The following is a 72,089-nucleotide window of genomic DNA, read 5'->3' as shown; positions in this document are numbered from 1 at the left end:
GCATATCTAATCATCCACAAACAAGAATCAGTGCAGTTTTCATCAAAGGCTTTTTAACATGGATATATTGTGTTTTCCATTCCTTCACATGTACATTTGTTCTGGAACTTTCTAAACATAAGAAATGTAATAGCAGGCCTGGAGCATTAGTATAGCAGGTAGGATGTTTGTTTTGCACACAGCCAACCTTCTTTCAATCGCAAGCATCTTATATGGTCCCCCGAGTACCACCAGGAGTAACAGTGCACAGCCAGGAGTGACCCCTGGGCATCCCCAGGTGTGACCCCAAAAGAAAATCAAAACAAACAGAAAAGAAATGCAATGGCATAACCATGATTGTGTCTTTGTGATATAAATAATAAGAGTTATTTATATCTTAATTTGGAATGTTATGCAACCAAATGATTATTATAATGGACAATTGAAAAAAGCTTGCAGTTTTTTTGTTATTTACTGCTGCTATTACCTTAAAACATCAATTATCGCACAGAACATTCTTTTTCTGGGTTGTTTTAGGAATGAGAAATATTCAAATCTAGTTTGTATGATTTATAAATTATCCTATTATAACACTAGAATCTGTTGCCTGGTAGAAAAATAGTTTTTAACAAGTGGAGGAGGAAAGTAGTTGCAAAATGCCATACTCTTCAGGTGAGATATACCTGCCAACAATATTATACATGTAAATAGATCATAGATACACAGTTTCTATCTTTAAAAATGTCACATGAAAGTTGAACTTGTGCATTGTACCTATGATTAGTCTATAACATTCTGTCTGACTTGCTTATAATTTTAGCTTTATGTTTCAGCATTTTTCCTTTGATAAGAATAAAAGTAACTTGCCTTCTCACATATAAGCAAGAAAATCTGTACTAAAATGAATAGGGCATTTTATATAATTGCCCCAGTCTTTCATTTATTCTATTTCGTTTATATCCATTTATTTACATCTTTTGATCTTTTATTGAAAAGATGGGCTTGAGTGATCCTTAGATTTTTTTTTCTCTCAGTTTGACTGCTTATGTTATTTTTTTCATATAAGTTCACAGCGGAGAGTGGTCTCAGCATGATGGTGGCTGGTCCTGGAGGTCTTCGGCTGCCAGAGCCCTGGTCAGGGCGGGGAGGAAAGCTCAACCCACTCCCCTCCAAGGGGGCTCCGGCGAGGAACAGCCAGGTACGGGGGCAGAAGACTGCACTGTTCTTGTCCGGGAGCTGGATTTTATAGTCTCTGAGACTTGGCCATTGATGAGATTACATGGCGCCAGGGGGCCAGGTGGCGGGTGTGACCCCCGCCTACTGGAATTTGGAGGATCTGGGTGGAGGATGCTCGACTCCAATCAGAGTAGGCTGGGAGATCTCAGCCCCGGAACCCGCATGGATTTGTCCCTCTGCCAGTACCTTCATGTGTGCGGAGAGTGGTCTCAGCATGGTGGTGGCTGGTCTTCTGCCCCCGCGCCTGGCTGTTCCTCGCTGGAGCCCCCTTGGGCTCAGAGACTATAAAATCCAGCTCCCGGAACCGTGCGGCCACGCGACATCTTATCAGGACATCTTTTTATGACATCTTATTATCTCACTCCTACTTTGGACAATCTTGCAGGCTATCGAATGCAGCCTGCCCACAGGGCAGAGTCTGGCAAACTCCCCGTGGTGTACCAAATATGCCAAATACCAGTAACAATGATGGGTCTCATTCTCCTAAAGAGCCTTGAATATAATCTCAGGGCTAGGATGAAAGAGACGTTACTGGGGCCTGCTCGAGGCAATCGACGAATAACAGGATGATGAATGAATGAATGAATGAATGAAGTTCACAGCCAGAAACTAAAATTTAAAATCATGTAAGAAAATGATTACTGTATGTCTATCAGAATTTTACAATAGACAGCTGCATTAGTTAGAAAGCATCTTATTCATAATCAACTTTTCCCATACTTGCTTATTTGTTTTAATCACTTAATCACTTAACTTCCTGTTAGTAATCGATTTGCCGAGTGGACGCCAGTAACGTCTCCATTCATTCCTGTCACGTGCCAATGTAGTTCAATGGTATCTGTTCACTCGGAACATGAAGAGCCTCAAACTGATCATTTATGATCTTGATGAAGAAGTCTGACCATCTGGTAGGTGGGCGGCCACGCGGTCTATTGACATGCCGTGGGATCCAGTCGGTACCAGCTCTAGTCCACCGGTCATCTTTACATCTCATTACGTGACCAGACCATCTGATTTTTGACACCTTGGCAAATGAGACGGCGTCCCTGATTCTTGATCATCGACGGATGTCGGAACTCTGGATTCTTTCTCTCAATTCCGCTTTGGGAGACCCGAATAGCATTCTCATCCTGTATACGTAGGGCCCAGGTCTCTGAGGCATATGTTAATGCAGGAAGAACAGTGGAATCAAAGAGATGTACCCAGAGCCGGAGGTTCTTCGTCCTCTTAGCTATTTCTTCGACGTTCTTGAAGGCATTCCAAGCCACTCTCTTCCTCCTGCGCAGCTCTGGTGCCAGGTCATTTGTCATGTTGACTTCTCGACCTAGGTACACTTAGCTGTTGCATTCGGAGATGGTCGTTTCGTTGTAAGCGAATGGGGCATCAGGAACGAGGCTGTTTCTTATAAACATTGTCTTCGTAAGATTCAGCTATAGTCGTACATTTCTACACTCACGGTCAAAGTCGGCCAGCATTTGTGCCGCTTGGCTGATGTTTGGTGTTATTAAAACAATGTCATCAGCAAAGCGGAGGTGGTGTAATTGCTGACCATCTATCTTCACTCCCATTCCTTCCCATTCCAGTTCTCGCATGATGTTCTCGAGGTTGGCACTAAAGAGTTTCATTGAAATGGTATCACCCTGCCGAACGTCTCTCTTGACATCAAAGATTACTTCTTTGTAGAATGGTGAGATCCTGGTAGTGAATCCGCAATACAGCTCACGGAGGATCTTGGTGTATTGGGCTTGAATGCCCTGATTGGCTAGGGCTTCAATGACCGCTTCTGTCTCAACAGAATCAAAGACATTCTTTAAATTAATGAACGTTAAATAGAGCGGCATCTTGAACTCCCTAGAAACCTCAATGAGCTTGGTTATCATGGGGATATGGTCGATGGTGCTGAATCCTTTGCAGAACCCGGCTTGCTCGCATGGTTTTCGTTCATCTAGTGCTCTGCCCATCCTATTTAGGATGACTCAAGTGAACAACTTGTAGATGACAGACAATAGGCAGATCGGGCGATAGTTGCCAATGTCATGGATGTCTCCCTTCTTGAACAGTAGTACGGTCCTGCTGGTTTTCTATTGGGACGGGACCTTGCATTCAGACAGGTAGCGTGTGAAGAGCCAAGCCAGTGTATTGATGAGTACTGATGGCAGGTTCTTCAGGTGTTCAGGTTTGACCTTGTCTGGACCGGGTGCTGTTCGTTTCTTTACTGACAAAATGGCATGTCGGATTTCGGAAGGGAGAACATTGGGAATGACATATCCATCCTGTGGAATTTGGTATGCCAGCAAGTGGACATGGCTATCGAAGAGATTTGAGTAGAAGTCATGGATAATCTTCTCCATTGCCATTCTGGAGGATGTGATGGATCCATCAGGACGTCGGAGGGCAGTCATCTTGGTCTTGTAGTTGGCGAAGGACAGGAGGGTGTTCTGAATACTTTTCCCGGCTTCTGCCACATCTATCAGCACTTCTGCTCTTCTCTCTTTGAGGTCTTCCTTGATCGCATCTCTGCACTGCTTTGCGATCTCGGAAGTTAGCTTGCGGTTGCCTGAGGCATGTGCCAAACCACGTTGGCGAATTAGCTCAAGAGTTTTCGAAGATAGGCGTTTTTTTGTGGCTATCTCTCTCTTGGTGTTCCTCGCACAATCATGGAGGTGCTGAACCAGTCGATTGTATTCCTCGTCAATGTTGTCAACAATGGCATCTTCCCATGTTGCTGCAATAGTACCAAAGAGCTCCCAGTTGGTGGTCGTTCTGGGAGTTCTCTTTTTAACCTTTGCAGCCTTTTCTCCCTGCGAAGTAGAATTTTGCACGAAGGAGACGGTGGTCAGATCCCTTTTGGAATTTTGGGACAACAGCGTCATTGGTTAGGCAAAACCGTCGATTGAATATGATGTGGTCTATTTCGTTGTGGAATCGTCCACCAGGAGACTCCCATGTCCATCGTTTAGATTCTGCCTTCTGGAACTGTGAGTTACCATGAATGGTCTTGGTCGACATGATGAACTCAGACAGTCTCTCACCCTGTTCGTTCCATTCTAGGCCATGGGTCCCGATGTGAAGTTCTTCAGCTGATCTTCTCGGTCCTATCTTGGCATTAAAATCTCCCACAATGATCTTGTAGAAGGTGTGGTCTTCTTTATAGAACTCTCCAGCTCCATGTAGAACTTCTCAATTTCTCTTTCATCATAATGAGATGTTGGTGCATAGATAACGAAGATAGAAACTGCAGTCAGTGAGCCACATCTATTCAAATGTAAACGTCCGATTCGGGTTGTTATGCATTCGAATGAATCAATGCTCATGGCCAAGTTTGTGTTGACAAGAACACCGATGCCTCCGACACCTCTTTTATCACATGTTCCGAGGAACAATTCTTCTCCAGTGTCGAAAACGGCATGGTGAGATTCATGCCTTCTTGTCTCGGTCAGACCAATGATGTCGTACTTGATCATTCGCGCTTGTACCATCAGGTCCTCGATGGATGCATCTGATGCTAGCGTACGTGCATTGAAAGTACAGACGATCATTTTTGTCTTCCTTCGTTGTGGCAGCCTAGGTCGGCCTTGAGATTTTGTCGGCCTCTCCTTTCTCATCCTTCTCAGTGCTGCCATGTCGGTGAAGCCTTCAGGGTCAGGTGAATGAGACCAGTTGTAGTTACTGGTTTTGGCATATCGAATACACAACGGATAGCTTGCCAGGCTCTTCCGTGCGGGCGGAATACTCTCGGTAGCTTGCCAGTCTTTCCCAGAGGGATAGAGGCTTTTGGGGCAACCTCTAATCGCCCTCGTAGGTGTTACCATATTTGAACCCTATCAAATATGGTATGGCAATTCCGGAAGATGGGTATTTAGTGTCTTATGATGTGTCTGGAAAGCGTCCTGGAGTGTGGCGGTGGCTGTATAGTGGAGGTAGTGTCGGTAGTGGAGGTCTGCCTGTGGGGTATTTATGTGGTCCCGGTAGGGGTAGGGTGGGTCTTCTGTGTGCAATCCGATCCCTGGGTCTCTAGTGGTTGGTAGGAGCAGACAGGGCAGGGTAGGGTGGGGCTCCTGATTAGAATCCCTTTGTCACCTGTGGTTGGTGGGAGCAAGCAGAGTATCTCTTTCCCTGGGTTTGTTGAGCCTGGAGTCCAAGGTCTCAGAGAGTTCTACTTATCTTGTTCTGTGGGTCTCCAGTCATGTGTGAGTCTGGGCCAGAGCTGCCACGCGGGTCCGGAAAGCATCCTGGAGTGTGGCGGCGGCTGGGTAGTGGAGGTAGTGTCGGTTTTTTTTTTTTGTTTTAGTGAAATAAAACTTTTATTTAAAGTTAATTAGTAAAGAGAGAACAGAATGAATGTACAAGAGAGAAAACCAGTTTCTCTAGAGTAGAAAAAGCCCAGACTTTCTTTAGGGAGAAATATATATATATATATATATATATATATATATATATATATATATATTCAACCAAATTGTCTTGTCCTGGAGTTCTCCTCATCCATAAAGGTTAGCGGGAAGCTTGCATTAGGGATGGAACTCTCATACTCTAATCAGGACCTTTAGATTCTCCTGCAGTCTTTTCTCTGGGCCCTACTTAAGTTTCTATATCTGTGACCTTGGCCTCAGCTTCTCCATCTCCAAAGAGCTCATGGTTTGCATCTCAAAGGCTGTGTTCCTCATGCCTTGGGGCTACTGCAGGGCTAGGACCTTTCCCCTTAAGTCTTACTATTTTAAAAAATCTCATTATCAGATACCCCCATCTTATCTGCCTGCAACACCCCCCTCCGACACCCCCCCCTCACACTACCCAGAGATTACCCTCTTGAATCTTTATTGGAAACATGAATGAAGGTCCCTCTCTGTAAATTTTTCATGCTGACAAATTTCTTCTTGTTTCATGCTCCATCCCAGGAGTATTGCCACTGTACGCAGTCCTCTGAAGAGAGGAACAGTAGGCATTGCATGAAGGTTTTCAAAGGAAACTTGTGGATGCTTTATCAAGAGAAGGAAACTACTTATTCCTGGACGAATGTGCTGGAAAATAGTTAAATAATTATATGAGGCTCCCCACATTGGAGAAGATGCCATAACAATATTAGTTTTTACTAATATTTCAGTGGTGAGAAACAGAACAAGGGGTAGGGCATCAGCCTGACTCGCCAATGACCCAGGTTCAATTACCAGCAACTCATATGCTTCCCTGCCCCCCCCCCCCCCCGCCAATCAGGAGTGGTCCCTGAGTGTAGAACCAGTTCTAAGCCCTGAGTGGTGGAGGTATAGTGCAAAAATAACGCCCCCTCACCCCCAAAATTTAAAAACCCAAATAAATAAAGCTAACTTCATGAGAAGGCACTAAGAAGGAAGAGACGTACCTGAGAGCTATTCTCTGCATGCTGTGAACCTCGCAGGCATCTTTGGGGCCACCTTCCATCACCCACTGTTCAGCACTGAAGAACCTTCCAGGGTAAGCCTGGCAGCTCGACTTCACAGAAGTGCCCAATGCTCTGAATACAAATGATTCTTGGTTCTTATCAATACCTTCAGCCGGTGGGATGCAGCCTTCACCAGTGCTGGGAAAGCCAGATACAGTCTAAAGTTCTACTTAAGGAAATAACTTAGATTGGGATACCCAGCTCATGATAGAGTGACAATGGTACTTTATTCGTTTCTAAAGTCACCCATGATTTAACCTCTGCTCTGAAAATTATCAACTGCACACAACCTAGCACCTACTATTGTCAAGAAAAGCGAAGAAATATAATCACACCCAAATGAAGGTATTACAGAAATTCTAAGAACCTTCTGAGTCAGGCTCTCACTCTTGCTTGCCGCATCCCTCAGATAGAGACGAGCACCACAGGAAGAGCTCCTGTGAGTCCCTTTGAGCTACTGTGTGGTAGTGATGCATGTGAGATCCCTGATTTTGGGTGCTTGGGTGACATACGATGTGGAGAAGAGAGAGTACTGGCAACCTCTAGAGTGAAATATCCTGTTCTCTTTCCATCCACCTCTGCCACCCGGAGGGTTCAAGTGTGTTTCTAAGCCCCTGCACAGCCCAGTGTTATTGTGTAACCATGAAGATGTAGCACTCAAACTTTCCATGCTCTGACCAAAGGAATCATGCGAATTCAAGGAATTTGCAACATTAAACTAGCTGCTCCTTTTGAGTCATTGCAATTGGGATAACATTTTAATGCAACAATAGGTAACTGAAAAAATTAAATAGCATTGGCATATTTAGTATAAATGAAGTCCCATTGACTTCCTAAGACCTGAACTGTCAGATCCTGTAATCTTATTTTAGTGTTTCTACAGGTATTCAACTCTTAGTTTTATATATATGTATATATTTGTCCATCGTTTAGATTCTGCCTTCTGGAACTGTGAGTTACCATGAATGGTCTTGGTCGACATGATGAACTCAGACAGTCTCTCACCCTGTTCGTTCCATTCTAGGCCATGGGTCCCGATGTGAAGTTCTTCAGCTGATCTTCTCGGTCCTATCTTGGCATTAAAATCACCCACAATGATCTTGTAGAAGGTGTGGTCTTCTTTATAGAACTTCTCTAGCTCCATGTAGAACTTCTCGATTTCTCTTTCATCATAATGAGATGTTGGTGCGTAGACAACGAAGATAGAAACTGCAGGCAGTGAGCCACATCTATTCAAATGTAAACGTCCGATTCGGGTTGTTAGGCATTCGAATGAATCAATGCTCTTGGCCAAGTTTGTGTTGACAAGGACACCGACGCCTCCAACACCTCTTTTATCGCATGTTCCGAGGATCAATTCTTCTCCGGTGTCGAAAACAGCATGGTGAGATTCGTGCCTTCTTGTCTCGGTCAGACCAATGATGTCGTACTTGATCATTAGCGCTTGTACCATCAGGTCCTCGATGGATGCATCTGATGCTAGCGTACGTGCATTGAAAGTACAGACGATCATTTTTGTCTTCCTTCGTTGTGGCAGCCTAGGTCGGCCTTGAGATTTTGTCGGCCTCTCCTTTCTCATCCTTCTCAGTGCTGCCATGTCGGTGAAGCCTTCAGGGTCAGGTGAATGAGACCAGTTGTAGTTACTGGTTTTGGCATATCGAATACACAGCGGATAGCTTGCCAGGCTCTTCCGTGCGGGCGGAATACTCTCGGTAGCTTGCCAGTCTTTCCGAGAGGTATAGAGGCTTTTGGGGTGGCCTCTAATCACCCTTGTAGGTGTTACCATATTTGAACCCTATCAAATATGGTACGACAATTCCAGAAGATGGGTATTTAGTGTCTTATGATGTGTCTGGAAAGCGTCCTGGAGTGTGGCGGTGGCTGTATAGTGGAGGTAGTGTTGGTAGTGGAGGTCTGCCTGTGGGGTATTTATCTGGGTAGGGTGGGTCTCCTGTGCACAATTCGATCCCTGGGTGGTTGATGGAAGCAGACAGGGCAGGGTAGGGTGGGGCTCCTGATTAGAATCCCTTTGTCACCTGTGGTGGTGGGAGCAAGCAGAGAAGCTCTGTCCCTTGGTCCGCCGAGCCTGGAGTCCAAGGTCTCAGAGAGTTCCACTTACCTTGTTCTGTGGGTCTTCAGTTGTGCGTGGGTCTCGGCCGGAGCTGCCGCGTGGGTCCGGAAAGCGTTCTGGAGTTTGGCTGTGGGGAGACATCCATGACATTGGCAACTATCGCCCGATCTGCCTATTGTCTGTCATCTACAAGCTGTTCACTCGAGTCATCCTGAATAGGATTGACAGAACACTAGATGAAGGACAACCATGCGAGCAAGCAGGGTTCCGCAAAGGATTCAGCACCATCGACCATATCCACATGGTAACCAAGCTCATTGAGGTTTCTTGGGAGTTCAAGATGCCGCTCTGCATAACGTTCATTGATTTAAAGAAGGCCTTTGATTCTGTTGAGACGGAAGCGGTCATTGAAGCCCTAGCCAATCAGGGCATTCAAGCCCAATACATCAGGATCCTCCGTGAGCTGTATTGCAGATTCACTACCAGGATCTCACCATTCTACAAAGAAGTGATCGTTGATGTCAAGAGAGGGGTGCGGCAGGGTGATACCATTTCACCGAAACTCTTCAGTGCCACCCTCGAGAACATCATGCGACGACTGGAATGGGAAGGAATGGGAGTGAAGATAGATGGTCGGCAACTACACCACCTCCGCTTTGCTGATGACATTGTTTTAATAACACCAAACATCAGCCAAGCGGCACAAATGCTGGCCGACTTTGACCGTGAGTGTGGAAAGGTAGGACTACAGCTGAATCTTACGAAGACAATGTTTATGAGAAACAGCCTTGTTCCTGACGCCCCATTCGCTCTCAATGGAACGACCATCTCCGAATGCAACAGCTATGTCTACCTAGGTCGAGAGGTCAACATGACAAATGACCTGGCACCCGAGCTGCCCAGGAGGAAGAGAGCGGCTTGGAACGCCTTCAAGAACGTCGAAGAAATAGCTAAGAGGACGAAGAACCTCCGGCTCCGGGCACATCTCTTTGATTCCACTGTTCTTCCTGCATTAACATATGCCTCAGAGACCTGGGCCCTACGCAAACAAGATGAGAACGCCATTCAGGTCTCCCAAAGAAGAATAGAAAGAGCTATGCTTGGAATAACACGTTTCACTCAAATGAGAGAACGAATCCGGAGTTCTGACATCCGTCGACGATCAAGGATCAGGGACGCTTTCTCATATGCCAAGGTGTCGAAAATCAGATGGGCTGGTCACGTAATGAGATTTAAAGACAACCGTTGGACTAGAGCTGTTACTGATTGGATTCCACGGGATGTCAAGAGACCGCGTGGCCGCCCACCTACCAGATGGTCAGACTTCTTTGTCAAGATCATGAACGATCAGTTTGAGGCCCTCCATGTTCCCGGAGCGAAGAGATGCCATTGGGCTACACTAGCACGCGACAGGGACAAATGGAGATGTTACTGGCGCCCGCTCGAGCAAATCGACGACTAACGGGAAGTTAAGTGATTAAGTGATTAAGTATATATTTGTATGTATATATGTATATATACACACATATAAACATATATGTTATATGTATATATACACTGTGCTAGCACAGCGGTAGGGCGTTTGCCTTGCAGAGAGCCAACATGGCCGACCCGAGTTCGATTCCTCTGCCCCTCTCAGAGAGCCCGGCAAACTACCGAGAGTATCTCGCCCACATGGCAGAACCTGGCAAGCTACCCGTGATGTATTCGATATGCCAAACACAGTAACAACAAAGTCTCCAATGGAGACGTTACTGGGCCCGCTCGAGCAACTCGATGAACAATGGGAGGACAATGTTTGTTTGTTTTCACAATGTTTGCATATATACACACATTTAAACATATATGTATATATATTTAGATATATAATATATATCTATATATAATATATTCAAAATATAAACAAAACATATAAGTAAACTTGGCAAAACAAATCTAGGAACTTCTCAAGTTATAGTATGTTCGTGACATATCCTTAGGACAGGGTCTTATGATCATTCTGATTTCCTTAATGTCTTTCATAAAACTTACTCTATACTTGTTATGAGTTTAAAAATTGCTATGATTTATTTAGCAATTTTTATTTAGGTCAAAGCTTAGTAGGGTGAAGATGCATTATTCAAATATAAAGCTTTAGGAGCTATAATGGTATCAGAAAATGCACTGTAGCACTGTACTCCCATTTTTCATAGATTTGCTCGAGAGGGCCCAGTAACATCTCCATTATGAGACTTGTTGTTACTGTCTTTGGCATATCAAATATATCATGGGTAGCTCGCCAGGCTTTGCTGTGCAGGTGAGATACTCTCGATAGCTTGCCGGGTTCTCCGAGAGGGGCGGAGGAATTGAACCCGGGCCCTGACAGGGTCGGCCGCATGCAAGGCAAATGCCCTACCACTGTGCTATCAGAAAAATTTTATTCTTTTTCCCTCTAAATCTTCAGATGCTCCATTTGAAATATATAGCTACATTTTCTGATGAACCATTTGTTACAAACTGTTATGTATGACCAGCATAGACATCTAATCCAGGCAAAATCATCCGGATTTTTGCTCTTGTGGATCTTTTATTAGAGCTCAGTGACTTTGGTGTGCCTACCCTACGTCTGTAAATTACAAAATTTTGATGGCTATTGAGACTGTGTTTGACTCTTTACTCAAGACTTACAGGAAACTTCTCTCTAGGATAAAAAAGATGGAAAGATTTATAGATAAGCAGATTTATAGAACCACATAGATCTAAGAAATAGGATCAAGGTGGACATAGGAGAGTTAAAGGTGTCTGTCCTGCTCAAGTTTCCTCTCTTAAAATTTTAAAGTTAATCTATTGTTTTTCCCATTCATTTCCTCTTGTAATTACTCGAGTTTTAATAGTTTTTCCTTTATATCCCTGAATTTATGAGGGAAACAAACACATAGAAAATGGGGAAACAAACACAATTTATATTGAGGAGTAAAGATTTGGCTAAACCTAAAAAACCTTTGACTTTGAACTAGGCACTCCAGGAGGAGAGAGAAACAATTGGAGAGTGGATAAAAGGAGGGATATCCCTAAGGCTAATCACGCCAAACAGGGCAGTTGGGGAAGTAGCCGCTTCTGAATGACTACTGTCTGACACTCTAGAAGAATCACTTACAGGTGCGGCTGAGAGGACAGTTATGTACAGTTGTAACGCATTATAAATGTCACTTTAACAAATTCAGTAAATACTTATTGAATTCAATAAATACAGAGAAGATTCTATTTTGGGTATGTTTGCTTTCTGACGCATTTGCATTCTGGACACAGAATGACTGGCCTAGGATACAAATATCATGCAATTCTGCACACAATATATAAGTTAATAATATGGCATTTTCTACTTATAAGCATGGCTGAAGACCACATACATATATAAATATATATATTATTAACTGAGTTGATATGTCAAAAACAGTAACGATGAATGGTTCTCATTCCTCTGACCCTGAAGGAGCCCCCAATATATCGTCAGGCTACACTTGCACGTGACAGGGACAAATGGAGACGTTACTGGGCCCACTCAAGTGAATTGAAGAACAATGGGGTGATAGTGATAGAGATATATTAAGTGACAAAAGGAAATTAAATGCCAATTGTATGTCTAATATAATAAATTTTCTGTATCAATATTCTAGTATTTTTGGGAAATAACTATGACAATAATTCATTGTTATTTTTAAATTTTTTTTCATTTATTTTGGTAGAAGGAGACACAAAGGCATAGTTCTAAGTGCATAAATGTGTACACACACAAATCCCAAGTAATAACAGGGGCATGATTTTACTGAAGCACTTACTTCCTTATCTGTTAGAAGCTTTTTGTCATGTACTAAAAGAATGTACCAAGCCAATGTTCTGCATTTGCATACGGTTAATACCAATGACAGATAACCTCATTGTAAACTGCATACCGGGCTAAAAGCACCATTTATCAACTCCATAGTACTTTTCATTAGTTCCCTTACCTTCTCCAGTTCCTAACTTTATAAAAGAAATGGCAACCTTTTTTCCTAAGTCTCGGCATGAAGCTCAGTATAAATTTCTTCACGACACAAAGAAACAGAACAAAATACACTGCAGAGTTCTTGAATCAAATCATGATGCAGTAATGTTGACAAGAGTTCTTGTACTTTGATCTGACATCCTCGTCATTTTAAACTTTGTAATGTAAGCCAAGAAAAACAAATAGCTAAGCAACTTAGAATTTCAGAGCCATCTTGCCTAATGTTATATTTTTATTAAGATCTGTTATACACAGAAATAGCACTGTCTCCAGTGATGTCTCAAATTTATGTCTGATACCCATAACCTCGGGCAAGCTCCCTGTGGCATATTCCATATGCCAAAAACAGTGACAATAACGGGTCTCATTCTCCTGACCCTGAAAGAACCTACAATATGGCAGTGTTGGGAAGGACAAGTAAGGAGAGGCTGCTAAAATCTCAGGGCTAGGACAAAAGGAGACATTACCGGCACCCGCTCAAGCAAATTGATGAACAATGGGATGTCAGTGATTCAGTGATACCCATACCCTCTAAAAGAGAAATAAAATTAAATGTAGATGTTTTTTCTCTAATCTCTCCTATTGTTTTTCTCTCTGGTTTTCCCATTATTTCGCTCATTCCTTTAAATTACATATCTTTTCAGATTAGTAGACTTTTCCTATAGTATATATTTTTGGGTTACCATATAAAACTAAACTTACTGATGAATAACTTGTTATCTCCCATTTAATTGCTTAGGTCTATTTAAATAAGATGGCTTCTAATTAATTAATTTGATGAGGGGGCCTCCTAAGTGGTTCTCAGGAAGTCTCAGGGCCTCACTATGATTTTCATGTTGGGAAAGTTTAAGGATTTGATGCTACAGGGTCTTGCAGTGTCAGCGACACCTAGAACTCTCTCATGTGTTGGGATCCTGCAGAACTTCACCAGGTGATATTTAGGAGATCATGTAACAACAAAGTCTCCAATGGAGACGTTACTGGGCCCGCTCGAGCAAATCGACGATAAACGGGAGGGCCTTTACCTTACCTTTACCATGTGATGCAAGGAATCAACCCCAGCTGACCTGTGGTACTATTTCCTGACCCAGTAGTACATATTGTATAGGTGCCACATTCAGTGGTGTTCAGAATAACTGGAACTCCTCTTGGTGGTACTTGTTGTCCTCCCTCCCTCCCTCCCTCCCTCCCTCTCATTTTCTTTTAAGTCTGGTTTTTAGGCCTCAGCCAGTCATGCTCAGAACTTAGCTCTGGTTCTGTGATCAGGGATCCTCCTGACTATGTACAGAGAATCATATGTGCTGTGAGGGTTGTAAATACCCTGACGACTCCATGAACTCTCCTGCTCTATCATCTGTTTTCTTTCATATGTGAGTATTCAATATTGTGTTTATTTCCATTTTCTTACTAAAAGGACAGTATTTCTTCCTCAAAGGAAATTATAGTGTTTATGAATATTTTCAGCATTGTTTTATTTAGGGGAGCACATTGTTCATATCCTTTTAGTATATAGAAAATAATACAGTGAGATTGCTGTAAGGTTAGCACCGTCCTCCCATTATTCATTGATTTGCTCGAGTGGGCCCAGTAATGTCTGCATTGTGAGACTTGTTGTTACTGTGTTTGGCATGTCAAATACACCACGAGGAGCTTGCCAGGCTTTGCCGTGCGGGCGAGATACTCTGGGTAGATTGCACAGCTCTCCAAGAGGGGAGGAGGAATGGAACCCAGCTTGGCCGGGCTGGGTCAGCCATGCATAAGCCAAATGCCCTACTGCTGTGCTATCACTCCAGCCCGCTATAAGGTTAACGTTTATGAAATGATGCAATGGAATTGCTATAAGGTTAATATATATGAAATGATGTGATGGAATTTCTATAAAGTCAATACATATAAAATAATACAATGATATTGTTATAAGGTTCTGAATTATAGAAAAAATTCTAATGTTAAAATTCAAAAAACATTCATTTATAAATCTATGGAAATATTTGTATGATGCTATTGCCTTATTATTTTAGTTGATTTTTAAGTACCAAATTGCTAGTTCAAGAATTACATACATCTATTAGATCGTCAATAGATTACAGCAAATTCAAAAGTGTCTACAAAAGAGTTAAATAATATCAAACTAAAATTACTACCCATAAAAAGCAGTGATAATAAATCAAAATTACAATATGCCTAAAATTCCGAAGTGCAGTAAATAAAATTCTATCCGCATATTTTCTTTCCTGACCTCTCATGGGGCAGGCTAAATACCCAGTAAAAAGCAAATCTAATACAATTCTTTGGACTTATTAAAATTCTCATTGAAATTCAATGATTATTCACAAAAGAATGTATGAGAAAAGATAGCATGTTGTAGTTAGATCTTATTTGTAAAATAATGGAAGTCTCTAATTTTAGCACTGGTGGCAAAGGATCTCTGGATATTTAAATTTCAATAAAAAGAAATGGGTTTTATCAAAGATATTTGAAGCTGTAGTTATGTAAGCTTATTGCTTTTACCTTATATAATAATAATACTGTTGCTGACACTGAAAAATATCACAATAATACAAGAGGCTATTATAATATCACATTAATAAATGATAGCAATGTGTTGGACCCTGAACACAAACAATACTATTTTCTGCAGGAGGAATTTTTATTAGATATAAAAATGGCTAATTTTTAGTTTGCTAGATTCAATGCTAATGCTTTATGTACTTTGCCTTCTACATTATTCTCCACTCAGTTTACATGCTATGAAGGCAGAGCTCAGGTAAGTAGTTGGCTTTGGGTTGTACCTCTACTAAGTAACCAATACCAGCTAAAACCTGAGGTCAGCCTCACTTCATCATAATTCTCAAATACGTTTCTGCAGAAGGCCAAATGAAAGAGAAAGAACAAAAGTGATAATAAGCCCAGAATAACTTAATTTTAATTTAGCTTTAATATCAATCTAATTTGATGATTCTAAGAATCTTAATGGAAAGAAATCTTTATGGAGCACCGCAGGCAAAAGCTCATTAGATGAGAAGCTTAATTATATATGATACAGGGACTTCCATGAGAACTCAAGCATAGTTTACTCTTATGGAGTTACAGTTCTAAGAAAAGAACCCTCAAGAGAATAGAGAGATGCTACAGGCTTTAAGGAACTTGCCTTGTCAACAGCCCAACTCTTTTCTGGTACCACATAAGGTGCTCTGAGCACTTCCAGGAGTGTTCCCTGAGCACAGAGCCAGGAGTACTGCTGGGTGTGGCCCCAATTTACTTTGAATCCTCAAGAATACTGTCATTGATGTTATAAATACAGATTGACTGCTTGGCATTTATAATCTCTGGAGGAAGTGTTATTGCTGGAAAATTTTTCTCTGGGCTGGAGTGATAGCACAGCGGTAGGGCGTTTGCCTTGTGCACAGCCAGCCTTGCCAAGCCGGGTTCAATTCCTCCACCCCTCCCAGAGAGCCTGGCAAGCTACCGAGAGTATCTCACCCACGTGGCAATGCCAGACACAGTAACAACAAGTCTCAAAATGGAGACGTTCCTGGGCCCACTCCATTGAGCAAATCATTGAACAATGGGAGGACATTGTTTGTTTGACAGTGTGTTTCTCTGTCCAGGAGAGACTCAGCCTTGTCTGGGTAGGATCAACAACCATGGCACCATCCTGGAGGATCATGATCCTAAAGGGAGAGAAAGAACCTGACTCATGACATTACAAAACTCAGCTCCTGAGAAGGTCATATCTACTGGATGTCTATTTCCTGGTGCCCTCCTGCTGGAGAGATCAAACAGTGGCATTTGTACCTCACAAGGATTGGCGACCCAGCCAACAGCTCCCAGATGGCAGACAAAAAACCTTTCTTCCACGCATGTGGCTTCTGCCAACCTCACCTCATCTGAGACTCTCTTCTCTCAACTGCATCTCATGCTTGCTGTGGCATGCTTCATCATTGCAGTTCCCTCTGAATTTGCTGACATCTGAAGCCTTAAAGCTCCTACTAGCACTCTACAAAATTTCTATCAATAAAATAGGCATTTTCTATAAATCAGCAAAAACCTGGGAGGGGTTGATGAAAAGAACAGAGCTCAGTCTGTTTTCTCTCGTGGAAAGAGAGTGGGTAAATAGCGGCTAGAATCTGTGTCAGAATGATGACATCTTATCTCACTCTGCTTCTCATCGTTATTGTTTCATGGGCAGGCATCTTGGCTGCTGTCAGTTCAGACCCTGAACCCGTGTTTATGATAGGAACAAGTCAAAACAAGTCTTTCTTTTAAGAATTTTTGGTTTTTATTAGGAAGGATCATCTGAAGTATTGTATCTGTTTTTTTAATTATTTTTTAAATTAATTTTTATTAGTGAAACACCATGAGGTACAGTTGTAGACTTGGGTTTCAATTATACAATGATCAAATACCCATCCCTCCACCAGTGCCCATTTTCCACCACCATGGATCCCAGGATCCCTCCCACCCCCATGCCCCTCCCACCCTGCCTCTGTGGCAGGGCATTTTCTTTTGTTCTCTCTCTCCTTTTGGGTGTTGTGGTCTGCAAAAGAGGCATTGAGTGGCAAATATGTCTGGTCCATAGTCTACTTTCAACATGCATCTCCCATCCTGGGAGGATCCTCCAAACATCCTTTATTTGGTGCTCCCTTCTCTATCTGAGCTGCCCTTTCCCCTAGAATGCCCGGCTGGCCTCCAAGCGATGGGGTAATCCTCCTGGTACTGATCTCGGCTATTCTTGGATATTAATCTCCTATTTTGTTACTTTATATCCGCCAGATGAATGCAATCTTTTCATGTCTATTCCTCTCTTTCTGACTCATTTCACTTAGCATGATACTTTCCATGTAGCACCACTTATATGTAAATTTCATGACTTCATCTTTTCTAACAGCTACATAGTAGTCCATTGTGTAGATGTACCAAAGTTTCTTTAACCAGTCATCTGTTATTGGGCACTCAGGTTTTTTCCAGATTCTGGCTGTTGTAAAGAGTGCTGCAATGAACAAACAAGTGCAGATGTCACTTCGACTATACATTTTTGCCTCTCTGGGATATATTCCCAGGAGTGGTATTGCTGGGTCAAATGGGAGCTCAATCTGTTTTAGCTAATGTTGGCCAGGGGAAAAAATGGGGTAATGCCTCAGTGTAATCTTGCTGAGCAGGACAACCTTCTTAGAATCAATAGATTCAAGGTATGTCCATTTGCCTCCTGAAGAAAGAGAAGTTTGTTTGCAGGGTAACAATAAGTTTTTAGAGAAAAGAGTCCTGATAAATAAATATGCTCTGTATTTGCTAAGGGTTCTGATGGGGTTTGTGTGGGGCTACAATGTACAGTCATTATATATTGGAGACTTGGCACAACAGAAGACATCACCATCCTTAGCAAATCAGTAGCACACTGCTCTCAATTTGATCAATGTTTTATTTAATAGAACTGGGAGAGGAACTCTTCACCTTCCACTTCATGTGTTTTTAATTTGAACATGCATCATGAAGTCTAGCCTCTTCACAGACTCCTGTACACTGACCATCAGTAGACCCTGAGCACATTGTTGAAGCAGGTCTTGAGAGTGTAGTAGCTGTGTAACGGGGACCTTTCCCAGTGGGCTGTCCAAGCAGGGGGCCCTGGGGACTAAGACCACTCCAGGGACTACTCTAACATCCGGGCTGGCACAGGGCAAAGTTCAGGCTTAGCCATGCTATATTGCTCCAGTGAGGTCTTGGGATCAGCTTTCCCCTGAAGACCTTCCCATCCATCTCCTGTGCCAGCCTGGCATGTCCTGGATTTTACAGGCATTCAAAGATGTAGCGTGACTCATTTGTGGAAAATAAAGGTAAAGGTAAAGGTAAAGGTAAAGGCCCTCCCGTTGTTCATCGATTTGCTCGAGCGGGGCCCAGTAACGTCTCCATTGGAGACTTTGTTGTTACTGTGTTTGTCATATCAAATACATCACGGGGAGCTTGCCAGGCTCTGCCGTGCAGGCGAGATACTCTTGGTACCTTGCTGGGCTCTCCGAGAGGGGCAGAAGAATCGAACTCAGGTCGGCCATGTTGGCTGCGTGCAAGGCTGTGCTATTGCTCCAGCCGGCCGGGGGCCGGGGGTGTGTGCATATACTGGGGACATTGGTAGTGGAGAATGTACGCTGGTGGAGGAATGGGTGTTTGATCATTGCATGATTGAAAATCAAACATGAAAGCTTGTAACTGTACCTCACAGTAATTCAATAATAAAAAAATTAAAAATCACTATATCACTCTATAACTGTCATTCCGCTGTTCACCAATTTATTCATGCGGGTGTCAGTAACATCTCTATTCATCCCAGCCTTGAGATTTTAGCAGCCTCTCCTCACTTGTCTTTCCCAACAATTTGAGGCTCTTTAAGGGTCAGGGAAATGAGACCCGTTGTAGTTACTGGTTTTGCATATCGAATACAACACGGGGGGCTTGCCAGATTATGCCTGTGTGTGTGTGGGGGGGGGGGGATTCTCTCAGTAGTTTGCCAGACACTCCGAGAGGCAGATATATATATATATATATTTTTTCTATGATCTGTAGCCTACTGTCTGAACTCCATCAAACATGGTGTGGTAATTATGGACAATGGGTAGGAAGTGTCCCATGATGTGTCACAAGGCCTGAAGTGGCCACACAGCCCATAAAGTGGCCTGGAGCGTGACAGCAGTTGGGTAGTAGAAATCGGCTGCCAGGGCTGGGTCTGTTGGGGTGGGGAGGGCTCTCGCCCATCCCTCTCTGGGGTGCCCAGAGTGGAAACAGCCTGGCTTAGAGTCTGGTGCCCCCCCCCCCCCCAGAACCTCCTCCTTTCATACTCCCTTCTAGGACAAGCAGTCTTGACTTCTGGAGGGTGGCCGATGAGGAGATTATCTGGTGCTGGCAGGGTGTGGTTTATGAGTGTGACCCCTGGGAGACTGGGGAAGCAGGCAGAGGATCTCTGCTTGGGGTCCTGTTGAGAACAGAGTCCAAGGTCACAAAGTTCCACATTACCTGGGTTCCATGGGACGTCACTCCTGGCTTAGCCTGAACATCCTGAAAGTGGCTTGGAGCGTGGCAGCGGTTGTGTAGTGGAGGTCAGCTGCTAGGGCTGGGTTTATTTTAAAAATAAAACAAACAAACAAACAAACAAATCAAAGGTGTACCATATGAAAGGTACAGCCAGATGGGGGAATTCACACTTTCTGTAGCCTTTTGCTGTTGTTGTTGCTGCTGTTGAATACTTGTGAAGTCAGACTTTCTGTGGCGTTTTTCTGTTTCTTTTTCTGTTTTTGTTTTGTAGCCACACCCTATTGTGCTCAGGACTTCTCCTAATTCATTACTCAGGGACCACTTGTAATGGACCTGGGAGGCCATATGCGTTGCCAGGGATTGAACTTCATGCCACTTGCCAGGCAAGTACCCTGCTCATTCTATAATAATTCCAGTCCTCTTTATGTTGTTTTGATCATTTGATCACTTGATCACTTGACATCCCATTACTCGTTGATTTGCTCGATCAGGCACCAGCAACGTCTCCATTCATACCTGTCGTGTGCTAGTGTAGTCAATGGCATTTGCTCATCTAGGAACATGAAGAGCCTTAAACCGATCATTCAGGGTTTGAACAAAAAAGTCCGACCATCTCGTAGGTGGGCGGCCACGCAATCTTTTGACATCCTGTGGAATCCAGTCGGTAATGGCTCTATCGTGGTTATCTCCAAATCTCATTACGTGTCCAGCCCATCTGATTTTCAATGCCTCGGCAAACAGGACAGCATCCCTGATTCTTGACCATCAACGGAGGTCAGAACTCTGGATTCATTCTCTCATTTGAGTGAAACGTGATACTCCAAGCATAGCTCTTTCAATTCCTCTTTGAAAGACCCGAATAACATTCTCATCCTGTTTTTGTAGGGCCCAGGTCTCTGAGGCGTATGTTAATGCAGGAATAACTGGTGAAATCTAAGAGATGTGCCTGGAGCCGGAGGTTCTTCATCCTCTTAGTTATTTCTTTGATGCTCTTGAAGGTGTTCCAAGCTGCTTTCTTCCTCCTGCACAATTCAGGTGCCAGGTCATTCGTCATGTTGATTTCTCGACCTATAACTGTTGCATTCGGAGATGTTTGTTCCATTGAGAGCAAATGGAATGTCACGAACGAGACTGTTTCTCATAAACATTGTCTACATGAGATTCAGCTGCATTCCTACCTTTTCACACTCACGGTCAAAGACGACCAGCATTTGTGTCGCTTGGCTAATGTTTGGTGTTATTAGAATGCTTTCATGAGTGAAACAAGGTGGTATAGTTGCTGATTGTCTATCTTTTTACCCATTCTTTCCCATTCCAGTTGTTGTATGAAGTTTTCAAGGTTGGCACTGAAGAGTTTTGGTGAAATGATATCACTCTGCTGAACCCTTCTCTTGACATGGATGTTCACTTCCTTGTAGAATGGTGAGATCCTGGTAGTGAATCCATAATACAGTTCACGAAGGAGGATCGTGATGTATTGAGTTTGAATGCCCTGATTGGCTAGTGTTTCAATGACCACTACTTTCTCAACAGAATCAAAGGCCTTCTTTAAATCAATGAACATTAGACAGAGAAGGATCTTGAACTACCGAGAAACCTCAATGAGCTTGGTTATTGTATGGATATGGTCAATCTTGCTGAATCCTTTGTGGAACCTGGCCTGCTTGCATAGTTGTCCTTCATCTAGAGTTCTGCCAATCCTATTCAGGATGACTCAAGTGAACAGTTTGTAGAGGACAGACAATGGGCAGATTGGGCTACAGTTGCCAATGTCATGGATGTCTTCCTTCTTTTAGAGTAGTACAGTCCTGCTGGTTTTCCATTGGGACAGAACCTTTCATTCAGATAGGTAGCGTGTGAAGAGCCGAGCCAGTGTATTGATGAGTACAGATGGCAGGTACTTCAGGTGTTCAGGTCTGACCTTGTCTGGGCCGGTTACTATTCGCTTCTTTACCAAAGAAATGGTGTGTCAGATTTCGGGAGGGAGAACGTTGGGAACAACATATCCATCCTGCAGAATTTGGTATGTTGGCAGGTGAACCTGCAAGGGAGCCGCCATAAAAGCCTCTATCCCTCTCAGAGAGCCTGGCAATCTACCGAGAATATCCTGCCCACATGGCAGAGCCTAGCAAGCTATGCGTGGTGTATTCAATATGCCCAAACCAGTAAATACAACGGATCTCATTCCCCTGACCCTGAAAGAGCCACCATTATGGCAGCGTTAAGTCATTATGGCAGCGTTAAGTATGATGAGGAAGGGGAGTCTGATAAAATCTGAAGACTGAACTAGGCTGCCAAAATGAAGAAGGACAAAAATGACAGTCTGTACTTTTCAATGCATCGGATGCCTCTATCGAGGACCTGATGGTACAAGCACAAAAGATCAAGTACGGCATCAATGGTCTGGCCCAGACAAGAAGGCATCAATCATATCACACTATTTTTGACACTGGAGAAGAACTGTTCCTTGGAACATGCGACAAAAGAGGTGTCGGTGGTGTTGGTGTCCTTGTCAACATGAACTTGGCCATGAGCATTGATTCATTCGAATGACTAACAACCCAAATCGGATTATTATCCTTGAATAGATATGGCCCACTGCTGGCAGTTTCTATCTTCGTTGTCTACGCACCAACATCCAATTATGATGAAGGAGAAATTGAGAAGTTCTACATGGAACTGGAGAAGTTCTATAAAGAAGACCACACCTTCTACAAGATCATTGTCGGTGATTTTAATGCCAAGATAGGACCAAGAAGATCAGCCAAAGAACTCCACATAGGGACCCATGGCCTAGAATGGAACGAACAGGATGTGAGACTGTCTGAGATAATCATGTCGACCAAGACCATCCATGGTAACTTACAGTTCAAGAAGCCTGAATCTAAATGTTGGACTTGGGAGTCTCCTGGTGAACGGTTCCACAACAAAATTGACCACATCCTGTTCAATCCACAGTTTTGCCTGACCGATGTCACTATTGTCCCAAAATTCCAAATGGGAAAAGCATTCACAATGCCTGCCTGTCCTTTGCCAACTACAAGACCAAGATGACTGTCTTCCGATGTCCTGATGGATCTATCACATCTTCCAGAAGGGCAACGGAGAAGATTATCCATGACTTCTACTCAGATCTCTTCCATAGTCATGTTGTTTTGATATATGGTAATATTTCTTCAAATAAATCTCTCTTACAAATTGTAGAATATAGTTTCATGATAAAGTGTTTGGGTTCTTAAATTTGATTATGGACATCTGGTCATATTACTAATAATTTAATATATTGAGATATTTGGTTACTCCAATGTCATAAAAGCCTTCAAGAGTGTCGAAGAAGTTTTTAAGAGGAAGAAGAGCCTCTGGCTCCATGCACATCTTTTCGACCCCACCGTTCTTCCTGCACTAACATACACCTCAGACAGCTGGGCCCTAAGAAAACAGGATGAAAATGCTTTTTGGGTATCCCAAAATGGAATTGAAAGAACTATGCTTGGAATATCACATTTCTCTCAAGTGAGAGAAGGCATCCAGAGTTCCAACCTCTGTCAGCGATCAAGAATCAGGGAAGCTGTGTCTTTTGCCAAGGCGTCAAAAATCAGATGGGCCAGACACATAATGCAATTTAGAGAGAACGGCTGGACTAGAGCTGTTACCGACTGGATTCTTTGGGACATCAAAAAGATGCATGGCCACCCACCTATGAGATGCTCAGACTTCTTTGTCAAAACCCTGAATGGACGGTTTGAGACTCTTCTTGTTCCTGGAGTGAGCAGATGCCATTGGACTACACTAGCACGCAACAGGGACGAATGGAGACATTATTGGCACCCGCTCGAGCAAATCGATGATCAACAGGATGACAAATGATACAAGTGATCGTCATAAAAATGCTTGTGATGAAAGAGAAGGCAAAGAGGATGTTTACTGTCACTCACAGTAAACTCAAGCCAGCTCAGCATGCTGTCCCTGAGGACTCACTACAATCAAGGCTCAAAGTCATCCAGTTGATGTTACATATATAGGGACTGTGACAGGGTTTTTCTCAATAAGGGTTTTTGTTTGTTTGTTTGTTTGTTTTTAAATTTTTATTAAGTGAAACACCATGAGGTACAGTTGTAGACTTACAAATTTTTGCACTTGGATTTCAGTTATACAGGTTTTTTTGTTTTTTTAATCATCATGGATTTTCCTTGAAATGCTTTGTTTTTCTTCATATTGATTACTGACTTCCCAATTCATCATATTTTACTTCAAATAATGGGATTCTTCAAAGAGTCTAAGCATTTTAAGATGAAGCACATCTGAGCCTGCCTGGAATGGGGATAAAACATGAAAAGTTTAAAGAACTATTGAAATGGAAAATCAGGGAAATGGTACATATGAGAATTCATTTCATGTCAAAATTTTTCAAAGACACGGACTTCCTCAAAGTGCTATTGTAAGTTAAATTCTGATTTCAATTGATTAATGGGCCAAAGGAAGCAAGTAGTATAGTGCTTATTGACTCAAAAATTTTTATGTTATTTCCAAGTAGTTGCAAAGCAACCCCCATCGAAAATTTTCAAGAGCATACTCATCTTACATTGTATATATAAATACTACTTAATATTTAGTTACTGAGAGACTTTTGTGAAATTATTATTCGTCGATTGCCTCGAGCAGGCCCCAGTAACGTCTCTTTCATCCTAGCCCTGAGATTATATTCAAGGCTATTTAGGAGAATGAGACCCATCATTGTTACTGGTATTTGGCATATTTGGTATGCCACGGGGAGTTTGCCAGACTCTGCCCTGTGGGCAGGCTACATTCGATAGCCTGCAAGTTTGTCCAAAGTAGGAATAAGACAATAAGATGTCATAAAAAAGTTCTGTTAAGATGTCGCGCGGCCGCGAATGCGGCCGCGCGGTTCCGGGATCTGCATTTTATAGTCTCTGAGTCTTGGCCGCTGATGGGATTACACGGTGCCAGGGGGCCAGGTGGTGGGTGTGACCCCCGCCTACTGGAATTTGGAGGATCTGGGTGGAGGATGCTCGACTCCAATCCGAGTAGGCTTGGAGGTCTCGGCCCCGGAACCCGCGTGGCTTTGTCCCTCTGCCAGTACCTTCATGTGTGCGGAGAGTGGTCTCAGCATGGTGGTGGCTGGTCCTGGAGGTCTTCGGCTGCCGTAGCCCTGGTCGGGGCGGGGAGGAAAGCTCAACCCGCTCCCCTCCAAGGGACTCCGGGAAGGAACACCCAGGCGCGGGGGCAGAGACTGCACTGTTCTCGTCCGGGATCTGCATTTTATAGTCTCTGAGTCTTGGCCGCTGATGGGATTACACGGCGCCAGGGGGCCAGGTGGTGGGTGTGACCCCCGCCTACTGGAATTTGGAGGATCTGGGTGGAGGATGCTCGACTCCAATCCGAGTAGGCTTGGAGGTCTCGGCCCCGGAACCCGCGTGGCTTTGTCCCTCTGCCAGTACCTTCATGTGTGCGGAGAGTGGTCTCAGCATGGTGGTGGCTGGTCCTGGAGGTCTTCGGCTGCCGTAGCCCTGGTCGGGGCGGGGAGGAAAGCTCAACCCGCTCCCCTCCAAGGGACTCCGGGAAGGAACACCCAGGCGCGGGGGCAGAGACTGCACTGTTCTCGTCCGGGATCTGCATTTTATAGTCTCTGAGTCTTGGCCGCTGATGGGATTACACGGCGCCAGGGGGCCAGGTGGTGGGTGTGACCCCCGCCTACTGGAATTTGGAGGATCTGGGTGGAGGATGCTCGACTCCAATCCGAGTAGGCTTGGAGGTCTCGGCCCCGGAACCCGCGTGGCTTTGTCCCTCTGCCAGTACCTTCATGTGTGCGGAGAGTGGTCTCAGCATGGTGGTGGCTGGTCCTGGAGGTCTTCGGCTGCCGTAGCCCTGGTCGGGGCGGGGAGGAAAGCTCAACCCGCTCCCCTCCAAGGGACTCCGGGAAGGAACACCCAGGCGCGGGGGCAGAGACTGCACTGTTCTCGTCCGGGATCTGCATTTTATAGTCTCTGAGTCTTGGCCGCTGATGGGATTACACGGCGCCAGGGGGCCAGGTGGTGGGTGTGACCCCCGCCTACTGGAATTTGGAGGATCTGGGTGGAGGATGCTCGACTCCAATCCGAGTAGGCTTGGAGGTCTCGGCCCCGGAACCCGCGTGGCTTTGTCCCTCTGCCAGTACCTTCATGTGTGCGGAGAGTGGTCTCAGCATGGTGGTGGCTGGTCCTGGAGGTCTTCGGCTGCCGTAGCCCTGGTCGGGGCGGGGAGGAAAGCTCAACCCGCTCCCCTCCAAGGGACTCCGGGAAGGAACACCCAGGCGCGGGGGCAGAGACTGCACTGTTCTCGTCCGGGATCTGCATTTTATAGTCTCTGAGTCTTGGCCGCTGATGGGATTACACGGCGCCAGGGGGCCAGGTGGTGGGTGTGACCCCCGCCTACTGGAATTTGGAGGATCTGGGTGGAGGATGCTCGACTCCAATCCGAGTAGGCTTGGAGGTCTCGGCCCCGGAACCCGCGTGGCTTTGTCCCTCTGCCAGTACCTTCATGTGTGCGGAGAGTGGTCTCAGCATGGTGGTGGCTGGTCCTGGAGGTCTTCGGCTGCCGTAGCCCTGGTCGGGGCGGGGAGGAAAGCTCAACCCGCTCCCCTCCAAGGGACTCCGGGAAGGAACACCCAGGCGCGGGGGCAGAGACTGCACTGTTCTCGTCCGGGATCTGCATTTTATAGTCTCTGAGTCTTGGCCGCTGATGGGATTACACGGCGCCAGGGGGCCAGGTGGTGGGTGTGACCCCCGCCTACTGGAATTTGGAGGATCTGGGTGGAGGATGCTCGACTCCAATCCGAGTAGGCTTGGAGGTCTCGGCCCCGGAACCCGCGTGGCTTTGTCCCTCTGCCAGTACCTTCATGTGTGCGGAGAGTGGTCTCAGCATGGTGGTGGCTGGTCCTGGAGGTCTTCGGCTGCCGTAGCCCTGGTCGGGGCGGGGAGGAAAGCTCAACCCGCTCCCCTCCAAGGGACTCCGGGAAGGAACACCCAGGCGCGGGGGCAGAGACTGCACTGTTCTCGTCCGGGATCTGCATTTTATAGTCTCTGAGTCTTGGCCGCTGATGGGATTACACGGCGCCAGGGGGCCAGGTGGTGGGTGTGACCCCCGCCTACTGGAATTTGGAGGATCTGGGTGGAGGATGCTCGACTCCAATCCGAGTAGGCTTGGAGGTCTCGGCCCCGGAACCCGCGTGGCTTTGTCCCTCTGCCAGTACCTTCATGTGTGCGGAGAGTGGTCTCAGCATGGTGGTGGCTGGTCCTGGAGGTCTTCGGCTGCCGTAGCCCTGGTCGGGGCGGGGAGGAAAGCTCAACCCGCTCCCCTCCAAGGGACTCCGGGAAGGAACACCCAGGCGCGGGGGCAGAGACTGCACTGTTCTCGTCCGGGATCTGCATTTTATAGTCTCTGAGTCTTGGCCGCTGATGGGATTACACGGCGCCAGGGGGCCAGGTGGTGGGTGTGACCCCCGCCTACTGGAATTTGGAGGATCTGGGTGGAGGATGCTCGACTCCAATCCGAGTAGGCTTGGAGGTCTCGGCCCCGGAACCCGCGTGGCTTTGTCCCTCTGCCAGTACCTTCATGTGTGCGGAGAGTGGTCTCAGCATGGTGGTGGCTGGTCCTGGAGGTCTTCGGCTGCCGTAGCCCTGGTCGGGGCGGGGAGGAAAGCTCAACCCGCTCCCCTCCAAGGGACTCCGGGAAGGAACACCCAGGCGCGGGGGCAGAGACTGCACTGTTCTCGTCCGGGATCTGCATTTTATAGTCTCTGAGTCTTGGCCGCTGATGGGATTACACGGCGCCAGGGGGCCAGGTGGTGGGTGTGACCCCCGCCTACTGGAATTTGGAGGATCTGGGTGGAGGATGCTCGACTCCAATCCGAGTAGGCTTGGAGGTCTCGGCCCCGGAACCCGCGTGGCTTTGTCCCTCTGCCAGTACCTTCATGTGTGCGGAGAGTGGTCTCAGCATGGTGGTGGCTGGTCCTGGAGGTCTTCGGCTGCCGTAGCCCTGGTCGGGGCGGGGAGGAAAGCTCAACCCGCTCCCCTCCAAGGGACTCCGGGAAGGAACACCCAGGCGCGGGGGCAGAGACTGCACTGTTCTCGTCCGGGATCTGCATTTTATAGTCTCTGAGTCTTGGCCGCTGATGGGATTACACGGCGCCAGGGGGCCAGGTGGTGGGTGTGACCCCCGCCTACTGGAATTTGGAGGATCTGGGTGGAGGATGCTCGACTCCAATCCGAGTAGGCTTGGAGGTCTCGGCCCCGGAACCCGCGTGGCTTTGTCCCTCTGCCAGTACCTTCATGTGTGCGGAGAGTGGTCTCAGCATGGTGGTGGCTGGTCCTGGAGGTCTTCGGCTGCCGTAGCCCTGGTCGGGGCGGGGAGGAAAGCTCAACCCGCTCCCCTCCAAGGGACTCCGGGAAGGAACACCCAGGCGCGGGGGCAGAGACTGCACTGTTCTCGTCCGGGATCTGCATTTTATAGTCTCTGAGTCTTGGCCGCTGATGGGATTACACGGCGCCAGGGGGCCAGGTGGTGGGTGTGACCCCCGCCTACTGGAATTTGGAGGATCTGGGTGGAGGATGCTCGACTCCAATCCGAGTAGGCTTGGAGGTCTCGGCCCCGGAACCCGCGTGGCTTTGTCCCTCTGCCAGTACCTTCATGTGTGCGGAGAGTGGTCTCAGCATGGTGGTGGCTGGTCCTGGAGGTCTTCGGCTGCCGTAGCCCTGGTCGGGGCGGGGAGGAAAGCTCAACCCGCTCCCCTCCAAGGGACTCCGGGAAGGAACACCCAGGCGCGGGGGCAGAGACTGCACTGTTCTCGTCCGGGATCTGCATTTTATAGTCTCTGAGTCTTGGCCGCTGATGGGATTACACGGCGCCAGGGGGCCAGGTGGTGGGTGTGACCCCCGCCTACTGGAATTTGGAGGATCTGGGTGGAGGATGCTCGACTCCAATCCGAGTAGGCTTGGAGGTCTCGGCCCCGGAACCCGCGTGGCTTTGTCCCTCTGCCAGTACCTTCATGTGTGCGGAGAGTGGTCTCAGCATGGTGGTGGCTGGTCCTGGAGGTCTTCGGCTGCCGTAGCCCTGGTCGGGGCGGGGAGGAAAGCTCAACCCGCTCCCCTCCAAGGGACTCCGGGAAGGAACACCCAGGCGCGGGGGCAGAGACTGCACTGTTCTCGTCCGGGATCTGCATTTTATAGTCTCTGAGTCTTGGCCGCTGATGGGATTACACGGCGCCAGGGGGCCAGGTGGTGGGTGTGACCCCCGCCTACTGGAATTTGGAGGATCTGGGTGGAGGATGCTCGACTCCAATCCGAGTAGGCTTGGAGGTCTCGGCCCCGGAACCCGCGTGGCTTTGTCCCTCTGCCAGTACCTTCATGTGTGCGGAGAGTGGTCTCAGCATGGTGGTGGCTGGTCCTGGAGGTCTTCGGCTGCCGTAGCCCTGGTCGGGGCGGGGAGGAAAGCTCAACCCGCTCCCCTCCAAGGGACTCCGGGAAGGAACACCCAGGCGCGGGGGCAGAGACTGCACTGTTCTCGTCCGGGATCTGCATTTTATAGTCTCTGAGTCTTGGCCGCTGATGGGATTACACGGCGCCAGGGGGCCAGGTGGTGGGTGTGACCCCCGCCTACTGGAATTTGGAGGATCTGGGTGGAGGATGCTCGACTCCAATCCGAGTAGGCTTGGAGGTCTCGGCCCCGGAACCCGCGTGGCTTTGTCCCTCTGCCAGTACCTTCATGTGTGCGGAGAGTGGTCTCAGCATGGTGGTGGCTGGTCCTGGAGGTCTTCGGCTGCCGTAGCCCTGGTCGGGGCGGGGAGGAAAGCTCAACCCGCTCCCCTCCAAGGGACTCCGGGAAGGAACACCCAGGCGCGGGGGCAGAGACTGCACTGTTCTCGTCCGGGATCTGCATTTTATAGTCTCTGAGTCTTGGCCGCTGATGGGATTACACGGCGCCAGGGGGCCAGGTGGTGGGTGTGACCCCCGCCTACTGGAATTTGGAGGATCTGGGTGGAGGATGCTCAACTCCAATCCGAGTAGGCTTGGAGGTCTCGGCCCCGGAACCCGCGTGGCTTTGTCCCTCTGCCAGTACCTTCATGTGTGCGGAGAGTGGTCTCAGCATGGTGGTGGCTGGTCCTGGAGGTCTTCGGCTGCCGTAGCCCTGGTCGGGGCGGGGAGGAAAGCTCAACCCGCTCCCCTCCAAGGGACTCCGGGAAGGAACACCCAGGCGCGGGGGCAGAGACTGCACTGTTCTCGTCCGGGATCTGCATTTTATAGTCTCTGAGTCTTGGCCGCTGATGGGATTACACGGCGCCAGGGGGCCAGGTGGTGGGTGTGACCCCCGCCTACTGGAATTTGGAGGATCTGGGTGGAGGATGCTCGACTCCAATCCGAGTAGGCTTGGAGGTCTCGGCCCCGGAACCCGCGTGGCTTTGTCCCTCTGCCAGTACCTTCATGTGTGCGGAGAGTGGTCTCAGCATGGTGGTGGCTGGTCCTGGAGGTCTTCGGCTGCCGTAGCCCTGGTCGGGGCGGGGAGGAAAGCTCAACCCGCTCCCCTCCAAGGGACTCCGGGAAGGAACACCCAGGCGCGGGGGCAGAGACTGCACTGTTCTCGTCCGGGATCTGCATTTTATAGTCTCTGAGTCTTGGCCGCTGATGGGATTACACGGCGCCAGGGGGCCAGGTGGTGGGTGTGACCCCCGCCTACTGGAATTTGGAGGATCTGGGTGGAGGATGCTCGACTCCAATCCGAGTAGGCTTGGAGGTCTCGGCCCCGGAACCCGCGTGGCTTTGTCCCTCTGCCAGTACCTTCATGTGTGCGGAGAGTGGTCTCAGCATGGTGGTGGCTGGTCCTGGAGGTCTTTGGCTGCCGTAGCCCTGGTCGGGGCGGGGAGGAAAGCTCAACCCGCTCCCCTCCAAGGGACTCCGGGAAGGAACACCCAGGCGCGGGGGCAGAGACTGCACTGTTCTCGTCCGGGATCTGCATTTTATAGTCTCTGAGTCTTGGCCGCTGATGGGATTACACGGCGCCAGGGGGCCAGGTGGTGGGTGTGACCCCCGCCTACTGGAATTTGGAGGATCTGGGTGGAGGATGCTCGACTCCAATCCGAGTAGGCTTGGAGGTCTCGGCCCCGGAACCCGCGTGGCTTTGTCCCTCTGCCAGTACCTTCATGTGTGCGGAGAGTGGTCTCAGCATGGTGGTGGCTGGTCCTGGAGGTCTTCGGCTGCCGTAGCCCTGGTCGGGGCGGGGAGGAAAGCTCAACCCGCTCCCCTCCAAGGGACTCCGGGAAGGAACACCCAGGCGCGGGGGCAGAGACTGCACTGTTCTCGTCCGGGATCTGCATTTTATAGTCTCTGAGTCTTGGCCGCTGATGGGATTACACGGCGCCAGGGGGCCAGGTGGTGGGTGTGACCCCCGCCTACTGGAATTTGGAGGATCTGGGTGGAGGATGCTCGACTCCAATCCGAGTAGGCTTGGAGGTCTCGGCCCCGGAACCCGCGTGGCTTTGTCCCTCTGCCAGTACCTTCATGTGTGCGGAGAGTGGTCTCAGCATGGTGGTGGCTGGTCCTGGAGGTCTTCGGCTGCCGTAGCCCTGGTCGGGGCGGGGAGGAAAGCTCAACCCGCTCCCCTCCAAGGGACTCCGGGAAGGAACACCCAGGCGCGGGGGCAGAGACTGCACTGTTCTCGTCCGGGATCTGCATTTTATAGTCTCTGAGTCTTGGCCGCTGATGGGATTACACGTTGCCAGGGGGCCAGGTGGTGGGTGTGACCCCCGCCTACTGGAATTTGGAAATACTTTTTGTGAAATACTTTTAAATAACTCCAAGCCAAAAAAAAAGACTTTTTTATTGTACATAGTAAAATTGAGAATTTCGGGTTTTCAATCTGTTGCAATTTCAGTCTACTATAGCACTGTAGCACTGTCCTCCCGTTGTTCATTGATTTGCTTGAGCGGGTACCAGTAATGTCTCCATTGTGAGACTTGTGGTTACTGTTTTTGGCTTATCAAAAACACCACAGGGAGTTTGCCAGGCTCTGCCATGCAGGTGGGATAATCTCTGTAGTTTGCCGGGTTCTCAGAGAAGGATGGAGGAATTGGGCCTGGGTCGGCTGCCTGCAAGGCAAATGCCCTACCTGCCCTTCAATCTACTATAATTTTTGCATTTTATTTTTGTAATTTTGACCACATCAGTTGTGCTCAGTGCTTTCTCCTAACTTGAGCTCAGGAATCATGTCTGGACATGCTTGGAAGAAGCATATATGGTCCCTGGGATCAATCCCAGGTCAGCCACAAGCAAAACAAATGCTCTACCTGTTGTAATACACTGCTCTGACCCCAAACCTATTTTGGTTATTAATTTTCTGTGTCTGAAACTTGTCTGAGACAAGTTTCCAGCTATATGTATTCTATAGAACTAAGTATATTTTCACCTTTTGATCTGCACTGTGCTCCTGGTTCATTTATTCAAGAACTTGAAAGTTTATGTCCGTACTAAAAAAATCACATAGTTAAAATTACATGTATCCCTTTCCATAGTTGCTAAAGCTTCTGTGATATTTTACCTGAAGCAATTACTGAGAAAATAAGAACAAGTGTTATCAGGGTTTGTGGAGAAGGTACATAAGACTGATTTCAAGGAGAGTTTGAGTTCCTGTTGGCAATCTGGAAGACAAATTGGTAGACATGGTTAGGAAACAGGAACAACCTGTAAAAAGAGAGGTATGAGGAATGTCTTCATGTGAACTCATGATATGTTAAAGGAGCCAGAGGCCTTGTTGCAGTTCCTCTGACGCTGGCTCCTCTTCTTTCCCTTGTGACTTCCAGCTGAAATCATTTTGGTGATAACTTGGGTCTGGAATTTGAAGGGTTGTGAGTCTCTGGTGGTCTGCGATCCAACTCAGGTGGATGAATTCTACTCCTGATGAGACGTAACGGGACCCAAAGTTTCTCAATAGGTTTATCATCTGTTGAAACAAAAGCATAGCCTTTTCCTCGAATGAGGAGTTTTCCTGCTACCCATTCCTTGTCAATTTTAATCCAAATAGGAGAATTAATAGTTTCCTGAGTCTGTGCACCTTCCTGAAAATGCCTCTCAGATGCTGTATAGGGCTCTCCTTGAGGCAAATTTAAGAAGTTTAAAGTAAACAACGTCAAGGACAGGGAATCAAACGGAGGCATACCTCCTTTTTTGTATTTTAATAACTATGTTTTGAGGGTTCTATGGGCACGCTCAACTATGCCTTGACCCTGCGGGTTATATGGGATTCCAGTAATATGTTTAATTTGCCATTCATCACAGAAATTTTTAAAAGCTTTACTAGTATAGGCTGGGCCGTTATCAGTTTTAATAGCAGAGAGAACGCCCATTACAGAAAAACATTGTAGTAGGAAGGAGCAGACTGCTTTGGTTCTCTCAGAAGACATGGGAACAACCCATAGGAAGCGAGAGTAAGCATCCATAGCTACGTGGAGAAAAGGTTTCTTGGGGAAGCATGTGACATGAGTAATGTCCATTTGCCATAATTCATTGGTCTGTAGGCCTCGGGGATTAGCCCCAGCCACATGGGAGGTACAGTGTAAAGGAGCACAAATGGAGCAAGCACGGACAATATGCCTGGCTTCCCGCATTGGGATACGATGTTGAACATGAAGACGGCGGGCATTTGTGTGTAAGACTTGGTGCTCTTCTTCAGCAGAGGCAAAAATTGGCGCCGCCAAGAGATCAGCAGCTTCATTTCCCCGAGTCATAGGTCCGGGAAGACCAGAATGAGATCTGATATGAGTAATAAAAACAGGTTCCGAGCGCTTTTGTAAAAGTGCTTGTAGCTGCTGAAGCAATTGTTGGGCTATAGGATTGGGGGCATTTAGAGAAGCAGTCACGATACCAGGGAAGAGACCAACCACATAAGCTGAGTCCGAGACTATATTAGCAGGCCCTGGCACATGGGAGAGTAGATAAACCAAAGTGGCAAGTTCCACTTGCTGGGCAGAGGTATAGGTAGTGTTTACTGTTGTGGTTAAAGAGGGTCCAGAAATTCCGCCTTTCCCAGAGGCAGAGCCGTCAATATAGTATACCGGAGCATCAGGAATAGGTGAGGAGCGAATGATGGAGGAAATGACAAATGGAGTTTTTTTGAAAAAATCTCATTTTTTCCCTGCTGGATAGTGGGAAGAAAGTTCTCCCGAAAAATCAGCTAAAACTCTTTGCAAAACATCACTGAGGGGCAGGATGGAGGTAATTTCTTTCACAGGGACAGGGAGAACAATGATATGAGGATCAAATCCCAGCATGGCCAGGGCTCTCAGTCTTCCTTTAATTAAACGTTTAGCCACTAACTCAAGATAGGGCACCAGAGTGCGAGACTCTTTGTTGTGCAAATGGAGCCATTCTATTGGGCCAAAAGTTGTGCGAGTGCAGCAGTGGGTGACTGGGGTGTATCAAAAAGCAGGAGCCACAGTTTTTCTCCAGGAGCAAACCGGGAAAGATGGGATTTCTGGAGTTGGTCTAGAAAAAAATCTAATTCTTTCTGAGCTTCAGGGGTTAACTGCCTAGGACTGTCCAGGGCGGAGTCGCCTTCAAGGGTCAGGAATAGATTATGGAAGTCTGAGTTGGGAATGTCTAGAGAGGGGCGGACCCAGTTAATGTTTCCTAGCAGTTTTTGAAAGTCATTAAGGGTTTTGAGTTTGTCATGGCGAGTAGAAATTTTTTGAGGTCATACAGTAGTACGCTCAAGAACATAGCCTAAATACTCATATGGAGGCAGCATCTGAATTTTTTCTGTGGCTATTTGTAACCCAGCTGTGGGTAGACGAGTTATAACATCCTCATATAATCTTTGGAGCTCTCCGTCATGAGAACAAGCAAGCAAGATATCATCCATATAGTGAATAACACAGGCCTGAGGAAACTTGACACGAGAAGGGCGCAAGATCAAGTCAACAAAATATTGACACAGGGAAGGGGAATTGGTCATTCCCTGGGCTAGAACAGTCCATTGATATCTGCGCATAGGTGCGCGATTATTAAGAGAAGGGACAGAGAACGCAAAACGCTTACGATCATCTGGGTGTATGGGAATGTTGTAAAAACAATCTTTTAAATCAATGACAATCAGTGGCCAGTCCTTAGGAATGGCAGCAGGGGAAGGAAGGCCTGGCTGAAGAGCCCCCATGGGAACCATGGTGGAGTGAACATTCCGCAGATCAATCAACAGGCACCACTTTCCTGACTTCTTTCGGATAACAAAGACAGGGGAATTCCATTCCAAAAATGAAGTTTCAATATGTCCCAACTTCAGTTGTTCTTCTTCTACCAAGGATTCTAACACCCTTAGTTTTTCATTATTAAGGGGCCACTGGGAGGACCACACGGGATCGTGGGATTTCCACTGAATACGGAGGGGTGCTGGGCGTGAAGCCACAGCAGCTCCAATTAAAAGGGGGGAGGCCTCAGAATCAAAGTTCACAGTGGAATGTGGAAGTGGAATGGGAATCCTAATCTCCGCTTGCCATTGCTCAAGTAAATCTCGTCCCCATAAATTCAGAGGTATGGGTGCTACATAGGGCTGGAAAGTGGCTGTAATGCCCTCTGGGCCAATACACCTTAACCATCTGGCACTCTGCCGGACAGAGGAGGAAGGCATCATGCCTACTCCGTGCAAACCGTAAGGTATGGCCTTCACAGCCCAGTTACGGGACCAATATTGGGTGGAAATGATAGAGGCATCAGCTCCCGTGTCAATCATTCCCTTAAATTTCTTCCCATGAATCTCAAGAGTTAGAAGTGGGCGGTTGCCTTCCCTCAGACGGGCAACATAGGCAATCACAGGATTAGTGCCTTCGAAACCTCCCTCACTAGAATGAATGGATAGACCTGGCACAACAAAAGGAAGTAAGAGAAGCTGAGCGATGTGCTCTCCCTTACCAAATGTCCAAACAGCAGGCACTGTGATAACGATTGTTATTTCATCAGTATAATCAGGATCGATGACTGCAGTATGAATAGTAATTCCCTTAATAGAGGAACTATTTCTTCCTAAGAGTAAGCCTATAGTGCCTTGTGGAATTGGTCCCTTCACACCAGAATTTAATCTGTAGGGACACTGGGCGGGGGTTATAGTAATCGTATTAGGGCAGGAAATATCCAAGGCTGCGCTTCCCACCATCACTGGCTGCAGTGAGTCTACTGATCGGAGTTCTGAGACTCCACACTGGGGAGAGGGGCTGTAACTGGGAACATCTCCGGATTTCGTGGGGCCTGGGGATGGCCCCTCTGCAGGTTTCCCGAATTGGGGTCAACAGCTGCATCAAAATTGAAGCGACAGTCTCTGGCCCAGTGATATCCCCTCTTACACCGGGGACAGGGCCTGGGAGGTGCAAGTCTGGCTCTGCAGTCTCTGGCCCAGTGGTTTCCCTTCTTACACCTGGGACAGGGCCCAGGAGGTGCTTTTACAGCAGAACTGTCCAGAGGGGCCCTGCAGTCCTTACGAAAGTGGCCTGGTTTTCCACAATTAAAACATCCTTTCTGAGGTTGTCTCTGTACAGCCTCAAAAACCTTCCTCTGCACCACATGTTTAACAGAACCAATATTTCTGCATGCTTTCAAATACCCCATTATATCTTCCTTCTCCTTGATAGGGCACAAAATGGCCTGGCAATCCTCATTAGCATTTTCAAATGCCAATTGTTTAGTCAACAGCTCCTGAGTTTCCTTACCCTTTACCTGCATTTCAATAGCTTCCATCAACCTTCCTATGAAGTCTGCATAAGGTTCTGAGGCCCTCTGGACAATCTTAGTAAAACTTCCCTTAAATTCTGCATCTGCATCAATCTTCTCCCATGCACTCAGGGCTGCGTTACGGACATGAGCAAAAACAGCACGAGGCAAGGTGATTTGCCTATTTGGGTCGCGCCATTTCCCTTGAACTATTAACATTTCACAAGTCAATTTAATCCCTGAAATTTTTCGTCCAGCATGACCTAGGCCCTGAAGCTTTGCCTTGGCCTTATCGCTGAACTGCATCCTCCACTGCAAGTACTGAGAAGGGCTTAAACACGTTTTAGCAACCATGTGAAAATCTTGAGGTACCCAGTAAGCCTTTTTACTCCAATCTGTAAGATATTCCCTACAGTACGGAGATGTAGGCCCGTATGAGGCACAGGCCTTTTTGAAATGACTGAGAGAGTCCATTTTTAACCTGTGATAAGATGGAGGCTGCTGCTTCTCAGCCTGGACTGTGTGATTAGGAGCATGTCCCAAGCTGTGTAGAGGCCGCTCATCTGAGCTACTCTCGGACTCAGGATCTGAGGGATTTCCAGCAGTCTCATAATCTGCATCACTTTCATCTGATGCACTGGAAGTGGAGCTATATTCATCAGCCTGAGAATTATTTTCACTATGAAAACCTTTTCGAGATTTAGGTATGGGAGGAGCTGAGGCCATATTATCCCTAATATTCTCCTCCTCCTCAACTGTGCTTTTCCAAAACAGGAGAATAGAATCAACAATCTCCCATGTAAACCAGAATTCCAGGGGAATCTTAGTCCCTTCCTTACATGCCTTATAGACATTTTCCTTAACTTTTTTCCAAATCTTGGTTTCTAGAGTCCCTTCATCCAGGAACCACGGGTTTACTTCATAAACTACTTTAAGGCAGGACCAGAGCTGGTCTCTGGAAATGTAGAGTTTTGGGTTCCCTGTCTTGTGGGAGAGACACTCAATCAAATTTATAAATGTCTTCACCTGTTCAGTCTGACTCGAGAAACTATGAAAGATCTTGGGAAGGCCCAGAATCTGTCCCATTTTAGTGGAAGATTGCTGGTAGAATTCTAATTCCCAGAAAACTAAAAATCCTACTCACTTTCTAGGGTGGGGATGCACCGAACGCTATTCTTACCTTAATTGGTAACTCGAGCCCACCCAGGGACGCCAGTTGTAAAATCTTATCACGCCGAAGGTTGTATGTTTACGGGCTCACTGGACGGCACTGTTTCACCGCCTGCGTTCGGTGCTCTTGAGCCACTGTGTGTGGCCTGGATCGGAACGGCTGTTGGCCAAGGGCAGACGGAAGAAAAAACGGGGGCCAGGCCGGTCTATATCAATAGTAGTTCATTCCAATCCTCTTCACTCCTGTCTTTCTCTGGGCCCCAGTCTTGGAAGCTCTCTCCTTCTGGCTCTGACTCTGGATCTCTGGAACCCGAGCTCTCTCACTTCTGACCCCTTTTCCGAGCTTACATCTTAGTCTATATGCTCGAGCGGGCCCAGTAACGTCTCCATTGGAGACTTTGTTGTTACTGTGTCTGGCATATCGAATACTCTCGGTAGCTTGCCGGGCTCTCCGAGAGGGGCGGAAGAATCGAACTCGGGTCAGCCATGTTGGCTGCATGCAAGGCAGACGCCCTACCCGCTGTGCTATCCGTCACATAAGGTGGTGACATAAAGGTGGGTTGAATACTGACGAATCAACAAAGAGAGGTAAGACCACTCCTCCAGGAGATTAACTCAAGGATAAAATCTCATCTACAGAGATTACTTCAGATTACTAGGAGATACACCCAAGGGTGGGAGCCCAACAAGGGTGTGTTCTTCCTTCAGTTAGTAATCTACTTAAATAGTTGTAATAAATCTACTTCCAATATTTCTAGCAATGTCATTCTGTATGAGCACAGTAAGAGATATAAATTTAGTTTGGTTCTTCCTGAGAACATCTCACTATACATTCCGCAATCCTCAGGCCAGGTTAATCTTCCTAGCTCCAGAAGGGTCCTAGTCTCGTCGTTACTTACTTTTGGATCATGACAGCATTTGTCCATGATCATGCCCTCAACTTATAGTTGAGTATCGTGGCTCTTTGGCCTGGCCCATTTCGATGCCAGGGTAGCTCACTGCTTGCCCTGGGTCCATTCAGTCCCTCGTCGGGACCCTGCTTTTGGGGTGCTAGGAACTAAGGGCAACTGAGTCAAGAAATCAGATGCCCAGGAGTAAATATTATTCGGAGTCAATCAACTCCCAAGTTACAAAGCATAATATTAACTGTCTTCCTGTGTCCACACAGAAAGGACGTTGCTTACAATACAAGTTCAGTGTTCTTAGATGGGTGTGACCTGACAAACCTAAGCTACCTGAGGAAGGACAAAAGAGTGTTATCCTACAGTGGGTATCCACTGATCTTTTTGTGTGGTGTGGCATACCCAGTGGTGTTTAGTTCTTACCCCTGACTCTGTTCAGAGACCACTCAGGGAAGGGTTTGAGGAACCATATGGGGCACCGGGGTGGAGTTCAGGGTGGCCACTTGCAACGCAAGTGCTAGCCCATACCTAGTCTTCAAATAAATCAGTTTATGGTTTTTCATTACCAATATTCGCACTAATAGGCACTGATGATTTTCTGTTTTAGTTTAACTATCTCTCCAGCTGGAGTGATGGCACAGTAGGTAGGGAGTTTGCCTTGCATGCGGCTGACCGGGGATCGATTCCTTCATCCCTCTTAGAGAGCCTGACAAGCCACCAAGATTATCCCGCCCGCACAACAGAGCCTGGAAAGCTCCGTGTGGCGTATTTTATATGCCAAAAACAGTAACAAGTCTCACAATGGAGGTGCTACTGGTTCCCGCTCCAGCAAGTCGATGAACAACAGGAGGACAGTGCTACAGTGCGACAGTGCTATAGTTTAACTAAAGGTAAAGGTAAAGCCCCCCCCCCCCCCCCCCGTTGATCGTCGATTTGTTCGAGCGGGCCCAGTAACGTCTCCATTGGAGACGTTGTTGTTACTGTGTTTGGCATATCGAATACATCACGGGTGGCTTGCCAGGCTCTGCTGTGCGGGCAAGATACTCTCGGTAGCTTGCCGGGCTCTCCGAGAGGGGTGGAGGAATCGAACTCGGGTCGGCCATGTTGGCCGCTTGTAAGGCGAATGCCCTACCCGCTGTGCTATCGCTCCAGCTCACTAAAACGAAAAAAAAAAAAATTAAAAATTTGGAAACAGTTCTTGATTTCATCTCTAGAAGTATACCCAAATTCATGCTAAATCTTGCCAAGTTTACTTAATATTTATGTAAAAATATTCCATGTTGGAGTCCGAAGGATAGCACAGCAGGTAGGGCACTTGCCTTTCATACAGTCAACTTGGATTTGATCCCTGACACCACCTGGGATTCCTTGAGCACGGCCAAGAATAAGCCCTGAGCACAGCCACATGCGGATCCAAAACAAACAAACAACAACAAACTCAAAAGTAAAAAAACACAAACCAGTCCATTCACTTTGTATTGTCTCTATTACAACCACAGAGTACCAAAATACTTGCACTATCAAAGCAGTTGTTTAAAATGATCCGTGACTTTGTTTTATCTTTTGTAACTCTGCAGTGAAATTCATTTATGCTTCTTTTAAAATCTCCTAATTAATACTATTACTTCAATTTTCATATCTATTAAAAAGATTTTCTATCCCTGTTTGAGTTAGTTCATAATCTCCTGCATGACTGAGTCCCTGAAAGACCTTTTCTTTTAGAAGGGTCCTGTAAATTCATTCCTGCTTCCTTTCTTTGTTTTTTACTTAGAAACCACACCCTCAAACTTACTTCTAAAGTGATCTTAGTGTCCCAGTTCTTTTGATTAATATTAACATTTTACGAGACTTTATTCCTCTTCATTTACTTTGGTGATACTTGGTTGACTACCTGTTTTGATCAGTTTATTTTCTTGATTTGCAAAAATACTCAAATGAGTCAAGCTATTTTTTAAATGTAAAAATGTTTAAGATTTATATTTGTATACTTAGAATTCTGATGGTTTTAAAACCACAACCCACTTATATCTATAATTTATGAGTATAGTTAAATGGTAACACTTATCTCTCTTTCACTTATTTTTTAATAACTTCACTTTATTTTTAGGTTAAAAATCCTGGAACCATTAGCTCCCCATTGAATGTAAACGGGTAAGAGTCGGGGTTTGACCTGAGAAAAGTCCATCTCCGCAGAAATGCAAACCGTGACCTTTTGCTCCTACCCAGATGTCCTGTAAACACACGATCAGAATTTACTGAAAAATATCCATGACTATTTTAGCTAAAATTCCCTATGAATTCTGTCTTAATCACTCTTAAGAATATTTTCCTTTACATTCTATAACACTTATTAGAAATACATTAGGAACCTTTGGATTTGTGGGGCTCCATTCTAAGAAGGACAGACATTCATGAGGGGAAACTTGAGGCAACCAAGTTAACAAAACACAAAAGCGATCAAATGAGGTTCTTCCTTCCTAGAAAAATCTACCACTTTCATCTTGTCATTCAGAATAACGGATCTTTTAAATGATGTGGTGAACATATAAATTGTAATGCCTAATTATCCTATATTATTAATAAATTTGGATGCTGGATGATATGTAATTCCATGTCAGTTCATCAGACACAGGCCTTTGTAGAAAAAAAATAGCAGAGATGTAGATTATGAATAGGTAGGTATCAATATATATACACGTGTCACTGTCACTGTCCTCCCCTGGTTCATCGATTTGCTCAAGCAGACCCAGTAACATTGTGAGACTTGTTACTGTGTTTGGCATATCAAATACATCACAGGTAGCTTTCCAGGCTTTGCCGTGCAGTGAGATGCTCTCGGTAGCTTGCCGGACTCTCCGAGAGGGGCAGAGGAATCGAACTCAGATCGGCCATGTGGGTCGCATGCAAGGCAAATACCCTACCCGATAGAGATACATAGATCTATAAGAATAATTTGATCTTAGAAGTACAGAATTTTCATTTTATTATATATATATATATTTTTGCTTTTTGGGTCACACCCAGCGATGCTCAGGGGTTATTCCTGGCTCTGCACTCAGGAATTACTCCTGGCGGTGCTTGGGGGACCATATGGGATGCCAGGGATTGAACCCAGGTCAGCGGCGTGCAAGGCAAAAGCCCTACCCGCTGTGCTATCACTCCGGCCCCCAAAATTTTCATTTTAAATGTAAATAATTGTATGATAAGATGCTATTCACCGAGTATCCTTGTTCTCTGCCTTTCTCTTCCCTGTGCTGATGTGGTCCATTCTCATCCACTTCCAGCCCACGGTCTCCTGACTGAACATCTGCCTTCTATTAAGTTGCAGAGTTCCAATGGAGAGATATTTGAAGTTGATGTGGAAATTGCCAAACAGTCTGTAACTATAAAAACCATGTTGCAAAATTTAGGAATGGATTCTGAAGGAGATGATGATGCAGTTCCTCTCCCAAATGTTAATGCAGCAATATTAAAAAGGGTTATTCAGTGGTGCACCCACCATAAGGATGATCCCCCTCTGCCTGAGGATGATGAGAACAAAGAAAATCAAACAGATGATACCCCTGTTTGGGACCAAGAATTCCTGAAAGTGGACCAAGGAACACTTTTTGAACTTATCCTGGCTGCAAACTACTTAGACATCAAAGATTTGCTTGATGTGACATGCAAGAGTGTTGCCAATATGATTAAGGCGAAACACCTGAGGAGATTCAGAAGACCTTCAACATCAAAAATGACTTTTCTGAAGAAGAGGAAGCCCAGGTACACAAAGAAAACCAGTGGTGTGAAGAGAATTGAAATGCTCTGTCTGACAGTGTAACACTCTAAGAATTGTTCCAAATACTAATTCCACCGCTCTGTTTATAATTATTAATATTAGACAAACTGTAGACAAACGCAGCAGAAAATCAATTGTATTAATATTAATATAACAAATATTATCCTCTTTGCATGTGTAGTTTGAGTACAGATTCCAGACCTAAAGCTTGAGTTTCTTCTCATATGATCAGAAGGGTTTTTTTTTTCCTTTTTTCTTTTTTGCTCTGAATAAAATTGAACTGTGGGTTCTCTCTAGAAAGGGAAATTTTGGGCTTTCCCTCGTTTATAGTGATTTCTGCCTAGGTTATTGTCTAGTTGACTTCAGTGACTTATTAAAAGTTAGCATTGTAAATAATAAAAAAGATGCTATTCACCAATATCATAGCCTCATTTTTTTTAAAATCAAGTAATCCTTTTTTGTAAGTGAGAAAGGGAGAGTCAGCATTTTGTTATTCATTCCCCCTTCCCCCCTTTTCTTTTTTCCTGGTATTTGCTTCTGTCAAAGTTTGGAATCTATTGTTAAAGACTTTCTTATAGTAGTGAGTAGTACCCTATATTTAGCTCTAAGTACTTAGCTTACACTCTCCTATTATATGCCATTAAATGGTTAGTCAGCATTTCAGGTGCAACAATAATCACATATCCATACGAACCATAAAAATACTGTTTTTGTAAGTAGAATAATAATGACATTATCCAGCTGTGCTAGCACTTTCCTGTAAATTATTGAGTTTTATTTTACTTTTAATATCCCTGAATTAAACATTGTAATGTGAACCAACAACAGCTAATCTCTAGCAGTAATAAAGACAAAGAAAGGTTTCCAAAGTCGTGGAAAGTCTAAGTCATTTTTTTTTTGAGTAGGCAAATAGCATTTAGATTCAAGATCGTAATGGATTTAATTCTGCTTTCTAATATGCTAACCCTCTTTATCTGCTCCTCTTGGAACACAAAAAATAGTAAAGCAGATTTCAGTTAAAACAGGGAAGCTTGTTAACATCACCTTACAATTAAATTTTCTCTGAGTGAAAATGTTTTCAGTGTATTTTCTAGGTCAGGTTAGGGAGCTCAAGCCCAGAGCACATATTTTGCACACTCGAGCCCTGGATTTGATCCTCTGCTCTGTATGGTTCTTGGAGTGCTTGTAGGCGTGACAATGAACTCAGAGAAATAAACTCCACAAGGCCAGATATGGCCCCAAACAAGCAAACCAAAGCCATCTTGCCGTTGGATGTGAAAAACATGCAATATGTACTGGCCTTCGGTATGCGAACAGAAAAACAGCATGGACTGTATTACCAATTCTATCTCTATCTCTATCAATTTTAACAAAATTAAAAATCATTGCATTTTAACAGCCTGAGGAACAATGGACCAAAGCTGAAATACTTGATTGAAAAAAAAATTACTAGTGAATCACCCACCATGAGGTACAGTTACAGACTTGCAAACTTTCATGGTTGCATTTCAGTCATACAATGATCGAGTACCCATCCCTCCACCAGTGCCCATTTTCCACCACCAATGGTTCCAGCATCCCTCCTAACACCTCCAACCCATCCCCTCCACCCCACACCTCCTCTGTGGCGGAGCTTTCTCTTTTGTTCTCTCTCTCCTTTCGGGTGTTGTGGTTTGCAATAGAGGTATTAAGTGGCCATCATGTTCCGTCTGTAGCCTACTTTCAGCTTGCATCTCCCATCCTGAACAGGCCCTCCTAGCGCTCTTTACTTGGTGGTCCTTTCTCTTTCTGAGCTGCGTTTTCCCCCAGCATGTGAGGCCGACTTCTAAACTGTGGAGTAATCCTTCTGGTACTTAACTCTATTATTCATGGGTGTTATTCTCCCATTCTGTTACTTTATATTCCACAAATGAGTGCAATCTTTCTATGCCTCACCCTCTCTTTCTGACTCATTTCACTTAACATTATACTTTCCATGTTGGTCCACCTATATGCAAATTTCATGACTTCGTCTTTTCTAACAGCTGCATAGTATTCCATTGTGTAGATGTACCAAAGTTTCTTTAACCAGTCATCTGTTGTCAGGCACTTGGGTTTTTTCCATATTTTGGCTATTGTAAATGTGCTGCAATCATCATATAAGTGCAGCTCTCATTACTGTACTTTTTTGCATCTCCGGGATATATTCCCAGGAGTGGTATTGTTAGGTCAAATGGGAGCTCAATTTCTAATTTTATGAGAAGCGTCCATACTTTTTTCCAAAATGGCTGAACCAGTTGGCATTCCCACCAGCAGTGAAGTAGAGTCCCTTCTCCCTACATCTGCACCAACACCGGTTGCATTTGTTCTTTTGGATGTGGGCCAGTCTTTGTGGTGTGAGATGATATCTCATTGTTGTTTGATCTGCGCCTCCCTGATGATTAGTGATGAAGACCATTTTTTCATGTGCTTTTGGCCATTCGAATTTCTTCTTTGAGAAAGTTTCTGTTCATTTCATTGCCCCATTTTCTGATGAGTTGGATGTTTTCTTCTTGTAGAGTTCAACCAGTGCCTTGTAAATCCTTGATTTCAACCCCTTATCAGATGGATATTGGGTTAATATCCTTTTCCCATTCTGTAGATTGTCTTTGTATTCTGGTCACTGTATCTTTGAGGTGGGCTGAGTGATAACACAGTGGTAGGGTGTTTTCCTCGCACGTGGCCAACCCGACCAACTGGAGTTCAATTCCTCTGTCCCTCTCAGAGAGCCCAGCAAGGTACTGAGAGTATCTTGCCCACAGGGCAAAGCCTGACAAGCTTCACATGACTATTCGATATGGCAAACACAGAAACAATAAGTTTCACAATGGAGATGTTACTGGGCTCCCTCAAGCAACTCCATGAACAATGGGAGGACAGTGACAATGACAATCCTTTGAGATGCAGAAGCTTCTTAGAGTAAGGTAGCCCCATTTGTTTTTCTCTGTTTCCACTTGCTTGGCTAGTGGAATGTCAACTTTATTTATTTTTTTCTGGGATGGTTTTTAAAGTTTTTTTTTTTTACATTTTTTAAATTTATTTATTGAATCACTGTGGGAAAAGTTACAAAGCTTTCAGGTTTAAGTCTCGGTCATGCAATGATCAAACACATTTCCCTTCACCAGTACTTATTTTTCACCACCAAGAACCCCAATATATCCCCCTGCCACCCCTCCCAATGCCTGTGAGGCAGACGAATTCTAATTAGCACTCTATCTACTTTGATTAGATTGATTGTTTTGAAAAAAATATGCACCATTATTGTTTAGAGTTTACACCCCAAAATCAGATCAAACCCGAGTTCGATTCCTCCGCTCCTCTCGGAGAGCCCGGCAAGCTACCAAGAGTATTCAATATGCCAGACACAGTAACAACAAAGTCTCCAATGGAGACGTTACTGGGCCCGCTCGAGCAAATCGACGATCAACGGGAGGGCCTTTACCTTACCTTACCTTACCCCAAAATCAGACCTGCTGAAAAGGCATTGTGAAATATTTTTTTTTCTACAGCTGGTTACAAGAACCAAATGATGTTTTGCAGCCTCTATAGTGGCCGCACGATTTTGGATTTCTTATATTTTACTAATTAAGCCTGGAAGTATTTCTGCCAAGGGTAAGATAATTATGAGATTGGTTTCTGCGGATCTGGAAGTATGGGACCGTGGATTAACGCATAGTCCATTCACTTTTGTGCCGCAAGCTGCCAGGCTCTGCATTAAGTCCTTGTGCTTCTGGAGCCATAGCCGTGCCAGAGAGCCGCTCATGGGGGGCAACCTGTGACCTCGGTAGGGCATGAAGGATGAGCTGGGAACGCCCCACTTCCCATGAGGTTTCAGTTGCCCTGTTATCACCGGCTCATACCTGGCTTTCCAAAGACCTCCATCTTCGCTGTCCAGGGGGAATGTCAACTTTAGAGCTGCCTTTAGCTTCAATGTCATGGATGATTTTGTTGACCTTGTCTTCAACGTACCCAATGGATTCTGGTCTGATGTTGAGGTCTTTAATCCATTTTGATCTGACTTCTGTGCATGATGGTAGATAGAATTGTGAGCCCATTTTTTTTTTTTGCATGTAGCTGTCCAGTTTTGCCAGCGCCATTTGTTAAAGAGGTTTTTTTTTTTTTGCTTCACTTCATATTTCTTGCTCCCTTATCAAAGAATAGATGGTCATATATTTGAGCATGTGTGTAAGGATATTCACCCTATTCCATTGGTTTGCAGTTCTGCCTTTGTTCCAGTACCACTTGATCACTTGATATTCCGTTACTCATGGATTTGCTTGAGCGGACACCAGTAATGTCTCCATTCATCCCTGTTGCGTGCTAGCATAGCCCAATGGCATCTGTTCATTCTAGGAACATGAAGAGCCTCAAACCAATTGTTTAGGGTCTTCACGAAGAAATCTGACCATCTCGTAGGTGGGCGTCCACATGATCTTTTGACATCCCATGGAATCTAGTCAGTAATGACTCTAGTCCAGCAGTCGTCTCTTAATCTCATTATGTGTCCAGCCCATCTGATTTTTGATGCCTTGGCAAACTAGATAGCATCCCTGATTCTTGAGCATTGATGGAGATCACAACACCATATTCTTTCTCTCATTTGAGTGAAGTGTGATACTCCAAGCGTAACTCTTTCGATTCCTCTTTGAGAGACCCAAATAGCATTCTCATCCTGTTTTCGTAGGGCCTGAGTCTCTGAGGTGTATGTTAAGGCAGGAAAAACAGTGGAATCAAAGAGATGTGCTCAGAGCTGGAGGTTCTTCGTTCTCTTAGCTATTTCTTCAATGCTCTTGAAGGTGTTCCAAGCCACTCTCTTCCTCCTGCGCAACTCAGGTGCCAGGTCATTCGTCATGTTGACTTCTCAATTTAGGTACACATAACTGTTGTATTCGGAGATGGTTGTTCTTTTGAGAGTGAATGGAACGTCAGGAACAAGACTGTTTCTCATGAACATTGTCTTTGTGAGATTCAGCTGTAATCCGACCTTTCCACACTCACGGTTGAGTCGGTCAGCATTTGTGCCGCTTGGCTGATGTTTGGTGTTATTAGAATGATGTTATCAGCAAAGCGGAGGTGGTGTAGTTGCCGACCATCTATCTTCACACCCATTCTTTCTCATTCAGTTGTCGTATGACGTTCTCGAGGGTGGCACTGAAGAATTTCGGTGAAATAGTATCACGCTGCCAAACCACTCTCTTGACATCAACGATCACTTCTTTGTAGAATGGTGAGATCCTGGTAGTGAATCTGTAATACAGCTCATGGAGGATCCTGATGTATTGAGTTTGAGTGCCCTGATTGGCTAGGTCTTCAATGACCGCTTCCATCTCAACAGAATCAAAGGCCTTCTTTAAATCAATGAATTTTAAACAGAGCGACATCTTGAACTCCCGAGAAACCTCAATGAGCTTGGTTATCGTGTGGATATGGTGGATGGTGCTGAATCTTTTGTGGAACCCGGCTTGCTCGCATGGTTGTCTTTCATCTAGTGTTCTACCAATCCTGTTCAGGATGACTCAAGTGAACAGCTTGTAGATGACAAACAATAGGCAGATTGGGTGATAGTTGCCCATGTAGTGGATGTCTCCCTTTTTGTATAGTAGTACAGTCCTGCTGGTTTTTCATTGGGACAGAACCTTGCATTCAGACAACCTGTATGTGTAAAGATCTGAGTCAGTGTATTGATGAGTACTGACGGTAGGTTCTTCAGGTGTTCAGATCTGACCTTGTCTGAACCAGCTGCTCTTTGTTTTTTACTGATGAGATGGTGTGTCGGATTTCAGAAGGGAGAACATTGGAAACGACATATTCATCCTGCAGAATTTGTTATGTGGGTAAGTGGATGTGGCTATTAAAGAGATCTGATTAGAAGTCATGAATAATCTTCTCCATTGCCCTTCTGGAAGATGTGATAGATCCATCAGGATGCCGGAGGGCAGTCATCTTGGTCTTGTAGTTGGTGAAGGACAAGCGGGCATTATGAATACTTTTCCCGGCTTCTGCCGCATCTACCAGCACTGCTGCTCTTCTATATATGAGGTCTTCTTTGATCGCTTTCTCTGTCCTGCTTTGCGAGCTCAGATATTCTCTTGCAGTTGCCTGAGCCATGTGCCAAGCCACATTGGCGAATAAGCTCAAGAGTTTTTGACGACAGGCTTTTTTTGTGGTTACTCTCTCTTGGTGTTCCCCGCACAATCATGGAGGTGCTGAACCAGTCGATGGTATTCCTCATCAATGTTGTCAATGACGGCATTTTCCCATGTTGCTGCAACGGAGCCAAAGAGCTCCCAGTTGGTAGATGTTCTGGGAGTTCTCTTCTTAAACTTTGCATTCCTTTCTCCCCGCTCTGTGAAGTAGAATTTTGTACGAAGGAGATGGTGGTCCGATCCCATTTGGAATTTTGCGATAACAGCAACATCAGTCAGGCAAAACTGTTGATTGAATATGATGTGGTCAATTTCATTGTGGAACGGTCCACTGGGTTCACATAATAACACTGTTCCAGTACTATGCTGTTTTAATTATTACCACTTTGTAGTAGAGTTTGAGGTTGGGGAAGGTGATGCCTCCCATTTTCTTTTTCCCCAGAATTGCTTTAGCTATTCGTGGGAGTTTGTTTTCCATATGAATTTCAGGAGTTTTTGCTCCATTTTTTAAAAAAGAATGTCATGGGTGTCCTTATAGGGATTGTATTGAATTTGTACAATGCTTTGAGGAGTATTGTCATTTTGACAATGTTAATTCTCCCAATCTATGAGCAGGGGATATGTTTCCATTTCCTCTGTCCTCTTTTATTTTGTGAAGTAGCGTTTTGTAGTTTTCTTTGTGCAGGTCCTTTACGTTCTTCGTTAAGCTGATTCCGAGGTACTTGATTTTCTGAAGCATGATTGTGTATGGGAATGCTTTTTTCATGTCACTTTCTTCTTTCTCATTATTTGCATACGGGAAAGCCATGGACTTTTGGGTATTGATTTTATAGCCTGCAACTTTACTATACAAGTCTATTGTTTCTAGGTGATGTGGGTTATTAAATGGGAGCAGCAGCCAGTACTGATGGTGTAGAAAATATGTTATCAAAATGGGTGTTTTACTTTTAAGGTGATATTTGTTGGAATTAGTTTTATCTCAGTCATGCTATTATTAAAATTATTTGTCCAATACAGCCAACTTATGGAAAAAATGTTATTAATACCATATGTTATTGCCTATCCTCCAGATCCTCCAAATTCCAGTAGGCGGGGGTCACACCCACCAACTGGCCCCCTGGCACCGTGTAATCCCATCAGCAGCCAAGACTCAGAGACTATAAAAACCAGATCCTGGAACCACGCGGCCGCATTTGCAGCCGCACGACATTTTATTATGACATCTCATTCCTACTTTAACAAACTGGCAGGCTACCGAATGTAACCTGCCCACACGGCAGAGTCTGGCAAACTCCCTGTGTCGTACCCACTATGCCAAATACCAGTAACAATGATGGGTCTCATTCTCCTAAAGAGCCTTGAATATAATCTCAGGGCTAGGGTGAAGGAGACGTTACTGGGGCCTGCTCGAGGCAATCGACGAATAACAGGATGATCTGTGTGATCTGTGATCTGTTATTGCCTATATATTTTGCCACTTAAAACAAATAAGCAGGGGCCATAGTAAAGTGTAGGGCATTTGCTTTGCACGCGGCTGACCTGGGGTCAATCCCTGGCTTCCCATGTTGTTCCCTGAGAAATACCAGGAGTGACTCCTGAGTACAGAAACAGTAGTAACCCTGAGCATTGCGATGTGTGACCTTCCCCAAAAGTCCCAAAACAAAACAAAACAAAACAAAAAACCACCAGGCTACACCCAAAAGTCCAATTTTGTAACATTTAATACTTTGGGAAAAAATACTTCTATATGCATCCACATTTTCCTCTGGTCTCTTAAGAAAACTATTTTGTTTCCATTGTATTTAACATATTCAGGTAAATTAGAGATCATGAACATGAGCCCAAGATATCTCAGTTTATTTCAGAAAACATGATGCTATGTTTTCTGAAATATGAAATTATCAGTATATAGTAAATGGCTTATAGGACAAGCTCAGTGGATCTGCAGACCCCGAGTTTGTTGGATGAGCTCTGTTCACCATTTGCAATCGAGTATGAGATTATGAGTTATCCTTTAGAGTGCATATTACTAATCTCAAACTTCATGATCAATTTAAATTTTTGAAATAGGTTCTTGGAAAATATAGTATTACTACGTAAATTTTTGAAAACTATCAGAATATTCAAAGTATATTGCATATATTCAGACTATCAGAAATTAACAAATAATATTTGATGAACATTTATTTATAAATACATGGCAACTAAATTCAAATGACCATCTCATAAGGTCTTACATTTTTAGCAACATGGTTACTGGAAATGTTCATGATTTTCCTCTGCACTCATGCTTCAGTGTCTTCAGCTATCTGTAACCTACATAATATTTTTATTGTCATTGATTTCTCACATTTATGAATGTTTGCATCATTTCTTTCCCGAGTGTTGGGGCACTGATCTTGCTCCTGGCTCTAAGCTCAAGTTCATTCTGTTTTACATTATTGCCAAAGCTCTTGCTATTATTTTACATATCTTTATTTTTATTACTCTGTTTTAAATTTTCTCAAACTCCTTTACCCCTTTGGAAAACCATGTCAATAACTATGTACAAAGACATGAAGACAAATGATATTTTTAAAAAGTTTTAGCTATCATAATTTATATCCTATTTTTCCTTTCTTGGAGAAATGAAAATAATAAAGACTCAAGTTCAAATATGTCTGGTTAGGCCTCATGAGGTTGCTAGCATGCAAAGGACTGGGACTTTTTTTTTTTTTGCTTTTTTGGGTGACACCCAGCGATGCACAGGGGTTACTCCTGACTCTTCACTCAGAAATTATTCCTGGCGGTGCTTGGAGGACATAAGGGTTGCTGGGAATCGAACCCGGGTCAGCCATGTGCCAGGCAAATGCCCTCCCTGCTATGCTATCTCTCCAGCCCCAAGACTGGGACTTTTATCACTGTGTAGTCCAAGCTTCATGAGACTGATAAAGGTGTTTGTGAAGTATTATAATGAATGCCAATTCCTCATCAAAAGTTCAAATTATATTTTAACTTTTAAACAAAATAAAAATAAAAGTTAATGCCTTTTAAATATCAATCTATGAGCGGATTGATTAGTTAATGTGTAAGTTAACAATGGTGCAAATATGCTGAAATTTAGGTTAATAATTGAATTTTTAAAATGTTCTTATACTGATGCAATTTTAAAAAAAATCTAACCACTCTATAATATGCCTTCGAGAGCTTAGATTTCTTTTTTCATCTACTAATATAGGAAGTCTGGCACAGGAGGCCGTGGACATTATATTTGTATGCGAAATGCTAGCTAAATTATTTAGCAAATTTGAATTCTCTGTTAATTTTACTAATTTAGGCAATGAATGGTGGTTATCATATTCTTAAAGTATAAAATTATTTTATCATATACAAAGTAAAATGATACATGCATTCATGTAGATGATTCATTCTTATATATTGATTATATCATTTTACTGAATTTTATTCTTTGGTACTTATAATTATCTATTGACTAGTTTAGTACTTTTTAGACACACTCTATATTTCAGAGTCGTAGTAAGTAAAATATGTGTTTGCTGTTTATGTGGATTTAAAACAAATCAAAATTTAGGACTTCTCATTGTGTAGTGAATTTGTCAACCCCAAATTTGTCCCAGTCTTTTTTTCATTTCAGAATGTCCTTAAGAATGGCCTAAGATCAGAGGAGGGAAGGAACCAACAAGGTCTCCTGGAAAAGTTAGTGGATTGTTACCCAGTGAAGAACAATGTTGATTTAAGCTGAAAAACATCCTACTCCAGTTAGGGAATAGAGAAATGATCTCAGAGTGCCAAAACAATGCACATGATATCACTAAGGAGGCTATTGTAGTGACTGATAAAATAGTCATTAGAGGAGATGAGAAAAGAAGCCAGGGGTAACTACATAGATAGAAAGGATTATTTTGGAATAGCTTTGCGGTAAAATTTGAAAGACATCATGACAGTTGCATAAGACAGAGAAAGAGTAAGAGATCAAGGAGGAGCTTGTTTCTTTTGCCCTCACGAGCACTCTTGAGAAGAGACTCCTCTTTGGGGAATAATCACCAGTTCAATCTGAGGTATATTGACTTTGAATTGTCTACAAGGTAATGAAAAAACTCAAATTAACATCTGGGAATGTGACTCTGCTATGATGATGAAAGGTCAAAATCAAAGATATAAACATAGGTATATAAACACCAACATCTAAACCAACATATGAACACCAACATCTATGTGGTGTCATAAAGCATGTATGTTAATAGGATTGCTTTAATAAAATAAAAAATAAAGGCCCTCCCGTTGATCGTCGATTTGCTCGAGCGGGCCCAGTAACGTCTCCATTGGAGACTTTGTTGTTACTGTGTCTGGCATATCGAATACTCTCGGTAGCTTGCCGGGCTCTCCGAGAGGGGCGGAGGAATCGAACTCGGGTCGGCCATGTTGGCCGCTTGTAAGGCGAATGCCCTACCGCTGTGCTATCGCTCTGGGGAGAAAAGAGGTACATTGTTAGATTTGAAGTTCACTCTGAATTTTAACAAAGGAGTAAGAGAGTTAGTAAAAGAGAATAATTGAAGAAGAAGAGAAAACATAGTTTCAAGAAGCTTAAGGGGAGAATTTGCTGAGATAGAAAATGTCAGAGCCAAACAAAACAAAACAAAAAAGAAAATGTCATAGCCTGAAACATGTGAAATAGTTTGGGGAAATATTGAAGAGAGAATCCAGGAGTACACTCAGAGTCCTTAACCTCATTCGGAATTTGCCTATCAATTGTGTAAACAAAGATAAGAGAATAAACTGCATCTTCTTTTTATATATGTCAACTTTTTTTTATCTCTTTCATTGCATTATTTATTATTCAGCAAAAAGAAGTATTTCACAAGATTGCAGAAATAGGTGTGATAATTGGAGGTAAGAGTGAATATGTATGTATAGATACAATTTATTCAATAGTTACCACTTACCTGATTCCAAGCAATATTTTAAGCACTCAGAAATAGCCTCTGTGTCACCACGGTGCTCAGGAGCAACAATATATGGCTCGTGTGTTTCTCATTATGCGGGGTATGTTTATTTTTTAAGAAGTATTGTCTTCAGAGAGGTTTAGAGATTGTCTTTAGAGAGTTTTGTTTTTGTAGAAGTGTTTTTTTTAATAAACATACAGATGCTTATTAATGCTACAATAAAAATGGAGGTAGAAAGGATAGACGTGAGCCTAAAGGCATAACGGCATTACAGATATGTGCTGTTGACATCTAGATATTTGACAGAGATAGACAGAGACAGAGACAGACACAGAGAGACACAGAGAGACATAGATAGACAGAGACAAAGAGAGAGATAGATGAGTGAGTAGTGGGCTGCAGCTCTAGCTGTTGCATCTTTCTGGACTGCAGTCTTCTTTTCACTATTTCTGCTGTCCCAAGTTCATGGGTTATCACAAAGGGGACAGTGAGCATGAACGTGAGTCATTTCTGACCCAAAAGAACATCTCGTGGCCAGTCTTTGCTTACGAGCTCTCTGATCACTAAGCTAACTGCTATTTTCTCAGTCTGCACTGCAGTTTGAGGTTCTTCTTACTGATTCCATTTCCATCTCGTCTCTTCTGAAATGAATGTGCTATATGTGAACAAAAGGAGAAATTCCTTTCCCCTGGAATGCACAGGGGATGACTCACAGTTTCACCAAGCAATTTAGTAGTCCTGAATTTCCTGCCCGAACAGGAGGACACACATCAGGCTTGGTCTGTAAATAGGAAGGAAGCGGGCTGGAGGGATGGGGAGGGTGCTTGTTTCCAGTGCACTTACCTTGCACCTTTCTGTCCCTGGTACAAATCCCTGGCACAGTATGACCCCTGCAACGCTCTGGGAATCAAAAAATGGATCTGGTGAAATAGCACAGTGGGGTGGAAGGTGCCAATCCGGTTGGCTTTTAACACATTCACGGTGATTAGTGGGGTATAACAACAAGGCGTACTCAAAGCACAAGCATTAACATTGTTATAAACATGTGACACCAACTAGTTTTTAAAAGAATGGCAGGTAAGTGGTATGGCCACTGAACGGAACACGTATCACTGTAGGGAAAATAGATCGACAGTGAACTGAGAGGTTGTTTGACATTTACGATCAAATTAGAACAAGAATGCAGGAAACGAAGCATGGTTGCCTTAATCTAAGGTGAGGGCACTTGCTCGACTGTGAATCTGAGCCAGTTTTTAAGTGAAAGCACCCTCGTGAATGTCGTTCATGGAACCAAAAGAAAGGATCAGAGTAAGCATGAGTTGGAAGATTCCCTTTCTTTAGGTGGGAAGCGGTCTGCTAATCTCTGATGAGAAGAAGAGCAGGTTATATGTTCATTTTTATCAAGCTGCTTATTGTGGCTTGAGGTGTGTGTGTGTGTGTGTGTGTGTGTGTGTGTGTCTGTGTGTCTGTGTCTGTGTGCGCACGCGCTAAATGCTTAATTCAGAAGTGCAATAAACTAAAATCCACACTGTGCTGCTGAGAATCAGACAGGGGTCATTCACAGAGGTCTGTCTTCAATGGGTTCTCTAATAAGAAACGACACTAAATCGCAGATTATGATGTGAGCAGTATTCTGAATGTAGGAATAGTTTCTAAAGAAAACTAACTTTTCGATACATTCTTTTGCTTATGCAACAGAATTCAAAATTCATTTTGAATTTTTAAAAATTTAGTGTATTTTTTATAATTTTTTAAATGAATTATTTTTTATTTTGAATGGGGTTTGGGGTCACATGTGGTGCCACTCAGAGGTTACTTCTAGTTCTGTGCTCAGGGGAGCATAAGGGATGCTGGGATTCGAACCCAGGTTGGCAGCATGCAAGGCAAGCGCCCTACCCACTGTACTATCACTCTGGCTTAAGTTCAACGTACGTTGTGAAGACAAAATCTTTCCAAGATTTCTGACTCCTATTATTCTTCTAGGGACAATAGATCGACAGTGAACTGAGAGGCTTTTATTATTCTTGTAGAAGAAGAATATAAGGAGCAGTACTTCAGTTGTTTGTTTTTGCTCAAGGGCATTGAGGAAAAAATGCTACTTATGTACAAAGAAAGAGTCAGCATTATATGAAATATACTTTTCATGAACTACAAAGAGTAAACCAGAGTAAGTAGTTTAACCATTTTAAAATAGGGGTTTCCTCTCTCTGTTTTTGAGTTATAGAAGAAAGTGCTCTGTGAATTCTCCATAGAAGATGTGGAAATAGTATTACTCCCAATGTTGTTAATACATTTAAAAATTCTCAGCTGCCTATGTTCATCTACTAACAAAACCTAAGTAAAATTATGCCCCATTAATTGTTCTCCAATAGCACCTCAGTGTATTTCCAAGATTATGAATTTGAAACTTAGCACCAATTAAAGTTTCAAATTTCTACGAACTAGAAAACCCCATTAAAATGATCCTAACCACATTCCTTTCTTTAACATATCATAGTGAGTTTTCAGTTACATGTAAAATATCATCCAATTTAGAGTTAATTAAACCAAAATAAAACAATAAATTAATAAATTGTTCTGTAATGCTAATAATTGTTTCAGAATACAAAACCTTACTGATTCAAAACACAATGGCATTGATCTATAGGTATGTAAATTTCTATTCTTACTTATTTGTTCTTTTTTACTTCTAACTCTAGTTCTTAACTAAATCATGCCTACCATCAACTGGATTATGGTAATGTGAATAGATGCATGTATTTTGGGGATTGGGTTACAACCAGCAGTGTCCAAACACTACTCTAAGCTCAGGAATCAGGCATGCTCCTGGCTACACTTGAGAAACTGTGTGGTCAAAGGGGACGGGATCTGGGATTTAACATGCAAAGCATAGATTCCACCTCTTCCAACTGGCCCCCAGGCTTAATTTTATGCAGGTTTTGGAGTTAAAAATTAAATCCCATTGACAATAAAAGCAAAATAGTCCATTTAATAAAATTTCTGAATATTGAAAGTTATTCCTGAAGCTAGGGAGAGATAGTAAGAGAGAATAAGACATGCAGAACCCAGCAGCTTGGAGCAGAAAAGTGAAAGGACTATGCGTTAATCCAGGCAATCATTTCTGCCCAGAGGGGAAAGGGTGTTGCTCCCTTCCGCCCTCCTACCTCTGGAAAGAAAGATGGCGGCCACATGGGAGCCTTGTGGACAGCAGGTATGAGCCGGGAGTGTGGGGGCGACTAAAACCTCATGGGAAGGGGGGCGTTTCGCTCCGCCCTTCACGCCCTACCGAGGCCACCAGTTGCCCCCACGAGCGGCTCTCCAGCATGGCCACAGCCCCAGAAGCACAATGACCTAATGCAGAACCCAGCAGCTTGGAGCAGAAAAGTGAAAGGACTATGCGTTAATCCAGGCAATCATTTCTGCCCAGAGGGGAAAGGGTGTTGCTCCCTTCCGCCCTCCTCCCTCTGGAAAGAAAGATGGCGGCCACATGGGAGCCTTGTGGACAGCAGGTATGAGCCGGGGGAGTGGGGACGACTAAAACCTCATGGGTTGGGGGGCGTTCCGGTCCGTCCTTCACGCCCTACCGAGGTCACCAGTCGCCCCCCACGAGCAGCTCTCCTGCACGGCCATGGCCCCAGAAGCACAAGGACTTAATGCAGAACCCAGCAGCTTGGAGCAGAAAAGTGAATGAACTATGCATTGATCCAGCCCATCAAGTCTGCCGGAGGGGAAAGGGTGTTGCCCCATTCGCCCTCTCCTCTCTGGAAAGAAAGATGGCGGCCACATGGGAGCCTTGTGGACAGCAGGTATGAGTCGGGAGTGTGGGGGCGACTAAAACCTCATGGGAAGGGGGGCGTTTCGTTCTGCCCTTCACGCCCTACCGAGCCCACTGGTTGCCCCCCGCGAGCGGCTTTCCAGCACGGCCACGACTCCAGAACACAGAAACCAATTTCTTAACTATCTGACTTTCAGTAGAAATACTTCCAGGGTCAATAGGTAAAATAGCAGAAATCCAAAACCAACATTTAATTCTTGAACCCAGCTGTAGAAAGCAAATCACTTCACAATGCTTTTTCAGCATGTCTGATTTGGGGGGGGTGGTAAACTCTAAATAATAGTGGTGAATCTTTTATTGAAACAATGAATCTAATCAAAGCAGATAGAGTGTTAACTAGAATTCATCTGCCTCACAGGGACGGGGAGGGGTGGGGGTGGGGTTTTATTGGGGTTCTTCAGGGTAAAAAATAAGTATTGGTAAAGGGAAATGTGTTTGATATTTGCATGACTGAGACATAAACCTGAAAGTTTTGTAACCTTTCCCACAGTGATTCAATAAATAAATAAAAAAATTAAAAAAAAAAAGAGAGAATAGGACACTTGCTTTGGATGAGACTAACACTGACTTAATCTCAGCACTACATAGGGGCCGGAAGCACCACCAGGAGTGATCCCTGAGCACAGAACCAGGAGTAAGCCCTGAGCACTCCCAGGTGCTAGCTGAAAACAACAAAAAAAAGTCATTCCTAAGTATGCTTGATTACTTAGTTTCCTTAATTTCCATATTATAAAAGAATAACCCTCACATTCTATTCAAGAAAATTATAAAATTAGAATGCATGTGTCAAATATAATGAACGATATTATAAATCCTAGTACCTCAATAAAAATCCTTAAAATAAAATAACAGGAGAAAAAAAACCCAAACATTCCATGACATAAAGGATGCAAAATTCATTCTTAGCAGTAAATTGAAGAAAGCATTCATTACAAAAATACTCTTAAAAAGGAAATGGTGACACAGGCATGTTAAAATCTCAGTGAACTAATTTGCACGTTGACAATTTGATTCTAACGTGTCTGAAAAAATATCTAGAATTACTGTGCAATACTAAATGTAAACACAGCTGGAGGACTTATGCTACCTGATCTCAAGACATATAAATCTCCAGCAATCACACAGCATGATAGTGGTAAAAGAATAGCACATATATCAATGAGACAGAGCAGGGAGCCCAGAAATAAATCCATACCAGCATAATAATCAACTGTTTTTTTTTTAATAAAGAACATTCAATACACAAAAGCTAGCCTTTTTAGCAAAAAGATCCTGGAACAATTGGATAATCCTATACAAAACAATAGTGAAATATCTAAAATAAAATAAATAATATAATTAAGCCTGAACATAGATCTTACATCCACAACAGAGTAGCACAAATTTAGATGTATAAAATTTTGGGGGAGGGGCAAGGAATAATAATGCAATAGATAGGTGTGTGCCTTCCATTCAGCCCAGTTGGGTCCAGTCCCTGGCATCTGCTATGGTCACCAGCCCATCAGGAGTGATTCCTGAGTTCAGAGCCATTTAAGAACTGCTGATTGTGAACCCAAAAGAAAACAAAATAAATACCAAAACAGCAACAAAAATTCAGCAGAAAATCAAGGAGAAAAGCTTTGTGACCTAATCCCTAACCCCTAACACTAGCCCTCCCCCTTCCCTTCCCCACCCCCTTCCCCTCACTTTTTTGACCTTGGCATTGATGGTGACTTATTTTTTTTAAATACATGATCATGATCACAATCATCCTGTTGTTGGTTGATTGCCTCGAGCAGGCACCAGTAACGTCTCCTTCGTCCTAGTCCTGAGATTTTAAAAAGTGCCATATTCAAGGCTCTTTCAGGGTTAGGAGATTGAAACCCATCGTTGTTACTGGTATTTGGCATATTGGGTACACCACGGGGAGTTTGCCAGATTCTGCCGTGTGGGCAGGTTACATTCGGTAGCCTGTCAGGTTGTCCAAAGTAAGTTAATACAACATACAATAAAAGCTCAATTAATATAAAAATGTAGCACTGTAGCACTGTCCTCCCATTGTTCATCGATTTGCTCAAGCGGGCACCAGTAACATCTCACAACAAATTGTGAGATTTGTTACTGCTTTTGGCATATTGAATACGTTATGGCTAGCTTGCCAGGCTTTGCAAGATACTCTTGGTATCTTGCTGGGCTCTCTGAGAGGGCGGAGGAATCATACTCGGGTCAGCTGCATGTAAGGCAAAGGCCCTACCTGCTATGCTATAGCTCCAGCCCTAAGTACTAAAACAAAAGAACAAAAATGAAATAAATAAATAAATATCATTTTGCATCTATAAATTGTTAATAAAGTTACAAGGTTAAAGAAAAATTTTTCATAATCCCCAAAGTTGTTGCTAATTCAAGAATCCATCTGGAGGCAAAGAATTTTCGGGCGTGGCCAGAGTGGTGATGACACAGGAGCATGAAGGGGTGAGAGCATGTCTCTTTCATCCTTGGTCCCAGGTGCTTCAATATTTTCAAGAGTGAAAAGATTGAGACTAAAAATGCTCACACTCAGAGTTGGGAAGAAGAAAAGTTTATTGGAACGTTGAAAAGAAAGGAAAAGGAACTCCACAAGTGAGGAAGAACTTAGTATAGGAATAAGTGAAAGGTCCCAAGGGACCCTGAGGGAGATTCCAGAGTTAAAACTCTACTAATTAGTAACTCTCCCTTTCCTGCCCCCTCCCTAGTAGAGCTTTAGAGTGAAACCATTCCTCAGCCCTTCCTTATTGAGATGTAAATTCTGAAACCTTTTGTTGACTCTTCCCTGTTGGGATGGCCCTTCCTTATCTGTTACCTCTGTTAGGAACTTTTCCCTTATCCTCTCACCAGAATGCAGGAGCCATGAGCTGAGAATCAAAGGAAGCCAGGTAATAACCAAATGTCTGAGTTACCAGATGCCCACTAGTGACAATGCCTATGTACTTAAATGCTGATCTGTGAATCTATAGGCTAAGGAGTGATGTACTTTTAAATGGATTGGTTACGAAAGTATATGTTGTTACAAATCTATTGGCTATGAAATGCACGGGCTTTGCTGTAAGGGCCAGTGAAGGCCTATATAAGATCCCCTTTGAAGAAGTTCAGGATCTTGCCTGATGGCTTGACCCTGGCTAGCCAGCTCAATCAACTACCTGCTTGCTGATTGCATTCCTCTTAGTCCTTGTTTGCGGTCAATCAGAAATCCAGAGTGGTGCCCTAACACTAAGTTAGCTATGACTCTTTTTTTGCGTGTGTTTTTTATTTTTAATTGAACAACTTGGTCCTTGTTACAGAGAATTCAGGGAAGTCAAAGATAAGCTGGTTCTTTTTTTTTTTTTTTTGTAGACCCTTTTAAATGAAAATTGGGCTTTTTGCGTTTGCTATCAATTGACACAAGTGTTACAGAGAATGCAGACCCTTGTCTGGCATTTGCCTTAGGAATTTCCCATTATTTAAGCCTCCCAGTAAGCCAATGCTCTGAGGCAGAATTTTATTTTGGGCAATTGTTAACTTGCTGTTTATCAGAAAAGAGTCCAGGAATTCACAGGAAGTCTAAAAGGTAGAATAGGAGCAGTGAAAAATTTAGAACTACTTACTACACGTGGGAACGGTAAACAAGGTTTCCACTCTAGATAGTCCAGTGGGTAAGGCACCTGCCTTGCACCTGCTGACTCAGGCTGCATTTTAGGTACCCTGTATGATCCTCTGAGCACCATCAGGAGTAATTCTTGAGCACAGAGAGAGGAGTAAGTCCTGAGCACCACCAAGTGTGGTCCAAACAAACAAACAAACAAGTAATTCAAGGGCACTGTCACTGTTCTCCCGTTGTTCATTGATTTGCTTGAGCAGGCCCAGTAATATCTCCATTGTGAGACTTGCTGTTACTGTGTTTGGCATATTGAATATGTCATGGGTAGCTTGTCAGGCTTTGCCGTGCAGGCGAGATACTCTCCGTAGCTTGCTGGGTTCTCCGAGAAGGGTGGAGGAATTGAATCCGGGTCAGCCGGGTTGGCTGCGTGCAAGGCAAACGCCCTACCTCAGTGCTATCACTCTAACCCAAGACATTATTGATCATATAAGGACTGTGACCTTTTACCTATCTGAAGTCTTAGACCCATTTTCCTAGGCCTGGTCACAGAATATCTATGGTTTTAATTTTTAAATTTATATTAAGAACTTTATTATCTTAAAGGTAAAGGACCTCCTGTTGATCATCGATTTGCTCGAGTGGGCCCAGTAGCGTCTCCATTGGAGACTTTGTTGTTACTGTGTTTGGCATATCAAATACGTCACGGGTAGCTTGCCAGGCTCTGCCGTGCGGGCGAGATACTCTCGGTAGCTTGCCGGGCTCTCCCAGAGGAGCGGAGGAATCGAACTCGGGTCGGTCATGTTGGCCGCGTGCAAGGCAAACACCCTACCGCTGAAGAATTAAGTTTCTGTATAGCATGTGAACAGATAAAACATTAATTGTTCCATATTTGTATGTAATTAACCTACTGATAGATCACTGACCTCAGCTGGTGCTGACAGAGACAGCAACAAGTAAAAGTGAAGGAAATACAAGTTGGTTGGGGTGCGCTCCTGAGTGGAATATTACAGACTGGGGTAGAGCCACATCCTGGGACACTGACTGGGATTCTTTCGTTATTTGGGGTGAAAAAGGGGACAGCAACCAGTGAAACCGGTGCTCCTGCTCCGGCCTCCTGCCATCTGTAGGGTGTGTATGTGAGGAAGCATGGAATGCAGCCTGGTAACTTCCTGTTGTCAGAAGAGCCAGAAGATGTAAAATCCTGTCTTCTGCACTGGGGACAGGGTGGTCTCTGATTCTGGGAATAACACTAATATCACCTGCTGGCCGCCATTCTGTTCTAAGCAAACCATACACCTATTAGCATTGGTACTATTTGTGACTTCATTCTATGGAATCATATCTCATTGGCAAATATCTGGTCTCTATTCTGTTTTTTCCATTTTTTTTCATGTTCCTTGAAAAATTGACATACCACCAACTTAAATAAAAAGAAAACTATGACAGCCATAATTTTCACCCTCAGTGTTTTGACTCTTTAGCAATATTAGCTGTACATTGTTCTTGAAGCAGATACGTGAACACCAATTGTCCAGACACAGTAATTGCTATTTTCTAATAAACCACAGCAAGCTCAAGCCAGAGTCTGAACAAACGTCACAGAGGCACGTTTTTGACATTAAAATCCCATCTCCTTTCATTACCGTGTTTAAATTTCCAAGCCCTGACTGAATATGGGATGATGTAACATGTACAATCAATAAATGAGTATTTTCAGTTGTTCTCTCATGCACTCCTTCCCTGAAGTTCAGTTCACATACACAACTTCCCTACGAACATGCAGTTAATATAAGGTCAAGCAATATGGACAGAGTGAGAGGAACAGACCAGAACACAATTCCAAAGTGAATGTGAGGAGCAGAATTGCAAATGCAGTTCACTGCATGTGAGTTCCCCATTGTATGATGATTTGGGAAACTCTTCTATAAACTGAGGAGAATAAAAGGTAAAACTATCACAATGTATACTGTAACTAACACTAGTGCCTTGATAATGGCTAAGTACCTCAGGGCGGGATCAATAGTATAGCAAAGGGTGAAAGTCTGTTTGCCTTGAAACAGCCCACCTTGCTTTGATCTTCAGTATACCATATGTTTGTCTGAGCACCACTGGGGTAATTTTTGAGCATAGAATTCAAAGTAACACCCAGCCAATGGCAGGTGAAGCCAAAAATTAAAAATAAAGGAAGAGAAAGAGAGAAAGGAAGGAAGAGAGAGGGAGAAAGAAAGAAAAAGAGAAAAGAAGGAAATAAAGGGAAGGAAGGAAGGAAGGAAGGAGAGAAAGGAAGAGAGAGAAAGAAAGAAAGAAAGAAAGAAAGAAAGAAAGAAAGAAAGAAAGAAAGAAAGAGAGAGAGGGAGGGAAGGAGGGGGAGGGAGGGAGGGGGAGGAAATGAAGGAGGGAGGGAAGGAAGGAAGGAAAGAAGAAAGGAAGGGAGGGAGGGAGGGAGGGAGAAAGGGAGAAAGAGAGGAAGGAGGGAGGAGGGAGTTAGGGAAGGAGGGAAGGAGGGAGTTAGGGAAGGAGGGAAGGAGGAAGGGAGGGGGAGGAAGGAAGGAGGGAGGGAAGGAAGGAGGGACGGAAGTAAGGAAAGAAGGAAGGGAGGGAGGGAGGGAGGGAGGAAGCAGGGAGGAGGGAGTTAGAGAAGGAGGGAGGGAGGGAGGAAGGAAGGAAGGGTGGAAGGGAGGGAGGGAGGGAGGGAGGGAGGAAGCAGGGAGGAGGGAGTTAGGGAAGGAGGGAGGGAGGGAGGAAGGAAGGGTGGAAGGAAGGGAGGGAGGGAGGGAGAAAGGGAGGAAGCAGGGAGGAGGGAGTTAGGGAAGGAGGGAGGGAGGGAGGAAGGAAGGGTGGAAGGAAGGGAGGGAGGGAGGGAGGGAGAAAGGGAGGAAGCAGGGAGGAGGGAGTTAGGGAAGGAGGGAGGGAGGGAGGGAGGGAGGGAGGAAGCAGGGAGGAGGGAGTTAGAGAAGGAGGGAGGGAGGGAGGAAGGAAGGATGGAAGGAAGGGAGGGAGGGAGGGAGGGAGGGAGGGAGGGAGGGAGGGAGGAGGAAGCAGGGAGGAGGGAGTTAGGGAAGGAGGGAGGGAGGGAGGAAGGAAGGGTGGAAGGGAGGGAGGGAGGGAGGGAGGGAGGGAGGGAGGAAGCAGGGAGGAGGGAGTTAGGAAAGGAGGGAGGGAAGGAGGAAGGAAGGGTGGAAGGAAGGGAGTGGAGGGAGGGAGGGAGGGAGTTAGGGAAGGAGGGAGGGAGGGAGGAAGAAAGGGAGGGAGGGGGGAGGGAGAGAGGGAGGGAGGGAGGAGGGAGATAGGAAAGGAGGTAGGGAGGGAGGGAGGGTGGGAGGGAGAGAGGGAGGGAGGAAGGGAAAAAGTAGGGAAAGAAAGGAGCGCAAGCCTGCATCTGCAGTGATGTTATGCAGTTTCTGCAAGGTTGTCAGTGGCCAGAGTGAGTTAGTCTGTGTCAGGTCAAATGTAGAGAACCTGGAAGGGCCATTTTCCTGGAAGCAGCCTCGATACACATATCTCAGGAGGACTTAAATGTCGTCAGGACCCCGCCTCCTCCCAGTGGCAGGGCTGCTAATGCCACGTGACTGTGGGCCAAGGGTTCCAGGCTTCCTCACACTGACCTGGCCAGGATGGGGATACTCAGGACACAGCTCTTTTCCAAAAGAGCTGCAGACATGACATATTTTGGGTTTGTTTTCAAAAGCACTTGGTTAATTTTGAAAAGACTGATTTTACTTTGCTTGTTTATGGGGCATATCCTCAGTTGTTCAAGAGAAACTTTTGTATCAGTGCTCAGGAGTCATCCCTGGTGGTCCTCAAGGGACTTCATGATGCTGAGGACCAAACCGAGGCTTTCTTCATGCCAAACATGTGCTCCACCCATTGAACTATCCCTCTAGCCCCATACCCATCCATTCTTTAGGATTTGATTGCTATTGTTTTAGAGTCACACCGAGCTGTGCTCAGGAGTTATTCCTGGCCCTGCGCTCAGGGCTCACTTCTGGCAGTGCTCAGGGCACCATGTCTGGTGTTGAGAGCCCAGGTTAGCTGTGTGAGGTCAGCACCTTCCTCACTTCACAGGTAAGTGCTTTTCTCACTCTACTCTCTCTTCAGCCCCGAACTTGTAAAACATTTGTTGCCAGAATTTCTAGTTTCTAAAGAAGGAGTACTTTTGTAGATAAAAATTTGCTATCCTTATTTTGTTAGGATGAATTAAAGGAGGATGTCTGAATGTGCAAATTTTGATAATAAAAGTACCTCGAAACACCCTGGAAGGAATAGATAGTAGTCAGTGTGAATGCTGACAGTCTGAAGATTTTGTATAAAATTGAGATGTGTAATTGGAGTTTCTCTCCTACTAGGGCTTTGGAATGCCTTTTAGAGAGAAAATCTTTACAAAACATGCCATATAATCAGAGGTATTGAAAATCATCCAAGGCAGTGGAAACACACGTGACGCACAACAGAAAGAATATTAGTGAAAAAGTACAATATTTCTCAATTCTTAGCCGGGGCATCATGCTTGGGTGTAGGTTTCGAGTCTCTTGGCTATCCCTTGGCTGCGCAGGGAATGGTTTCTGCATGGTACAAACACATATAAGTGATGCAGATTCTAGGCCTAGAAAATGAGTTTCGACTCCCAGGAGTTTGAGTTCCATTTACAGTTGGCAAAAATGTACCTTTCAAAAAAAATGAAAGAAAGAGAGGAAAGGCACAGTGAGAAAAGCAAATTCCTACTACCTGAGCTGTTGGGAAATGTGCTAACTGCTCTTTTGAAAGATCTTGAGCTTATATAAACCACCTGCTATGCGGCTCAGCACCACCCTGAGACATGGGGATAAAAGAACAAAGAGGATGGAGGACAGCTGAAAACTCAAAACTCTCTGTGAATTGAAAGCTAGAGAAATTGGAGGCAAGAGAGGCCCCAAGATAAAAACAGTCTGGTTCTTCAAAATCCTAATCTCAATTCCAAATGACTTTGTGAATCATTTGCAGGTTGAAAATGTCCCTCTCTGCCCTGGGGTATTAGAAAATCTGGATAAAAAGCCTAATTGATAAATAAAAGAGCAAACACACAAAATCTGTTTTAAACAGAAGTTAAATAAAAAGGAAGTACTCAGCGTTCATGAATGATCATTTCTAGAACAAGTTCATGTTAAGATGAAGAACTGTAGGTTTTGATTAGATAGCATCTTGAGCACTAATCATCTTACATAATAGCTAAAATAATTATTGTTATATTAAGACAGTCATTAAAGCATTTAAGTAAAATTTTATAAATTCTGTTTGACTACTGTTAGTTAGGACATAGAGTCAGGTTCAATTATATAGTCAGATTCATTTATAAATGTTCAGCAATTGTTTCAGTGCCTGTTCTTTATTGTCTATTCGTAATAGCCTTTTGGGGGGTTTCAAATTTTTGTAGTAGCTTTTAAACATTTCAAAAAATTTAGACAATAGATGTGGTAAAGATCTATGATCAATTGCAGTAGATATCAATGATAATGGGTATTTCTATCTAAAATAAGCACTGTTGGGACATAAACTCAAAGTTTAAGGGAAAAGTTAGGTGGATAGGTTATTTAGACCAAACTGAAGAACAAGTCTCGCTGATTTCTCTGCATGACTGATAATCTTTCCATGCTAAGTCTCAGTTTATAAAGGTAAGTTCCATGCACAGGAAGAGGATGTAATTGTTCTTTAGAGAGGACGACATCTGCTTAATATCTAACAGGTCCAATTAACTAAAAGAGGCTGGTTTCTAGCATTCTTGATGATAAATGAGGAACATAAGCGGAATCGTTAAAGTGAGTTCCTAATTTTACAGAGCTCTTTACAGGGGCATGCATTAAGAGAGAGACAGTTTGCTTTTTCTACGTTGATCGCTGGTAGATATTCAAGTACAAGGCATCCTTATCTCAGGCTTCTTCCAGCTGGTCACAGACATGGCAGGGACGGACAGGGATGCTGAATTTCCAGACTTCTCCTTGGCTGTTTGACTCGGGACTCTTCACACACAGCCACTGTCTTGCTGACCTTAGGGCCCCCACCTGCCCCCATAGCACTCTGAGCAGAGAAAAACTGTTTTAGCAAAGCAAAACATTCTATGTTATTTTTTGGTGCACGATTTTCCATCATAGTTTGAAATTTCAGATTATAAATTCCTTTATTACAAAAGTCTTGCTTAATAATCTAATGTTATCGTTATTGAAACCCCTGTAGTACTTTGAAATGCTTCTTAAATTGATGCAGCATATACATAAATTTTTGTTTAGTTTTTACTTTTTTTGGGTCACACCTGGTGATGCATTGGGGTTACTCCTGGCTGTGCACTCAGGAATTACTCCTGACAGTGCTCAAAGGACCATATGGGATGCTGGGAATCGAACCCGGGTCAGCTGCATGCAAGGCAAATGCCCTGCCTGCTGTACTATAGCTCCAACCTACATATATGTATATATTTTTTTTTTCTGGAAGGGTGTCATACCCAGCGGTGCTCAGGGCTTATTCCTGGCTCTGTTCAGGGAACATGCCAGAAACCATACCCTGATCAGCCACGTGGCACATTCAGTTTTGTAAAAGGGGAAATGGCCTTATTCAAATTCCTCTTTGTTTCCTTAAAATGCTTCCCAGGACCGCGGGGAAATAGATCACTTGCATAACCCTTGAGAGTCCGAACTTTATTCCTCATACCACCAGGAACAAACCCAGCTCTGGACAGACTCCCGAGCACTGCCGGGCCTAGTCCAAGGCCCCCAGCCCTATGTTTGTAAATGTGACATTTGATGCAGATGACTTTTCTTCAAGTTGAAATTGAAGTTTGCAATATCATGATTCCCTTCTATGACTTTTAGTGGGTCTCTACTCTGTGGTCCCTACCACATGTGTGTGGCACAAAAGAGAAGTGTTCAAGAGGTCATTCCCTGTTATTCAACATAATACAGGGATTCCCAGAACCACAAAGTAATCAAGTAATTGATAGGAAGTAGGGGGAGGATCTGGTATATTTGTGTTTCCTAGTTTCCAAAGTCCATTCAGAAAAGCGGTTTGCAAAGAAAGTTGGTTGATGCTCTGATGTTGTATGGGAGAGGGACGGCTGATGTTCTCATCTTTCACAAAGGACTGCATATTTATGTTATCCTGTTAGCATGTTTCCGTACCAAAGTCACCATTAAGATACCCAGATCCTCCCCCCACTTCCCATCAATTACTGTATTAATTTGTAGTGCTGGGAATCCCTGTACTATGTTGAATAGTAGGATGCAGGTATTACCTCTCAGTCCTGTGCTTGATCTGAATGGATGATTTTTAGTGTTTTATCACATAGGGCTGGAGCGATAGCACAGCGGGTAGGGCATTCGCCTTACAAGCGGCCAACATGGCCGACCCGAGTTCGATTCCTCCGCCCCTCTCGGAGAGCCCGGCAAGCTACCGAGAGTATTGGATATGCCAGACACAGTAACAACAAAGTCTCCAATGGAGACGTTACTGGGCCCGCTCAAGCAAATCAATGATCAACAGGAGGGCCTTTACCTTTATCATTGTGTATATGCTCTTTCATCCTGTATGACTTTTAGCTATGAATTTTTATGTATGACATATATGATATTTAGGTATCTTCCTTTCTTTCCCAATGTTCTATTTTTATGTAAATATATGTTGAAACTTGTGGAAAGCTTTATCTGCATTTGTTGATACTATACTATAATTTTGATCGCTTTTCCTTCTTGTACCTTCTTTTTTGAGTTTTAAAAGGTATTTTCCGAATTAAAATAACGCTTTAAGTACAATGTACAGAAACAAAAATGGCTTATTAAGCATGTATCTTGAACTCTGGAAATTTTTGATTGGCATTTTGAAAACACTTTAAGTAAAGAAAATAACAAAGTGGCATGATTTTATCTATAGAAAAATAAGATTAGAAGCAGAGAGAATCATACCTTTGTAAAAATAATGGTGTTCCTAGTGCTACTTGTGAGGCAATGAGTATCTTTAGATTTGACTTCAATTTTATACTAGGATTTACATATCAATGTGCATAGATTCCTTATTCATGATAGTCCCAAACTGGAAAATTATTCAAATGTATCACTAAATTAATAGATAAACAGAATGTCATATTCACACAATGAATTACTGCTCAAAGATAATTACTGTTTCAGGTATCATCAGCAAGTCTCAAAATCATCATTTCTTTAATGAGCCAAATTTATTACTATCATTGATATTTTAGTGTTTCATCAGATAATGAGCAATTTTTATTCTTCTATCACCAAATTTCCTTCATTACTCACTTATCTCTTGATCTTCTCTTGCTGGCAGTTTTTCTTAGACACTGTTCTGTTGATTAAGTTTAGCAAGGATAAATGGCATTATAATCATTAACATGGTTTAAGGCTAAGTGCTAGATTTATCTATCAGTAGTAAGATATGCCATGGCTTCTATAATCCAGAGTGCACTAGTTGATCAGTGTCAAATTATTACCAAAAAAAAGTTCAAGCTTCTGAGGAGAAAAAAACAACAACAACAGCAAACAATAGCCTCTCCTTATCCACTTTATGGTTTGAATCTGTGTTATTTTGTCTAAATAATGTGATACTATTGCTCTCATGTAAAACAGCCATGTCTAGGTTCATGTACATTCCAAAATTTGCAAACTGATGTTGAACCATAATTTTCTTTGTAAACCAATATCCATTTAATTAAAAGCTTAAGTTTGAGAGAACTAATGTGACACAGCCTTTCATCAAAATTCATGACAATATGTTTTTGTAGTTTTTTTCTTCCTTTTTGCATATAAGAAATATTAAAAATTTTATTAATTTATTTGCCTGGGGAGAGGACAGGCATCTGAAGACACACTTAGGTGTTCAGGGAGCCTGTCCTGGTGATTGTCAGCTAACTGTGCTAGTGGTCCAATGCAAGGGACCAAGAATGTTGTGCCGACTTCTTCTTGTAGGCGGTTAGTTGAGGCACCCAGCAGTGCTTGTGGCACTCGGAAGAATGTGTGGTACCTGGGATTGAGCAGACTTGGTTGCACTTTAATCCCTGGACTACGTCGCAGGTCAGATAAATTGTGATTCCACAATAAGCAATTACAATTACAATTTGGTTTTGCTTTCTTCTCTTTTTTTGTCACATCCGACAATGCTCAGGGCTTACTCCTGGCGCTGTGTTCAGGGATCACTCCTAGAAGTGCTCCAGGGACCACAGGGGATGCTGGGGATAGAACCCCTTTGACCAGGTGCAAGGCAAATGTTCCACCCTCTGTGCTATTGCCCTGGCCCCTAAGCAGTCAGAGTGTTAAGTGGATTTGATCCTTAAATTATAAACAGTATAGTTTACCTCTTCCTTTTTGGGGTGGGGACATCAGTTAAATTCTTAGTTGTCAAATACATTTTTTAGTTTTTTTTTTTTTGCTTTTTTGGGTCACACCTGGCAATGCACAGGGGTTACTCCTGGTTCTACACTCAGGAGTTACTCCTGGCGGTGCTCAGGGGACCATATGGGATGCTGGGAATCGAACCCGGGTCGGCCGCGTGCAAGGCAAACGCCCTACCTGCTGTGCTATCTCTCCAGCCCCAAATACATTTTTTAAAAATTCTATCTTAATCATGTATTTTGATCTAAAACATGTGTTCAAAAATGGACTTTTTAAGCTGTCATAATTGACACTAGGTAAAGTGCTGTGTAAAACACAAATTATTTCTTTGTGTGTGTGTGTGTGTGTGTGTGTGTGTGTGTGTGTTTCTGTGGGAAATCATGAAACTAGGAGATGGTATTTTATAGAAAAAAGTAGCTGTTTTTTTAGAAAATTGACTTATTTTTGCCATTTTTTTCTGTGAGTTTTGGGTTTGAAAGTAGGATTAGATTCTGAAATGGCTTTTACACACCAGAGGGGAAAAGATTTTGATGCAGTTAACTTCTCATTTGTTGGCTAGGCAGAAAGAGGTGGGACTGAATCACTTCTTTTTTGTCAGCTATCTGGTAGTTGGGGGTTATTGTTCCTTGAAATCTATTCCTTGCTTTCATAATAGTATTTATTTGCTAGAAATTATGGACATTTGCATATTATCACTTTATTTATGAAGAAGTTCTATTTGATGATCGTACAAGAAGATGAGAGTTTTAAGATCATCAATCTATTCCCATTGGGAGGGAAAGAAATCTCTAATCGTTCAGGTCTTCATAAGAACGGAGATCTTAAAATGAGTCTTCATGAGTTTCCCTTGCAGTCTGGTGGGTGACATCACTTGGATAACTTGGTTAGGGGGAGACCAGCACCAACTCTTAAAGTGCTAGCCCAATGGCTCGTTTCTTTTCAGGACTGATGCAGATTCCCACAGCTCTAGGAGACCACTTCTTTCCTGCTTACAGTTGGATAGTGATAGTATCAGGTCTGAACTCAAACCAAGGGGTGGCCTGACTCAGTTAATCATGGATTTTCTTAGTAACTCTGTATTTTTGGAACATCCATTCACTGTCTTCGTGCTCTTTGGGTTTCATTATGCCTGTGTGAAATGAAGGACACTCTAACATCCCTTGGGGGTCTGAAGTTGGCAGGACCTTTGCTGTGGAGGAAGTGCTGTGTTCAAAGAAATTGCGCTCTAAATTATACTTTTTATCACAGGAAATATCAGGGCACATTTTCACTGTGGCACACTGCTTTGAGTTGTTTATTCAGCTTTTTTTTTAAAAGCAAAACTCTAGTCTGCCTATGTGGATGAATGTATAAAGAATCTGAAAAAAATTCAGTGCAGATACTACTTCATATTCATTGTAAATTAGTCTTTAGTCACTTCATGAAACAGGTTTATTTAGATGATATTTAATACTACCTTGCTTGTCTCTATGTTCTATCTCATTTATGTGCTAAATGTAGCTACAAAGATAAGTACAGATATGTACAATTTCAAACCTCTTTGATTCATACTCAGAAAACTTTGTGGAAAAAAATAGAAAAACTTAGGGGGCATGTTCTCCTCTCACAAATTTTGGTTAGACATTTGTATGTTTTACTTAAATATATGTATGTTGTGTTTGATTCACAGCAAGTTTCATCTCCATTATACTACTGAGTATTACTTAGTCATGATCACGATCATGATAATCTTGTTGTTCGTTGATTGCCTCGAGCAGGTACCAGTAATGTCTCCTTCTTCCTAGCCCTGAGATTTTAAAAGAGTCATATTCAAGGCTCTTTCAGGGCTAGGAGAATGAGACCTATC

The 72,089-nt window shown here is 44.1% G+C and overlaps 1 pseudogene; it reads left to right on the top strand.

The window, feature by feature from the left end:
- Positions 1 to 36,638: 36,638 nt before the first annotated feature.
- Positions 36,639 to 42,459, top strand: LOC130039637 (S-phase kinase-associated protein 1-like; annotated as a pseudogene).
- Positions 42,460 to 72,089: the final 29,630 nt, after the last annotated feature.

This window comes from Sorex fumeus, unplaced genomic scaffold (assembly GCF_029834395.1).
Source record: "Sorex fumeus unplaced genomic scaffold, SorFum_2.1 ptg000092l, whole genome shotgun sequence".
Taxonomy (NCBI): Eukaryota; Metazoa; Chordata; class Mammalia; order Eulipotyphla; family Soricidae; genus Sorex; species Sorex fumeus.
This window is presented reverse-complemented; position numbering and strand designations above follow the sequence as displayed.